The 72,089-nt window shown below is 38.5% G+C and overlaps 2 protein-coding genes and 1 long non-coding RNA gene across 3 annotated transcripts; all 3 read right to left on the bottom strand.

The window, feature by feature from the left end:
- Window positions 1-2,137: 2,137 nt before the first annotated feature.
- LOC110724334 (protein FAR-RED IMPAIRED RESPONSE 1-like) lies at window positions 2,138-3,662 on the bottom strand. The gene is made up of 3 exons (XM_021903757.1): window positions 3,594-3,662; window positions 2,962-3,435; window positions 2,138-2,881 (listed from the first exon to the last, which is right to left on the bottom strand). The coding sequence occupies exons 1-3, from the start codon at window positions 3,660-3,662 to the stop codon at window positions 2,138-2,140; spliced, it is 1,287 nt and encodes a 428-aa protein (XP_021759449.1).
- Window positions 3,663-3,746: 84 nt separating this feature from the next.
- LOC110724333 (protein FAR1-RELATED SEQUENCE 5-like) lies at window positions 3,747-4,346 on the bottom strand. The gene has a single exon (XM_021903756.1). It carries the CDS (start codon window positions 4,344-4,346, stop codon window positions 3,747-3,749), a length of 600 nt encoding a protein of 199 aa, XP_021759448.1.
- Window positions 4,347-34,285: 29,939 nt separating this feature from the next.
- Window positions 34,286-34,658, bottom strand: LOC110724363. The gene is made up of 3 exons (XR_002511955.1): window positions 34,621-34,658; window positions 34,416-34,526; window positions 34,286-34,325 (listed from the first exon to the last, which is right to left on the bottom strand). It is a non-coding gene; the product is annotated as an uncharacterized LOC110724363 (long non-coding RNA).
- Between the last annotated feature and the right edge of the window lie 37,431 nt (window positions 34,659-72,089).

Raw genomic sequence — 72,089 nt, 5'->3', positions numbered from 1 at the left:
TTCAGGCAACTGGTCCTCGGAAATTCTTCTTCAGTGTTAGGAAGAGTGTAAGTTATTTCATTCCTTTTTTTATATCTTAACACATTTACTTTATATATATATATTATTGAGATCTTATACTTTAATAGTTTTCATTCTTGCATGTTTGTGACAATATTGGCAAAGGTAACATATCTAGTGCTGTTAAGGATTTGCACGACATATGGGAAGGTTGGGTTAGCTATGAGAATCCAGAATGTAATATAATGGATGTTGATCTGGTATTTTTACTCTAAACTTAATGTAATAAATTTAAACGAGTTCTCTTTATGATATGCTCTGTTTAAATCTCTTTAATTTTGCTGTTTCAGATCTATTTTCCTGTTCTTATTGAGAATCACTACATTTTGTATGTTATTGATCATACAAAAGAGTTGGTATATTATCTTGACAACATTACCTGGACTGATTCTGCTCTTGTTTATACAAAAGAATTGTGTTCAAAGATGGTATGTTTATGTTTGTTTTTTTTGTTATGTTACTGTTGATTCATTGTTTCCGTTTTAACTTTTTTGATTTTGATGTATTCTAAAATTTTATATTTTATGTCATGTGTTCAAATGGGTGCTTTTCTTAGCAAAAGAAATCATCCAAAGAGTTCTCAGCTACCTTCTTATGGTTTTGAAGTTGTTGAGTTGGAATGGAGAAAAGAAAAAGTTGACAATTTGGACGGTGGGATCTTTGTCATGTATCACATGCTCCATTTTGTTGGTGAATCGTTCAAATTCAATGATCTTAAAACAGTAATTATCTATATAGTTTCTGTAGTTTTTTCCTTTCTATTGCTTTTATTAATTACATATTGATAATTTTTATTTTTTTTGTTGTTTTGAGATTAATGGAAGGAAATTTTTACGAGGAGAGATCTGTACCACACTGGTACTGTGTGATTTGAATGAATCTAGGAACGATGTGTTGTTAGAATTACACAAGTTCAATGAGAAGAAGAAAGATCCTGCTTATGTCAATGGAATTGAAGAAAGATTAAAGGCTGCAATTGCTGCAAAGAAGAAGAGAGAAACAGAAGAAAGAAAAATGGCAGCAGAAGCAGAAGCAAAGGCAGAGGGAGAGGAGGAAAAGAACAAAGGAAAAACGGCAAAAAAGCAGGCAAAAAAGTTTACTCCTTCTAAATAGTGAAATAATTCATAGTTGTTAGCTGATTAGTTCAGGGGGTTTTTTTAACAATGAAAAAACTTAATGTATGTGCATACATTAAGTTTAATGATGTAATTAAACTTAGTTTAAAGTCTTTAGTTGTTTTTGGAATACTGATGTATGTGAATACATAAAGTAATTAAAAGGTTTATTTTTATGTTTTTTATGGGGTAACTTTTATGCAGAAAAGGGTAACTATTATTTATAGAAAGGGTAACTTTTAAGCAAGAAAAAGGTAGATTTTATTGTTAGAAATGGTAATTTTAGCAATGAAAAGGGTCACTTTTATGTAGAAAAAGGGTCAGTTCTATTCATGAAAAGGGACACTTTTTTCTGTAAAATAAAAGGGTCAGGGGTTTTATGCATGAAAAGGATAACTTTTAGTGATAAAAAGGGTAACTTTTATTAACAGAATGGGTAACTATTAGAAAAGAAAAGGTTGATTTAGTGGATAGAAAGGATAACTTTTATGCATGAAAAGGGTCACTTTCATGCATAAAAAGGTTTACTTTGTAGCATAAAAATGGTTACTCTTGTGGGTAGAAATAATAAGTTTATACATGATAAGGTATACTTTTGTGGGTAGATAGTGTAACTTTTATGCATGGAAAGGGTAACTTTTAATGATAAAAGGGTTAACTTTTATTAACAGAAAGGGTAACTATTGCCAAAGAAAAGGTTGATTTAGTGGATAGAAAGGATAACTTTTATGCATGAAAAGGGTCACTTTTATGCATGAAAAGGGTTACTTTTATGCATGAAAAGGGTTACTTTTATACGTTAAAAGGGTAACATAAGTTGATGTGTTCCAATAATTAAACATGTGCTAATAAAAGTGTCAATCACATTTTCATTAAACTAGTCATAGAGTAAAAAAAAAAGAAAAATAGTTTAACAATACAAGGTATATTAATTTCGAAAAAAAAATGTTCTTAAAAAGATCTTAAAAGAGTCGTAAGTTAGGTGTCTTTGATCCAAATTCTGAATTTGGAGGTGGCAGTGCTGGTTTTCTTTTTCTCTTGCTTTTTTCAAGTCCTCCTTTTGTTCTCTTGCTTCTTCCTTTTTTTACAGCCCTTTTAGGATCAAGAATTATTGGTACACATGTGCTTGTACTCGATGCTGAAGAAGCGTCAGTATTGCTTTGAGTGTTGTCTGCCACATCAGGAATGTTAGAAGCAGCTTCTGCACTTTCTTTCTGAGCAGCACTAGCAAGTAAGTCTTCCACCATTTTAAGACTGTTTCTGAAGCTTTCTTCCATAAATGCTCTTGTCTCTTCATTTTCTTGACTTTTTAAGATTAGATTGTAGTATTTCCTCATCATTGTTTGCCTCCATGGAATATATTGTTGTTTAGGATCCTGATTCTTCAACCTATCCCATGCCTCTGTTTTTGCAAACTTAGTCCATCTTTTTGAAACATACTTGTCTGGTATTCTTGTTACTAAATGCAAATGTAGAATTCTGATGCAATGATAACATAACCATCCAGATGCTTCAAAGTTTTTGCAAGTACACCATATAGTTAGCCTATCTTGTATATAGTTTACTTGATGTGCAGACCATGGCTTGTCTTCTAGTGTTACTTGATAAAGTAGGCATTCTTCATTACTGCCTAACATCTGAACAGTTGTTGCCATAGAGTATCCAAACTCCTCTTCAAAATTTCTAAAGAGTGATAAAGTGAAAACCTGTACATCAAAATCATGTAGCTTCATTTAAATTGCCATATATTAGGTGTAATTTATGTACTTGTCAGTTAACTTTTTACCTGTGCGGCATGCTTTAGCATTCTAGATAGAGGCAATGAAGTGAATGCTATTGACTTGCTACAGGTAAACTCATCATATTTCTCTGTGCTTCTCCAACGATTAGTTGTCTTCTTAAATATGGTATAAAATTCTTTCAAAGTAGTTGCTTTACTTGCTCTGAATCCTATGGCATGATTAGTGCTTTCACTCCTTTGTGACGATAAGATCCCTGCTGAAAAGAAATCTCTACAAAGGGCAGGACACCATTTGTCTTTCAACTCATACACTCTTTTGTACCAAGAGTGTTCTGTCAACTCATATTTTTGCCACATTGCTTGCCACTTTGCTTCGAATTCTTGTTTTATCACACACATCTTTAAGCACTGGTTGAATGCAAATTTGAATTCTTTGTCTTTTTTAAGAGCTCCAAATCTGGTTCTGACATTTTGCTCCAAATGCCATATACAAAGTCTATGTCTTGTATTAGGAATCACCTGCATTGAAAATAAAGGGGTCACTTAATGCTGTTAAAAGGGTTACTTTATGCACTAAAAAGGGTAACTTTATGCAGCTAAAAGGGTAACTTTATGTGAAAAAGGAAAACTTTATTGTCATAGCTCAAATCTGTAAGATGTCAATATAAATCTTTTACCTCTAGTATAGCATTTGCCATTGCTTGGTCCTGGTCAGTGAATATTGAAGTTGGTTTTCTTTCCTCCATAGCTTTGAAGAAGGTTTGTAGTAACCACACAAATGAATCTGTCGTTTCATCCCCAATAAAAGCACAAGCAAACATACAATTAAGCTAGTGGTTATTTATGCCAACAAATGGAGCACATATAAGATTATATCTGTTGGTTCTGTATGTTGTATCAAAGACAAGAACATCTCCATATATCCTATAGTCTTCTAGCATCATTGAATCTCTCCAAAATATATTGCAAATTCTTCCTTCTTTGTCAAACTTCACTCTAAAAAAGAAGTTTGGATCCTCTGATTGTTCCTGACTTAAAATGTTCACTAAAGTTTGAGCATCTCTAGCCTCAATTTGTTCCATTCTTAACCTTGAGCAGAAATTCAGGTGATCTACAACACTATGGCTTATATTCTGTTCTCCTCTAGCCTCTATAGCCATGTAATTGTAAGTGTCCATTGTAGTTAGACCTGAAGATTTCATTGTTTTGATTGTTACAACTTTTTCCTCTGTCATTTTTCTTTCAGAACGATGCAAATAATGCCACTGTGGCTTTGTTAGCTCGTGGTTATGCTGAATAACATGAGCCACCACCTCAAACTTTCCTTCTTTATTCACTTTTACTCTTATGCATGCCTTGCAATTTGATCTTGTAATGGATACTTGTCTTGGCTTTCTTGTTTTTACATTTATATCCTCTTCATCAACCATTTCAACTAACTTTGTTTTCTTCTGACATGAATGTCTCTTTCCCTCAGCAGAACACACATAATTTTTCTCAGTTACTATTTTTGTGTGTTGTTTGAATCTAGTTGTATGTTTTCTTATTGAAAACCCCAGTATAGCAGCATGTTTTTCATACAATTCCAAAATTTCATCAAAAGTTTCTATTACCACACCAACAAATGATCTTCTAAGATCTAAACCATAAGCATCAATTGGATATGTATATGTTATTTAATACAAACAAATCAGATAATAACCACAGACAGCATAAAAAAAAGGGTAACATTCGTTTGAAAATAGGGTAACTTTTATGCATGAAAAAGGTAACATTTAGGCATTGAAAGGGTTACTTTTTGCATACAACCTGAATTTTCAGCATACAATCTGAGTGTAACATTTGAGCTTAAATAGGGTAACTTTTATGCATGAAAAAGGTAACATTTAGGCATTCAAAGGGTTACTTTTTGCATACAATTTGAATTTTCAGCATACAATCTAAGTGTAACATTTGAGCATAAATAGGGTCACTTTTAAGCATGAAAAGGGTAACATTTAGGCATTCAAAGGGTTACTTTTTGCATGCAATCTAAAAAGTTCTGCATTCAATCTGAGGGTAACATTTAGGCATAAGTATGGTCACGTTTATGCATGAAAAGGGTAACAATTATGTATTCAAAGGGTTACTTTTTGCATACAATCTCAAAAATTCATAGAAATTACCTTCAGTTGCATCTGATTTGGTTGTTTGTTATGAATTTGAATCAATTGATTTATCAGGAACCACTTGATTTTCTGCATTGTCAATTGCGTCTTCTGCATTCTCAATTGCTTCATCTGCATTATTGATTGCTTCATCTGCATTGCCTGGATTGTTGAATATTGGTACGAATTCATCCCCAAAACAATTAGTTTCTTCTTCTTCTATATTCGATCGATTTAAATCGATTTCAAATTCAGTCTCAATTTGCCTCTGTTTTTGTAGCAATTCGTGAATGAGATTGCTGCAATTTGTTGTATCGAAAGTCGAATTCTCCATTGATGATCGAATTCTGCAATTTGTAAGTTTTCTCACTTTCTTTGTCCTTAATTGATGATCGAATTCTTCTATTTGTGCGTTTTCTCACCTTTTTTCTCCTCGATTGATGATCGATTTCTGCAATTTTTGCGTTTTCTAACCTTTTTTCTCCTCGATTGATGACTGTTTTCTGCAATTTTTGCGATTTCTCACTTTCTCTCTCCTCAATGGATGATTGATAGCTGCGTTTTCTCACTTTCTCTCTCCTCCATTGTTGTTCTGCGTTTTTTTTTATTTTTAGGTATTTGAAATTCTGCGATTTTTTTTTAAAAAAAAAGCACGTGCGAATACCCGATGTACAGTAAAAATATGTTACACCGGGTACATGCAAATGGGATTGTTTTTTTTTTTCTTCTTTTTTTTTCAATCATACTCTTTTTTTTCTTTCATAAACTTGCAAAAAGAAGGGATTTATAGCAATTTAGGATTTAGGAAGACTTTTATAACTCCTCTTTATTTTGAGGAATATGTATATGAAATTTCAAAACCTCTTTTTCTTTTCTTTACTTCCTTCCTTCTTTCTAATAACATCAACTCCCTTCTTTCTTTCTCTTCTCTTTTTCTTTTTCAATTTTTTTTTTTGAAATCACTTATAGGGCTTTAACAAGTGTAATGCTCCTTCAAAATAAACCTAGGAAAATAGCTCTATGGCTTTAAACGTAGGGTATCAAGAAGATGGAAAACACGGCTTAAAATGGCTAAACCTACGGGTGAATGTAAAAATAAAAATAAAATTTGTATGGGCCTAGAATGTTGGGGCTTTATTCTCTACAAAGGAAATTCCAATCATTTTTCCGCAACATGCATCATTCAAGTCTCAAACAGTTAAAGAGCAAGACCAAGAATTCAATTATATGAAGGACAACTAATCACACACGAAAAAATACGACTAAGTTAGAATGAAATCAGTCAAATATTGCACAAAGATCTCACCAGGTACACAAACTATTCACATAAGTAGAGCGGGGAGACTATCCTAGCCACAAACCTACTCAATTCCAAGCAAATTGGTAAATGGGTTTTCGAAAACTCTTTTCACAAAGTGCACTTGTATGATCATTATCATAGAAGCATAGGCATCTGATGGCATATCAACAACACTAATAAGAAAGAAACTAACTAAATACTAAAAAAGAAATAATATATACATGGTGAAAAGTGATTCCTCCCCCAAGCTAAACCATACATTGTCCTTAATGTATGCATAAAACAGTGTAAATGGAGAATGGAAGAGGGAAAAAAATTAACGGATCAGGAGGGGTAGGGGGAAAACCATACCTCGGGGCGGAGCTAGGACCGCCCTGAAAGTGCTGACGCATCATGCCCCGGATGTCATAGAACTCAGCCTGAAAGGCGGCGATCTGGTGTCGCAAATCACCAAATGTTGTCGCCATGCTGTCATGGGACATCGATAAGTTCGTGACCGCCTTCTGAGTGTCACAGTCATCTCTCCTCAACTCTCCCATTCCATGCATGACATGGGTCAAATCGGTCCTCATGGAGGCAACCTGCTCCTCCAAGCTAGGTGGGGCTTGCTTCCCTGGCTCGGGGATATCCTCCTCCATATGTGTTTGGCCCTCCCCCGCAGGCAATGGGACACCCTCTAGATGCTGAGGTGGCCAAATGAAATTAGGGGGGGATAATCCAAGTATCCCTTCCAGCAACCGGAGGAATCCCTACCTTCAGGAGAAATGCATAGGGAACGGGTCGGGGTAGAGTGGGTCGACCGACAAACCATTCGTAGCCTTGACCCCGACGGTGTCTCCTCACCCAATTCATTTGCTGCAGCCCTAGAAAGTTCAGGAGGGTGGGGTCGGCTACCTTGTACTCTTCCAAATCTGCGAAGTCAGTAATTTAACCACTAACAAGCAGAGTAATCATACCTCCAATAGCAATATCCCCACTCCCCATAGCTACATGATATAGATGCTCAATAAACCATGCCCCCGGGTTAATTGACTCCTCATGTTTAGAAGGGTCGGGGTGGTCTAGCAAATGCCACAAAAAATAGAGTTCCTTAGCTGAGAAAACTCCCCCCGTGTTCGATCTAGCAAATAGGTTCCATGAGAAGAGTCTGCAGATAAGACGAATGGCTGGGTGGATAATATAGGCGGATTTTGAGTGTCTAGGATCATAGTTATCTAGCCCGGTTAGGTTCCGCCACGTATCGAGATCACTATATCCATCTAACCTATCGTGGTTGGGTTTGCCTAACTGTCCGTATGTGGGGAAACTTAGAAATACATTGACTTCCCTCACTGTAAGGGTGTGGCACTCTCTAAAACAATTAAATGAGATATCCCTAGGTGTGTGTCCATATGATCTACGATGGACGGCTAAGGTCGATAGGAACTCGTATGTGATGTTAGAATATGTGGAGGCATGTTTCGTGAGGAATTCATTCCACCCCAAACGGCTAAAAAACCTAGGGATTTCATTACCCATCCCCAAAGTTGCAATGGCTTCTTGGTCATAAAACCTAGTAGGGACAATGGATCGTGTTCGGATTCTTAAAAAGTTTTTCATGTGTTCTTCATTGTTTCCAAAGTTTATTCCGTAGGTTTCTATGGGAGGGAGTTGGGCGGTTGGTTTGTGGTGGGGGTTCGTTTCTTAGATCCGATGTGGATGTGTTCCTTGGGCGATTTCGTCTAGGGTTAGAAGAAGAAGCCATGATTCACAACACCACAACAAAATTTGCAATTCAAGCACAAGAATCAACCAAATATACCACCACAAAAGTAAGGACTCCGCAATCTTCCTCAATATTCAACAAAATTCAACAATGACTCCACAAACTTCACTAGTCACCAATATTCAAACAAGTTCATCCAATGGAAAAATAGGCAAAGCTTAATCACAAACAACTTACTCAAGAAATTTTATGAAGAATTTTTTTTACAAATTAAGTGTGGAAAACATAGAGAGAAAAGTGTATATGTGGAGAGAGTATACCCAAGGTGTGGTGGGTGTCAAATACCCGCAAATGATCAACTATTGCAACTTGAAACACTGTAGGAAGGTATCTTGGTCACCCAATTGCTTCAAAATAACCACAAATGAAAACCCCCAATTTGATTTCAAAACCTAGGGTTTGAAGAATTTTTGACAATTGGGGTTTAATTGTGCTTATGATGATAATGGTGTGTCTAGGTGGAGTAGAAAAGATGAGAAAATGTGAATTTTGATAAAGTTGAGAGTGGTTAATGATGGAGATTGAAGGTTTTGGAGCTTGAGAGGAGAAGGGGGATGCGTGGAGACGGAGGAGAAGGGGAAGAATGGGCACGGGCACGAGCACAAGCGTGCTTTCTTATTACCAGGGAGGCACGGACGTGCCCCTACGTGGCACAGACGTGCCTCTGTGGGAGGGGCTACATCTGGGCTGAGGCACGGATGTGCCCCAGAGAGACACGGACGTGCCTCTATGGCAGAGTCTTCACTTCACTTCTTCAGTATGAGGCACGGACGTGCCTATTAAGTAGACTGCAGTTCACTTTTTTTTTTTAAATATTTTTATTACCTGCATTAAGAGAGAAAAATAAAAAGTAAATAAATAAATAAATAAATAATGAAAACATAAATAGAAAAAATCTACAAGTAAAATAAAAAGGCAAATGAATCAAGTAAAAGATCGGGAACGGGTTGCCTCCCATTTAGCGCTTGTTTATAAGGTCTTTAGCTTGACCGTAGTGATAGCTCAGCCTGGGTCACCACACGAAGAAGGAACTCCGCGATGTTGACCATGAAAATATCTGCTGCCAAGTGACTCCTTCATTTTATAATTAACCTGCCTTGTATCCGAACTCACCTTCATATGGCCAAACACATCATCGGGTGGAATTTTGTCCTTGCTTCTCACGAACATTCTATCAAATACATACTTATCAGCCAAGGGGTTACTAGCATCGATTCTTAAGCAAGTACCACCATCAAATATAGAATTATGTTCATCAAAGAGCTTGAACATGACTTGTTTATCCTGGGCCCTAATGGTGACTTGCCCTTCGAGAACATCTATTAGGGCTTGACTTGTGGCGAAGAATGGTCGACCAAATATAATCGGGATCATATGATCTTCTTTTATATCCATGACAACAAAATCAACAGGAAAAACAAGTTCACCAACTGTAACTAATACATCTTCAACGACACCCTTAGGGAGTCTAGAGGTCCTATAAGCTAATTGAAGAGAGATAGGGGAAGGTTTAAGTCCTTGCAAGCCTAAACTCTCATATAATGAATAAGGCATTAAGTTAACATTAGTACCTAAATAGCACAAAACCCTATCGAAAAATTTCTCGGTTATCGTGCAGGAAATAGTGAAACTACCCGGATCATGCAGCTTAGGTGGTAGGTGATCATATAAGAGAGTAGGGCCCTTCTTATTTACTACTTCCTTATCCTTATGTTGATCTTTAAGATTCTTCACAAAATTTGCAAATTGATGCATTTAAATTAAAAGATCAGAAAAGGGAGTAGAGGCATGTACCTTCTTAAGAACTTCACAGTATTTCCCAAAATGTCTATCGAGTACGGCTTTTGACAACCTTTGCGGGAAGGGAATCGGTTCCTCATAAGACAGTGGAGCAACATATTTGGGACCTTGAACATCTTCGCCCCTTTCATTTTCTCTAGAATCCACACTGCACACCTTCTCATCTATTTGCCTCGGAGGTGGTTCATCTCTTCTCAAGAAAACAACATTACATTGTTCCTTTTGAAACTTTGCTTGATCATGAAGAGTTGATAAACGACTCACTTGTTGTGAAAGCTGACTTATTGGCTTTCCATGAGCTTACTCTGGGCTTGCAACTGTTGAATGGAGCTACCTTGTCGTTGGATGACATTATTGGTTGTGGTAATGAAGCTTTCCATCATAAACTTAAGGCTAGATTTCTGGGGAAGTAGTTGCGTTGGTTGTTGGCTCATAGGTGGTCTTTGTTGGAAACTGGGTGGTGTGTTGTAGTTGTTGGGTAAGGATGGTTGCGGTGGTGGATTCTGTTGTGCTTGGGTGTTCTTTTAAGAGAAGTTGGGATGGTGTTTCCGACCTTCGTTGTAAGAATTGGAATAGGGATCAAAAGGCTTTTTGGGGTTCGAAGAGTAGAAAGCATTGGCTTGTTCAATAGACATCTCACTCATGTTCTGCGGGCAATCCGGTGCGATGTGGCCCTGCACATTGCACATCTGACAAACCTCCAGTGGGCTAGTAGAAGTTCCAGCTTGGAACTTATCAAACCTACTTGTTAAAGCCTGCACAGAACTGCTTAACATAGTCAAAGCATCCACATCAAGTTTACCTCCCTTTTTCACATTCTAACGACCTCCTGGATGGTAGTTATAGTTGGCCGCCATCTTCTCTATGAGCTCCCTTGCCTCAGTTGGGTTCTTTGTCAAGAGAGAGCCTCCCGACGCAGCATCAATATAGATTCGGAACTCATGAGTTAAGCCATTATAGATGGTTTGGATTAACATCCACTCTGGAATGCCATGATGAGGGCATTGTCTCTACAGCCTCTTGAACCTTCTCCAAGCCTCATAGAGAGACTCGTCATCTAATTGTTGAAAGGTGGATAGCTCGTTCCTCAACCTCGTAGTTTTCTCATGTCCCAAAAATTTCACTAAGAAGGCCTTCACTAGCTTGTCCCATGTATCGAACGAGCCAGTGCCTTCATCTCTCAACCACTCCTTTGCCCTATCCCGTAATGAGAAAGGGAAAAGGCGTAGTCTAATAGCATCATCTGTTACACCATTCATTTTCATTGTATCACATTTCTCCATAAAACTATCAATCATGCGGTAGGCCTGCGAATGAATCGTTGGAGATGAATTGAAAGAATTGCGGCTTGAGCTCGAAGTGCTGAGCCGTCACAGGTGACCTGACGATGCTAGAAATAAGTCCGGAAGTCTTATCAGGAATACCGTACTCCAAAAGGGATTTCGTTCCTTGGCCTACCATGTTTCTCCTATGTCGATTTCTTGTGCTCCTTCTCCTTATAGTTACCTCGATCTCAGAGTTAAATGGTTCAAGATCTTCTGACCCTGTGCGTCGTGTGGGCATGCAACAAGAAAAACTAGAGAAAGGATATCAAAAACACAAGAGAAAATAGCCGAAGCAACGAAATAAGCTTAGCAAAAAAAACAAATCACAAATAATTGAATGAAACCGTTAATCCCCGGCAACGGCGCCAAAATTTGATAGGCGGTCGCACACGTAGCAAAAATAACCTAACTATTCCTCCTAAATATGTAGCAGTGTAAGTCAGGGTCAATCCCACAGAGACTAAGGTTCACCTAAATTATCTAGACTCAAGTAATTACCAAGCAAGAATCAAACAATGGTGGAATAAACTAAAAGCTAATGTATGGAAAACTAGAATAAATCAAACGAATATAATGAATCAATAAGCTAAAACATCCAAGATCAAGTATCACCACAATTACGATCGATGCAATTATATATCTACCCTTAACATACAATTCCAATTAACACGGGGAAAAGCAAACCCTAAGCAATACCAAGGACCTCTCTCGAGTATCAATGGCTTCCCTAACCCACAATCAAGCCTATTCTCATGGTATCATGAAAAATAGAGACATTAAACACTTTACTTCACTTTCCAACTATCAATTCAACTACTCTCGTGATGAATCTCAAATCCTAAATTAATCTACCCAATTCTGTTAAAACCCAACACTCTTTGTGATTAAAACTATGGAATAATAACAATACTAATTATCTCTAATCTGGTATTGGCATAATCACAATCAATTTAGCATAACAATTGCAATAGTTATTAGATAATTTAAAGAAATAATTTATGCATCAATCATAATTGGGCTACCCTAGATCTTGGAATAAGAAAACTACTCACACATATTGAAAGAAACAATAACAATAATAATCAAGGAAAACATAATTAAGAAATAAGAGATGAAAAGAAAATACCGAATCTTGAATTAAATGGAGAATGTAAAAATGGAATCTTGAATCCTTGAATTACCAAAGCAATGTAAAATAATGGAGAAAACTAGGTCTAGGAATAAAACTAGAAGCTAATAAAAATACTTCATGATGTAATTATACAAGGCTTAGTGTATTTATACTCCTAAAAAAAAAGATAAGAAAACACATTAAATCTTGGCGCACAATCTTGCCAGGAGGGACGGACGTGCCTCTTCTAGGCACGGACGTGCCTTTTGTCGAAGCCAAATGCTGAGTATACTGTGATGCAACTGTTTACACAACATAGTCAGAAGGTTTTGTGGATCCAAACAATGCTAGGAAAGTTTGCAAGCATAAGAAGTCTATTTATGGATTAAAGCAGGCAAGCTGAAGTTGGAATCTACGATTCGATGAAGCCATTAGTGAGTTTGGTTTTATCAAGAATCCAGATGAGTCTTGTGTTTATAAGAAGGTCAGTGGGAGTGACATCACATTCCTCGTCTTATATGTCAATGACATATTGCTCATTGGGAACATCATTCTAATGTTTTAGTCTGTAAAGGCTTGGCTTGGAAAGTGTTTTTCAACGAAGGACTTGGGAGAGACACAGTACATATTGGGAAACAAGATCTATCGGGATAGATATTAAAGGATGATTGGATTTAGCCAAAGTACTTATATTGATAAGGTACTGGCACGATACAATATGGAAGAAGCAAAGAGAGGCCACCTACCCATGTCACATGGCATAACTCTCAGCAAGAAACAGTGTCTGAAGACACCTAAAAAGTGAGAAAGGATGAGTCTGATTCCATATTCTTCACTTATTAGATTGATCATGTATGCCATGATATGTATTAGGCCGGATGTATCGTATGCCTTGAGTGCTACGAGCCGATACCAATTAGACCCAAGAGAGGGGCATTGGACTGCGACCAAGAATATCATGAAGTACCTAAAAAGGAACAAGGATAAATATCTGGTCTATGGTGGGAGTAAGGATTTGGTTGTTAACAGATATACTGATGCAATCTTTCAGACTGACAGAGACAGTTTCAAGTCACAATCAAGATATGTATTCTGTCTTAATAGAGGAGCGTTTAGTTTGAAGATTGCTTAACAAAGCAAGACCGCAGACTCTACAACTGAAGCCGAATACATGGCAGCTTTGGAAGCAGCCAAGGGGGCAGTTTGGATTCGTAAGTTCGTTGGTGAACTTGGTGTTGTCCTCTCAATACAGTACCAATAGAACTATACTATGATAATAGTGGGGCTATTGCTCAAGCTAGGGAGCCAAGGGAACATCAGAAAGTAAAACATGTCATGGGGCGATTTCACATGATAAGGGAATGGAAGTCCGAGGGTGGAATAAGAATTTGTAAGATTGGAATGGACGAAAATGTAGTCGATCCACTCATTAAACCTTTGCCTCAAGTGCAACAAAATAAGCACGTTGAGGCAATGGGAATCAGGCACATTGGAGATTGGCTTTTATTTCCTTATTTGTGAGTTTTAATTAAGCTGTGGAGATCTTAATGTAAAACACCATGTTAAACCATTCATTTATGGAGTAATTTAATTTTTTCTGTAATTATTATTCCATTTCTATTTAATTGTGGTTTAGAATTGAATAATGAGTCCATTCTATTTGAAAATTAAAAATAGGTTAACAAGGCCATGTCTTGGATAAAGAAACACCTATTAAGTGAACGTTAAATATCATATAAAAATTTTCCCTAATCGAAGTCATTTGAAAGTTGGACGACTAATGATCGCGTGAGATTAGTGTGTAGTATGATTAATAGCACCGTTTCTTGTGCTAAAAGGATATGATTGTCATAAATCATTTACACAGGTATTACTGTAATATATTTGACAATTGTCATAAGTATACCGCTCATTATAGCTATCGGAAGATGTTTCCTCGACCTAAGTGTCGTTAGTTCTCTTGTTTGAGTACTAGTCCGTTTTCATGTTGTCAAACGTCTATTGTAAAAGGGCATTATAAAGGCAACAATTGGGCGGCTAGGGTCTCTTAGTAAGGGAAGTCGACAACGCAAGACTGGGGATGTCCCCCTATTAACAGTACGGAACATGTCTTTGTTGTTTACAAGGGTGGGAGATGGAATTTAGAAATCTTCTACTTATTGACAGTCGAACTCGGAAATCGATAAACACATCTAGACTTAATAAGGATGACAAAAAATCTTACCTTATAGTTCATGAAGAAACATTAAGTGACATAGGAAATAGGCTATACACAATAAGTACACTTATCCGGAAGGACAAGTGGGAGATTGAAAGGAATGGTGTCCTTTGAACAAGTGTGTTATTCCGATAGAGGGTTCAAAATTAATTAGAGAGATAATTATTCAGTGAGGTCAAGTGATCGGAATGCCTAGCTAGAGGCCGCTTTCGATTAGAAATATTAATGAATAATTAATATTATAGCTGAATCTTGACTAAACCCTTCGGGTCACACCCAATCGTGGAACCGAACCGAAACGACGAATTAATTTGAAGGATTATATGAGTCATTATAGTATTTATGAACAATGACGTCGGATTTCGAGCTTAGAGTACGTAAGTAGAATCGAATTTAGGAATAAACGAGACGGAAAAATCGATCAAACGACAAGTCGTGGCTAGAGCAATATGGTAGGCAAGGCTGCAGAATGCCGAGCTAGCTAGCATGCTAGCATCGTTAGCTAGCTGGCGCGTATGCCAGCGTGCTAGCACTAGTCGCCCCATTGCTAGCAAGGCCAGCAGCACGCAGATGCTTGTCGTGCTTTGTGAGTGATAGCCGCAGCTAACTAGGCAATGCTAGCAATAGCAGCGTAACAGCACCAGCTCGCAAGAGCTTGCGATAGCAGCGCCAGCATACCCAGCAGCAGGCTACATGCATGCATAGTGTGCTTGTAGGCTGCCAGCACACGCGACCAGCTAGCAGGCCCAGCCAAGGGGCCAGGCCGCTAGCAAGGCAGCCTTGGTGCCCAAGGCAAGACACGCCTAGCTGGTGCGTCGTGAGTGGTGCATTGTGTGTGTGAGGACCGATTGTGAGGATTGCGTGGGGAGCAAGGGGTGGATGGTCCCCCTATGTGGTCCTCACCTAACCACTTGCTCTCCCCTTACCACTAGTCGCTTAGTGATTTATTTGGATATTTAATTTAATTCAAAATTAAATTAAATTCTAGTTGCATTTTTTCCAACTCTCCCACATTGATGGGATATGAGATATCAAAGGGTCCTTTCCCTATAATTACCAATCATTTGGCATTGGGAAGGAGCACTTGAGTTGTTAACTTAAAGAGATCTCTAAGAAGAGAAAACCTTCGTTCTAATACTCTAAGTTATTTTTTGCCTAGCCCCGACTAAGCTCAAGGTAAGGGCTAGGTCGGTTTTGGGAGAGAGGGTATTAGCCGTCAGAGGTTCGCGCATTTGTTGGACTCTACACTTTCAAGTCTGAGCTCTAGTTAGAGCGAAGCACGCATCAAAAGTAATGATTCTTTCTCTCTCCTCTTGTTAGTTATGTGAGTATGGTTTTAATACATGCTTAGTTACTTTTATTAGTGTGCGGTTTTTGGGCGGGTTTCCTTCCCCATGATGTTGGACATCACGAAACCCAACATAGCTTTTCTAATTAATTCCCAACCCTCTATCGGAATAATACACTTGTTCGAAGGACACCATTCCTTTCAATCTCCGACTTGTCTTGCTGGACAAGTGCGCTGTTTGTGTATAGCCTGTTTCCAGTGTCACATAATATCACATCATGAACTATAAGGTACAATTCTTTGTCATCCTTATTACTTCCAAAACTGTTTCTCGATTCTATAGTGTTGCCTTTATAATCCCTTGTACGACAGACGTTTAACAACATCAAAACGGACTAATACATAAACAAGAGAACTTACAATACTCATTGTTCAGGAAAGTGGTTCCGATAGCCATAATGATTAATATACTTATGACTATTGTTAAATCTCTTTAAGTACTCTCATATGTCAATCAAGTATATTTCTAAACCATTACCTATGAAAATGAAATATGACAATCTTGTTCTTGTAGCACAAGAAATAGTGCTATAAATCATATTACACACTAATCTCTCACGGTCATTAGTCATCCAACTTTCAATTGACCTCGATCAGGAATAATTTTGATATGATATTCAACGTTCACTTAATAGGTGTTTCTTTATCCAAGACTTGTCTTGTTACCCTAAATTGAATATCGTCAAATTAAATGGACTCATTATTTAATTCTAAATCATAATTAAATAGTTTGAGGAATAATTAGTAATTTTATTCAACTATGAAACTTTTTAACGTTTCATCATATGACAAATGATTTTCACCAACTGTTTTAAGATTATTACTCTTTACAAAACATTTATAGAAATCATACCCATATCTAATATGCTTTTTTTCTTTTATGCAATTGTGAATGTTGTGGTTTACTTATTGCATATGCTTAGTTATGATTACTTTGCAAATCTTATCATCTTCATTATCAAAAGCTTTCAAAATACGATGATAAGATTCGAGAGTGTTATGGATTATATGTGATTTAGGATTTATTGTCAAAGTGATGGCTCCCACTCATTTTCATGATTTGATATATTCAACTTGACAACATACAATCATCAAAGTTGAACAACGAATGAACTATCCATTCAACAACTTCCTTATTATTGCCTCTAAGGCAGCAATGTTCTCAACATATACTTTAGTAGATTTCCTAATGATGCTTTGCATGGATTTCACTGTAACTTGCTCACTATGATTTGGATACCCTAATAATTTTGATTATTGAAATTTACCTTAAATTTTAGCATAATATACATGGACATAAATTCATGTTGCCATTCTTAATTCACGACGCGTCTTAACCTCATGCTTATGAATGACTTCCTAATTAAGGATCTAATCCTTGCTGAGGCTATGCTTGCAACATAAATACTCAAATTATATTTGTTTCCATGCATCAAGAACTCATATTTTTACATAACCAAGTACTTTGGATGTTCTTGATCATAATCTAACGATCCATTGCTTAATTTCAAGTTGATTGGTATTTTATACTTGTCATGCTCTAAGCATGCATGTCATGTGACGATTCCTTATTGTAGCATACATGATGGATTCAATTTTTGAAATATTCCCAATTTCATCCCATTCATGTGACTTTTAGCTCATCTAGTTTCACTGAGTCTTGCTAAACTGTTTGCTATATGATAAGGATGAAAGTCTCTACTAGACTCTTTCTTGTTTGACTTAGTAGTTGCTTAACTTATTCTTAATTCAAACATTTACTTAGTTTTATACATATGCGTCGAAAACTTTTCAAGTCCTTCATGTTTAACACGGTAAATTCCTTTACTCGTTCAAACATTTTATTAAATCTATCCAATAGATATTACTTCCCACTATGTACTAAGTGTCACCTTACCTTGGTCCATTGTCAAAAATACTTTCAAATCTAAGCATTTGGCATTTGATAGTCATTTCACAATAAAGTTCATAAACTTCTTATTGGACCTAAAAAAATTGTCTTTAGCTACAACTAAACCTCTTTATTTAAAGAATTTACATGTTTCTCAACAAGCCAAACCTTATATTAACTTTATGAGAAAACCCATTCCAATTCCTACATGCTTCCCTCATTCCACCAATGGATTTCTTGAGCTTGCTTTCAATTCTAGCATTATTTAGAATTTTAAAACCCTTAGACTATATCCATAGTATCTCCTAAAATCCCATTTTTAGGAAGGCGGTTTCGATATCTATTTTGCTATATTTCATATACGCAATTTTGCTAGAATAATCACAAAATGACTTATGCATTCCGATTAGTGAATAGGTTTTATTAAAATCAACGCCGTGAATTTAATTGTAACCTTTTCAACCAATCTAGCTATGTATTCATATACATTTCCATATTTTTTAGATTTCTCCTTGAAAACGTATTTGCAATCGATGGGTATTTACCCTTTAAGCTAATTAATCAAGTTTCGATCATGATTTTCAAACATGGAGTCTATTAAGGATTTTATGGCCTCTAACCATTTTCCGGAATTAGGATTTGTTGTAGCTATCTTACAAGACACTATGTCCTTACTATCTAATAGTAAATAGTATACTTGTAAGTCTTAGGTTCATTTCTAATTTAACAGAAACTTTACATAATTCAATCCAAGCCTTTTGTGGGGTAATTGCATCAAACACTGAGTCTCTAGGCGCTTCTAAAGCCCTTTAATTTTTTTGATCTTACTCCAACATTTGTGAAGTTTTGGAAGAAATGTATTATGTTAAGGCACTTTGTAAAAGTCCTTTGAGTGTTCTTGACCAATCATTCTCATGAAGCCCTTCTAAAGTCTTCCGAGATTCTCAGTTTTAGTTTGTTGCTCGTCTCGATGGTCATCGTGTTCAAATTTCTCCCACTTGTCGTTTTGGAAATGTGTTACTTTCCACAAAGACACCACTTAGATAAAAAAGTACTATTTTCTCATTTTGGTTATGGAAGAAATTCCCATTGTCTCACTTGAATATTTACAAAGAGACAGGTATATTATCTTTCGGTAAAAGTTCGTTGTGAAAAAAACTGTTAGCTCCCACCTGAGCTACCTTAGCCCTTATTAAGTCACTTAGCTCACGCTTAGCCAATGAGCACCCACTGAGGCCAAGAGCCCTAGATATATACTTCAAAAGACACTGGAAACTATTCTATTCATAACTAAATATAATGTCTTTTTTTAGCTTCAACAATTTTGTTTATCGTAACAATAGTGATTTATGCACAAGAACATTATAGGAAGAGATGTGATTCATTATCGTTCGAGTCGTTTCAAAATGACTTCGAGGTCTCAGTCAAGATATACTATATTCTTTGTGGAGCTGATTATGAAATTCCAATTTCATAACCTTGAGATGATCACTCTTGGGTCAAGCAAACATCACACTATCTAATTTAGACGTTTTGATATCTTGCCAAGTCAATTCCATACTTCATTGAACATTTGAGCTATTAGAGATCGAGTTTGTTCACCTTTGATGAATATGGCGGTAATCTTTCAAATTCTTGTCAAAACGTTGAAGTAATAGAATTCTCTTTAGCTTTCAGAGTTAATTGTCTACACCAAACACAATAGCTCCTTTCTTTGTCTTTTTCAACAAGTAAGACTTCCTAGCCTTTGAACGATTCCAATTCGATAAACTTTCAAGAGTGTATCTAATAGAGCCTTGAGTATGTTCCTGTTGATGTGACATTGCTAGAGATAGACAAAACAAAAAGCATGTCCATGACTTGTGCATTTTAAGTTTATGTTAAGGAAATGTTTGTTTATAATCAAGCATCCTTGACTCATGGATTAGACAACCATGCCATTCAAATAAAACCAACAAATATTGCTCTTTTACTTTGAATGTAAGTCTTTTTGTGTGTAAACAGATCATTTGCTTATTATGGAACACAATAACCATTATTTGTTCCATCCCTAGCTTTAAAAGGTCTTTAAAAAAGGCTAATGATCTTATAACTAATCTAGCACCACTTGCTTCATTCCAAGCTTGTAAGTCAATAACTTAGCTTAACTTCGACGGTTTGAGGTCACTTAAAAATGGACCACTGAAGTAGTATCTGATATATGTGTAGATAATGAGTTGTTAAGTTAACTACGATAACATGAACTCATAGGTAGAATTGGAATCTCGTATTCCTCTTCTATATATATTCCTTGTTTCCTATATATTTCCTATCATATATCATTTCATAACTTTAAGAACCACTTCTTTAAGTGTATTGACTTTTATACTTTGTTAGGCATAATTAAGCATCTAATAGGCCATAAAACAAAGTTCCATCTTTTTCTTTAATTCGTACTTGAATTACTACATAATTGAGTTCTACTCATTAGTGTATAAAGCGAAAAGATATGCTGGTTGTCAACTATTGATAATTTGAGTTTTCAACTCAATACTTTATGTTTATCAAAACTACCTAGTATTTTGAATAAATGATGTCCAACCATCTTTTCGGAGTCAGCTATAAAAGTCATTTATGAGAACTTGTATTTTAGAAATGCATTTTTCTTTCTTTGAGAACCATTCTAAAACTTTTATCTTACCGATTGTTGGAACAATATAATTTGATTAAGAATTCTACAAATATAAGTGCAAAGTATAACCATTTATCAAGATAACATAATAAGCATTGAAATGCATGCAAATAAGCAATTTCAATTGTCGTTCTATTCATACATTGATAAATTTGTCCCAATTAGGCGAGAATAAAACGATTCCAAGATCCCAAAAATCAATAAGTGATTAAGCATGCTTTGGCTTGTCTTAACACTTAATATTTTAAGGTAAGAAATCTAATTACTAATTGCTACAAGCTATTCTTGGTTCGATAAATCGTCGTATCTAATGCTTCCATGACGATTATCTCCTTTGCCATGACATCTAAGGACTCCTTACGGATATCGTTGAGTTTAACAAAAACTAACGTGTATATGATGCTATGGATTAGCAAGCACACCAACAAACGTTACTTCCCTAGGAAAGTAGTAATGCCTTCTTTTGGCATAGGCCATTACTATTCTCATTAGTTCTGTAAGTGTCATTTTGGAATGGAAGATTTAAATCAATATTCTTTACGACTTAGGGTTTCTATGTTGGTTGATTTAAGTGAACTAAACTAATCATTCAACATTCGAAATCCTAAACATCTCCAATTTATATATATATATGTATGTATGTATGTATGTATATATATATAAATATGTATGTATGTATGTATGTATATATGTATATATATATATAAATATGTATGTATATATATATATATATATATATATGTATGTATATATATATATATATATATATATATATATATATATATATGTATGTATATATATATATATATATGTATGTATATATATATATGTATGTATATACATATATATACATACATATATATACATATATACTATATATACATACATATATATATATATACATACATATATATATACATACATATATATATACATACATATATATATATATACACACATACATATATATATATATATATATATGAGCAGCATAAATATATAAAGAAAAAATAAAGATGCATTTGACAACTAGCATGACCCCTTGAAACTTGAATATTCAAACTTCAAGGGCATTCATTGCATCTTCTTGGCTTCATCTTCTTAGAAACGCCGTCATCGAGACATCACCACCAATTATGCAACTTCTAGAAAACCTAGGACTAATCTAAATAATTTAAGTACAAATATACTTAATGGCATGCATTCTGTATTTAAATTTACAAAAATATAAAACGGAACGCATTCGATATTTATTATCCTAGTCGGGCCTCACTAGTTGTCATTTTGTAAAACCAGAATTAGAATATATATTTCATTCATCCATTTACTTCAAAAGTGAATGACTAAAGAATTTTACAAAATAAATTAAGCAACAATGCAAAACACGCGAAAACTATTAACTTACTTAGGTGGTTAATCCGATTAATGCGCCTAATTAAAACTAGTCAAGTTGTTATCCGATTATGTGAATTTACACAATAATAATAGGTCAAATGATTCATGAAGCTCCCACTAAATTCCACATCCAAATTAATTACAATTAATCAAGTCGGTTAATCAAAAATTTTGCCAAATAATTTTGCAAGTGCCGGGAAAAACCGAGGCCTAGCCTCGTTTTGATTAAAACAAAACTACAAAAATGTAAAAATAGTAGCCCTTCAACGGCTGAGTGCTTAGCATCCAAGCCTTGAGGTTGGGATTGCTAGAAACCCAAGCCTTGCTGTCGTGCGTGGGTGCTGCTAGCACAGCCATATCAGCGTGCTAGCACCAGTGCTAGCACTAGCACCATCGCAACATGCTTCCATCTCACTGGCTCTAGCAGCGTGCTCGCGTGCATGCTTTTGATGGCCCCGTAGGCGTTGCTATACGAGCTAGGCACTACCTAGAAGTCCTACTCCACACATTACACGCGCGCTCCCTTGCATACACTCGCACATGCTTTGGCTTGGGAGCAACATGTGGGCTGCCGCATGGAGCCCTGCTGGTCGAGCCTAGGCACTCGAAGCCTCGACTTCGATTTTGTGCTTGTTCTGCTTCTAGATCTTATTCCGAATTTTTGAGTGACATAAAAAATTAATTCTAAATTGATTTTTGAACTGATATTGTCCAACATTGAAAATAAAACAGGTCCAACTTATTAAATTTAATTATAGTGCAAAAAAAAAAATTAATTCAAGAACCGTTCTTTAAATTAATTTTGGCTCAACTTGATGCTACAAAAATTGAGGGCTATTCTCACAATTAGTTTAACCAACATAAATTAACAATGAGATTTGACAATATAGTTGAATAAATAAACAATCATCCAATGAAATAATTTATCCAACACTTAATTATGCACAGTTCAATGTTGTAATATTCCAATATGAATAAAAATAACATTTTAAGCACAAGTATGAACACTTAAGATTTTAATCAACTTAAATTGATTAAAACCAAAAATTAATTCATTATGGACTTTAGCAAGTTAAGATCCAACCAAATAAACAATTAAAGATTGAATCTATAACATTTTATGGGCTTCAAAAATCTTATTCACTATAAACTTTCACACTCCATGAAATTAATTTGCAAAAACGTGAAATTTTAAGTTTATGTGAAATGAAGAGCTCACCAAATAAAGAACCAATATGACTTCATAAACATGCTTAATAAGGGTTAAAATTGCAGAAGATTAATAATATAATCAAACACATAATCCAACAACTGCTTACCATAATTAATCAAGGTTTAAAATTTTTCGTTCCAAACAAAAAGCCCCTAAAAAAAACCACTTTCTGGGTGGATTTTGGCTTCTGGAAGATCAATTTTAATCACATTATGGGTAAAGAATGAGTTAGAATGTCGATTCCACCAAAAATTCACTATTTTTGGGTCGAAATCAGGGTTCGTAGGCCAAAATTAGAAATTTAAATTCGATTAAATCTGAAATGCAAGAGGCTTTTATACCATTATTGGGTTTTGCGGTGTTTGACGTCGCGCGAAAACAAAACCTTATAACTGATCGTATGCATAATAATTACAACATAAACAAAAGAATGCAAATAAACAAATCACAAGAGAAGATAGAGAGAAGCAAGAGAAAGAATACTCACCCTAGAAGCGTACTTTGCTCAACCGATGAGCTCGGGCTTAAAAGCTTCAAGTTCTGCAAGTGTAACAAGGCTCACACCGTTGCTACCGAATCGTAACCGGCCCCTACCCCGTAGCTTAGACAAGGCTAGAACAAAACAACTTAGAGTTTAGGAACAAAGGTTTTCTCCCTTTTGGAGATCCCTTAGAGTTCACCAATCAAGTGAAATTCCCAAAACCAAGTAATTGGTATTTATAGGAAAATGGTCACAAGAATTTCCATCATCTTTCAATGTCGGATAGATGGTAAAATGCCAAATGAAACGACAATAATAGCACGACAATAATCAAACGACAAGTGGCACAAGGTAAGCAAGGGGTTAGGTGAGGACCACAAGTGAGGACTACATGCCCCCTTGTTCCTTAAGCAAAAGCTGTTTCCACTAAGCACGCACATATATCTAAGAACGTTATAGGAAGAGATATGATTCATCATCGTTTGAGTCATTTCCAAATGACTTCGAGGTCTCCGTCAAGATATACTAAATTCTTTGCGGAGCAGATTATGAAACTCCAATTTCATAACATTGAAATTATTACTCTTGGCTGAAGCAAACATCGCTCGGTCTAATATAGAAGCTATGATATCTTGCCAAGTCGATTATATATTTCACTTGAACTTTTGAGCTATTCAAGATCTAGTTTGTTCACATTTGATGAATATAGCCATATTCTTTCAAATTCTTGTGAAATGGTTGAAGTAATGGAATTCTTTTTAGCTTTCTGAGTAAATTTTCTATTCCAAGCAAAATAGCTCCTTTCTTTGCTGGTTTCAACAAGTAAGACTTCCTTGCCTTAGAACGATTCTGAATCGATTAATGGTAGGCGTGTCGCGTACCTAACAAAAATAACCTAACTGGACCACTACTATGTAGACGGGCAAGTAAAAATCGAATCCCAAGAGACTAAGCTTCACTTAAATTATCTAGACTCAAATAATCACTAAGCAGGAATCAAACTAATGGAGGAATAAGCTAAGAACTAGTGTATGAAAAACTAGAATTAATCAAAAGAATATAATGAATCAATAACCTAAAACATCCAAGATCAAGTATCACCAGAATTACGATCGATGCATTATCTATCTACCCCTAACATACAAATCCAATTAACATGGGGAAATGCAAACCCTAATCAATACCAAGGACCTCTCTCGAGTATCAATGGCTTCTCTAACCACAATAAAACCTATTCTCATGGAATCATGCAAATTAGAGACATTGAACACTTTACTTCACTTCCCAATTAACAATTCAACTACTCTCGTGATGAATTTCAAACCCTAAATTGATCTACTAAAATTCGTTAAAACCCAACTCTCGTTCTGATTAGAACTATGGAATAATAACAATACTAATTATCTCTAATCTAGTATTGGCATAATCACAATCAACTTAGCATAAATAATCGCAATTGTTATTAGAGAATTTAAAAAATCAATTCGTGCATCAATCATAATTGGGCTACCCTAGATCTTGGAATATAAAAACTACTCACACATATTTAAATAAGCAATAACAAAAATAATCAAAGAAAACATAATTGAAAACAATAATATATGAAATAGGAAAGAATAAAAATGAATACCAATGATGCTTCAATTGAAAAAACTTAAATTGTTAATCAATAATAATCAAATCTAATGAAGGAATTAAATTGCTTAAAAGAAATAAACTAGGGTTCTAGAGAGAGAAAATAAAACTTAAGGAATTAATTATCTGTCTTCTAATGAGGATTACATGGGGTATTTATACCCTTAATGAAATAAAATCCCAAAAAGAAGAAAATTGGTTTCCGCAACACACTGCCCGGTTTGACCTAGCGAGCACCGCCCGATCGGGCATGTGGTACCTCATTGCGCTGCATCTTCTTAGTAGCTTTCTCCTCGTCGCCCGATCCAACCGGGCAAGGGCTGCCCGATCAGGCGCGGGACACACTTGTTGGCTGCCTTTCTCTTGATCTTCGTAGCTTCTTAGAACCTTCAACCACCACGCGTCCGGTCCAACCAGGCAATGGCTGCCCGATCAGGCGCGTGGAATAAATGCTCAACTTTATCTTAGTTCTTCGTAGGATGCAACTCGTTGCAGTCCTTTTGTGCTCGGTGCAACTGGGCAAGCATGGCCCAACCGGGCACAGTAAAAACATGGTGTTTGCTTGCATTGCTTCTCAGGCTTAGCTCGTGTTTAGCTCTGTTCTTCATCCTTGTTGACTAACACCTCCATAAACATTCAAAACGTGTCTGAATCTTCTAAGAAACATCAAATTCCCGTAAAACTTATAAAAACACATCGAATGCACTCGAGAAGAGATTGTTAGCGAGAAACGGCTCTAAAGAGCCTAAAATCATGCAAGAATGTGACGTAAAATCGGGATAAATCTATGTATAAAACGTGTATATCATATTCCCCCAAGCTAAACTTTTGCTTGTCCTCAAGTAAGACAATCAAAAAAATAATCAACAACCAAACAAGATACTTCACCCCATAATGCAATCTTAAAACATGTACTCAAAATCGAAATCAAGCAAGCATGCATCTTAGCCAAACAATCAAATCACTAAAACCATCAATCCACCTAATTAGTCGTCAAACGAGACAAACCATGTATATTTCAAGAATCGATGACTAGAATATCTCACCTCGGTGGTCACTCAACACACTTTTTGTGTGGCGAGCTAAAAATGAGCTCAATCTCTCACCGTTCCCACCAATAATGCAATTCCCCCATCTCACAACACTCGCGTGTTTGGAGGGTTATAATATCGCTCAACTTAATCAAACGTCGACTCAAAATGTAACATATACTCCAGAATTTTGACAAAAGACTTGTTTCACATGAACACAATGCTATGCACGAAGATCGGAAGGACTTTTTCAAGCTTGTAACGTAGGCCGGGAATAAGAATGGTCAGGAAATAATTTGGGAAATGTGGGCTTTATTAGTCTAACTGGGGAGCTATCGAATGCAATGAGTCACACCCTCGATTCACCATTTTGATCAACAAAACACATACTCAACTACAATGAAACACCCATTACCTCTTTCACTTACTTTTTCGACTTCAAGCTTCTTTTATTTTTTTCATTTCATATCAACATTTTCCCTCTCTTTTTTTCAAGAACAAAGACCTTTTCTTTTCTTATGAGTACAAAATTTTTCTTCTTTGTTGTTCTTTGCTCTTTGATTCATTCTTTTTTTTTTCATCAACCTCCATGCTGATATTTCCTTCTTTTCTCATTTTTTTCTGGTTCTTCCATATAATTCACATCAATTGCAACTTGAAATGAATCACACAAAATACCAAACAATATAGCTCCCTCAAGATAGACTTGGGAAACGTAACCAATTCGGGGCTAAGGGGTAATTTTATGAAGCTCATGAAAAATATGGACAAGCTACAACATGGGTGAGCAAGAAGGGAACAAATGTTCTAAATTTGTCTGGAGGTCACCTAATGAACATGGCCTTCGTCATTTTCAACGTGCACGTGCAATGCATTATTACACACTAATAAAAGTCTAGAATCAAAACTAAGATCAATGCTACACCAGGAACTAAACATACACATGAATGAATAAATAAGGCTCAAGCCTCACGGTTAACACAGTCAACCTCCTAAATCATGTATGGTTAATAACTTTGACTCCTACTAGGGATCAACCAATTCAAGGTCAAATCATGATCTTTTAGTCCACAATGCAAGTCTTTCAATCAAAATTAAATCAAAACCTTTTTGGCATTAAGGATAGAGGCACAGGGAAGTAGTTCAATGGCTATTCACTATCTTGATTCTCATATTTTTTTCATAATATTTTTTTTTTTGTACTACCAAAGTAATAGAAAACAAACCAATAAAAACAAACCAACAAAGCCAAAGAAAATAAGAGAACATACCGAGATAGATATACATAAGTCTCCCTCAAGCTACACTCGGCAATGGCCTCATTGCAACGTGTGGGAGTTGGAAAATTACCTCGGGGCGGTGATGACCTTTTTGTTTGTTTGGTTTCTAAACACTAACAAAACAGTAAAAAAGAAATGTAAAAGGAAAAAAAATAATAAATAAATAAAATCAAATAAAAAGGAATGGGTTGCCTCCCACTTAGCGCTTGTTTAAGGTCTTATGCTTGACCTTCTTTATTAGCTCAACCTGGGTCAACACACAAAGAAGAAACTCCGTGATGTCGCCCATAAAAATATCCGCCTCCAAATGACTCCTTAATTCTATATTTGACATGCTTTGTATCCGAACTTACCTTCATGTGGCTAAACACATCATTTGGTGGAATATTGTCCTCGTTTCTCAAAAGATTTCTATCAAATACACACTTATCAACCAAAGGTTTAGTAGTATAAATTCTTAAACAAGTACCACCATCAAATATAAAATTGTGTTCATTAAAGAGCTTAAACATTACTTGTTTATCTTGGGCCCTAATGGTCACTTGTCTGTTAGGAACGTCTATTAGAGCTTGACTTGTGGCAAGGAATGGACGACCAAATATAATCGGGATCTTATGGTCTTCTTTCATATCATTAACAACAAATTCAACAGGAAAAACAAGTTCACCAACCTTAACTAATACATCCTCAACCACACTCTTAGGGAGTCTAGCAGTCCTATCAGCCATTTGAAGAGAAATGGGGGAAGGTTTAAGTTTTTGCAAACCTAATTTTTCATATAATGAATAAGGCATTAGATTAACACTATCACCTATATCACACAGAACCCTATCAAAAAATATTTCGTTTATCATACAGGGAATGGTAAAACTACCAGGATCATGCAGCTTAGGTGGTAGGCTATCACTTAAAAGAGTAGAGCACTTCACATTTACTACTTCCTTATCATCATGTTGATCTCGAATATTCTTCACAAAATTTGCAAATTGAGGCATTTGAATTAAAAGATCGGAAAAAGGAATAGAAGCATATACCTTCTTAAGAGTCTCGCAGTATTTCCCAAAATGTTTATCGAGCACGGCTTTTAACAACCTTTGCGGTACTACTCAGACATATCTAAATAAGCAATAACAAAAATAATCAAAGAAAACATAATTGAAAACAATAATAATTGAAAGAAGAAAGAATAGAAATGAATACCAATGATGCTTCAATTGAAAAAACTCAAATTTTTTATCAACAATAATCAAATCTAATGAAGGAATTAAATTGCTTAAAAGAAATAAACTAGGATTCTAGAGAGAGAAAATAAAACTTAAGGAATTAATTATTAGTCTTATAATGAGTATTACAAGGGATATTTATACCCTTAATGAAATAAAATCCCGAAAATATGAAAATCAGTTTTCGCAACACACTGCCCGGTCTGACAAGGCAAGCATCGCCCGATCGAGTAGGTGATACCTCATTGTGCTGCATGTTCTTCGTAGCTTTCTCCTCGTCGACCAATCCAACCGGGCAAGGGCTGCCCGATCAGGCTCAAGACACACTTCTTGGCTGCCTTGCTTTTGATCTTCGTAGCTTTGTAGAACCTTCAACCACCACGCACCCTGTCCAACCGGGCAATGGCTGCCCGATCGGGCGCATGGAATAAATGCTCAGCTTTGTCTTAGTTCTTCGTAGGATGCAACTCATAGCAGTCCTTCTGTGCCTGGTGCAACTGGGCAAGCATGGCCCAACCGGGCACAATAGAAACAGGGTGTTTGCTTACATTGCTTCTCAGGCTTAGCTCGTGTTTAGCACGGTTCTTCATCCTTGTTCACTAACACCTCCATAAACATTCAAAACGTGTCCGAATCATCCAAGAAACTTCAAATTCCTGTAAAACATATAAAAACACATCAAACACACTAGAGAAAAGATTGTTAGCGAGAAACGGCTCTAAAGAGCCTAAAATCATGCAAGAATGTGATGTAAAATCGGGATAAATCTATGTATAAAACGTGTATATCAATTAACTTCCAAGATTCTATTTAAAATAGCCTTGAGTATTTTCTTGTAGATGTGACATTGCTAAGGATAGTCGGAAGACAAATCATGTCTATGACTTGAACCTTATAAGTTTACGTTAGGGAAATGTTTATTTATAATCAAGCATCCTTGACTCATGGCCTAAAAAACCATGCCATTTAAATAAAACCAACAACTATTGTTCTTTTACTTTGAATGTGAGTCTTTCCATATGTAAACAGAACAATTGCTGCTTATAGAACACAATAATTATTATTTTTTCCAGCCTTAGCTTCAAAAGGTTTTTAAACAAATCAGCTGACCTTACAACTGATGTAGCACCTACTTGCTTCATTTCAAGCTCGTAAGTCAATAACGTAGCTTAAATTCAATGATTTGATATCACTTCGGAAGTGGAACGAACATTCAAGTAGTATTTGATACTTGTGAAGATAAGTTGCTAAGTGAAATATGAAAACATAAAATCATAGTAGAATTAGAATCTTGTATTCCTCTTCTATGTTCCTTGTTCCTATATTTCATATCATTCATCATCTCATAACTTTAAGAACCACTACTTTAAGTGTTTTGACTTTTATACTTTGTTAGGCATAATTAATCATCCAATGCGCCGTAAAACAAAGTTCTATCTTTTCCTTTAACTCGTACTTGAATTACTACATCAATGAGTCATACTCATTACTGTATGAAGCCAAACGATATGTTGGTTGTCAACTATTGGAAATTTGAGTTTTTCAACTCAATACTTCATGTTTATCAAAACTAACAAGTATTTTGAATACATGATGTCCAACCGTCCTTTTGGACTTAGCAATAAAAGTCATTTATGAGAAGTTGTATTTTAGCAATGCCTCTTCTTTCCTTGAGAACCATTCTCAAAGATTTCCTTTTACCAATTGTTAGAAACATTATAATTTGTTTTAAAATTCTACAAATATAAGTGCAAAGTATAACCATTTACCAAGATAACATAATAAGCATTAAAATACATACAAACTAGCAATTTCAATTAACTTATTACACTAGGCGAAAAACCCCAATCCCCACCGGTTCAAACCACATATTAGCCACCGGTTTTGAACCGTTCTTGATTTGGGGGTGGTAAATCCTCAAAGATTTGCCACCGGTTCAAAACCGGTGGCAAAAACAACTTTTCCCACCGGTTTTGGAGTGAACCGGTGGCAAAAACACTTGATTGATGTTATAGATGGCAGACTTTCCCCACCGGTTTTGGGGTGAACCGGTGGCAAAACCTAGGGTTTTCCCATCGGTTTACACATTGAACTGGTGGCAAAAGTTTGTCCGCCAGTTTTGGAAAATATTCTGGCACCGGTTCAATGTGTAAACCGGTGGCAAAAACCTGTTTTTTTTTTTAAAAAAAAAATTTATAATTAAAAATAATTTAATACCTGCACATCCCGTATGAATTCTTCCATTAATATATATTATAATAACAGGAATAATAATAATTATTATGACCCGTATTATTATTATTATTATAATATTATTATTAAAAATACTAATAATATAATAATTTTTACATTGGAATAATAACAACAATACATAAATATTTACAAACTATAGCTAGAACTCATTAATTAAAAGGTGTTATATTTACAAACTATACTAATAATTAATGTATAAGTTAACAAGTTCAAATTAAATTATATGTGATGAAAGACGCTAACATGTCTCGAACTTCATTCAGCTCTTTGCTCGTCAATGGACCTCCTTTCTGTACCTTGCAAAACTTGGTTAAAAAAAAATGATGTTAGCTAGAATTAATTACTTAGGTTATGTATGTAAAAATACATTTACAATTTAAGTTAGGCAAAAATTTAATACATAGGCCTATATAACTACTACTTCACCTATTTTCTACATTTATTGCCAAATAAACTCATTCTTCCTCATAACATGTCAATATTACCTAGTTAGAGGCAGCTAAAGCTTGAAATCATATTAAAAGAACAAGTCAAGTGTTTTAAGATGCATTTTCAACCTAAATGGCCCGAATAAGGCCTATATCACTGCGTGTATGCCTATTTTCTACACTTCTTATCAAATCCACTCATTCATTCTTTTAAAATGTCATTATTACATATTTAGAGGCAGCTAAGGCTTGAAATCACATTAAAAGAGCAATTCAAGGGTTTTTGGACGCAATTTCATTCAAAATGGTCGAAATAAGGCCTATATCACTACTTGTATGCCTATTTTCTATATTTTTAATCAAATTAGCTCATTCTTCCTCTTAACATGTAATTATTACCTAGTTAGAGGCGTCTAAGGCATGAAATAACATTAAAAGAGCATTTCAGGTGTTTTAAGACGAAATTTCATTGAAAATGGCCGAAACAAGGCCTAAGTCACTACTTGTATGCCTATTTTCTATATTTTTGATCAAAAGAGCTCATTCTTACTCTTAAAATGTAATTATTACCTATTTAGAGGTAGATAATGCTTTAAATCACATTAAGAGACAAAGTCAAGTGTTTTAAGACGCATTTTCAACCTAAATGGCCCGAATAAGACCTATATCAATACTTGTATGCCTATTTTCTATATTTTTGATCAAATTAGCTCATTCTTCCTCTTAAAATGTCATTATTACCAATTTAGAGGTAGCTAAGGCTTGAAATCACATTAAGAGACCAAGTCAAGTGTTTTAAGACGCAATTTCATTCAAAATGGCCGAAATAAGGCCTATATCACTACTTGTATGCCTATTTTCTATATTTTTAATCAAATTAGCTCATTCTTCCTCTTAACATGTCATTATTACATATTTAGAGGCAGATAAAGCTTGAAATAACATTAAAAGAGCATTTCAAGTGTTTTAAGACGAAATTTCATTGAAAATGGCCGAAATAAGGCTTATATCACTACTTGTATGCCTATTTTCTATATTTTTGATCAAAATAGCTCATTCTTCCTTTTAAAATATCATTATTACCTATTTAGAGGTATCTAAGGCTTGAAATAATATTATGAGACCAAATCAAGTGTTTTAAGACGCATTTTCAACTTAAATGACCCGAATAAGGCCTATATCACTACTTGTATGCCTATTTTCTATATTTCTGATCAAATTAGCTCATTCTTCCTCATAATATGTCATTGTTACCTATTTAGAGGTAGCTAAGGCTTGAAATCACATTAAGAGAGCAAGTCAAGTGTTTAAAGACGCAATTTCATTCAAAATGGCCGAAATACGGCCTATATCACTACTTGTATGCCTATTTTCTATATTTTTAATCAAATTAGCTCATTATTCCTCTTAACATGTCATTATTACATATTTATAGGAAGAGAAGGCTTGAAATAACATTAAAAGAGCATTTTATGTGTTTTAAGACGAAATTTCATTGAAAATGGCCGAAATAAGGCTTATATCACTACTTGTATGCCTATTTTCTATATTTTTTATCAAAATAGCTCATTCTTCCTTTTAACATGTCATTATTACCTATTTAGAGGTATCTAAGGCTTGAAATCACATTAAGAGACCAAATCAAGTGTTTTAAGACGCATTTTCAACCTAAATAACCCGAATAAGGCCTATATCACTACTTGTATGCCTATTTTCTATATTTTTAATCAAATTAGCTCTTTCTTCCTCTTAATATGTCATTATTACCAATTTAGAGTTATCTAAGGCTTGAACGCACATTAAGAGACCAAGTCAAGTGTTTTAAGACGCAATTTCATTCAAAATGGCCGAAATAAGGCCTATATCACTACTTGTATGCCTATTTTCTATATTTTTAATCAAATTAGCTCATTCTTCCTCTTAACATGTCATTATTACATATTTAGAGGCATCTAAGGCTTGAAATAACAATAAAAGAGCATTTCAAGTGTTTTAAGACGAAATTTCATTGAAAATGGCCGAAATAAGGCCTATATCACTACTTGTATGCCTATTTTCTATATTTTTGATCAAAATAGCTCATTCTTCCTTTTAACATGTCATTATTACCTATTTAGAAGTAGTTAAGGCTGAAATCACATTAAGAGACCAAGTCAAGTGTTTTAAGACGCATTTTCAATCTAAATGGTCCGAATAAGGCCTATATCACTACTTGTATGCCTATTTTCTATATTTTTGATCAAATTAGCTCATTCTTCCTCTTAACATGTCATTATTACCTATTTCGTGGTAGCTAAGGCTTGAAATCACATTAAGAGACCAAGTAAAGTGTTTTAAGACGCATTTTCAACCTAAATGGCCCGAATACGCCCTATATCACTACTTGTATGCCTATTTTCTATATTTTTGATCAAATTAGCTCATTATTCCTCTTAACATGTCATTATTACCTAGTTAGAGGCATCTAAGGCTTGAAATCACATTAAAAGAGCATTTGAATGGTTTTTGGACGCAATTTCATTCAAAATGGCCGGAATAAATCAAAATGGACGCAATTCAAGGGTTTTAAGACGCAATTCAAGGGTTTTATCGTATCAAAACACACCACAAAAGCAAATTAATTAAGTCAATGGCATACCTCATCAAGCTGTTGTAAGTCTGTGCAATGACTTATTATGTCCAACATGAATCTCATCACGTATAGTCCGCAATCAACTCCGTTATCTTGTTGTGCGCACTAGCATAGGAACACAGTAAATAAATCAAACATGCATAACAAATTAGCAACATCTTACGCATCGTTTATTATAAAAATCACAAAATCATGTAGCATTATCATCGGTGATTTCCATGTAGGACCTTGAGGAGCTCGGCAATTTATCTTCTTCATAGCACTATAGAAAAGTAAGTTCAAACTTGATTAGTATGACTAATATAATTAATGAGTTAAGTAAGGATAATCAACACTAGATAGCTATATTTACTTTCGCAGTATAGACTTCACGAGGAGCTTTTTCGGATGAGGCAATCGAGCTGAATCAAAAAGGAAGATGGTGTTACTGGGAACACAAATCACCAGCAGGGTCCAATGTGCACTACAGAAATGGACAATACACAAACAAGTCAATAATTAGCCGTGTACAACATATAATTAGAGGAAACAAATGAATTTGACATGGTCAAACGTACTCCTCAAAACATGGGGCAAATATGAACTTGTCACCCGCACGCAATGATTCCTTGATACCCCGTTCAACATAGTACAACACGTCACGGTAGTTGCCTAAGATTCTAGTAGTGGAGATTTGCTCGGGGCATAACCACCCTACTTGACACGGAGAATCAATCTCAAGTAAGTGCTCCTGTAGTGCTCTGCATGCATGGTAACAAATTATTAATGGGAAATTAAATGACAAGCAATCACCACTAATCTGAATAACATAATAGTGTCTGGCATTAAATTACCTCATGAATGTTTGAACGAGGGAGATGTTAAGCATTGAACCACTTAGAAATTCTTTCACATCTTCTTTTCTAAGCTATGCAACTGCATCCTCATCAAAGTTGAACATTTCCTTAGGTAGTGGAACTTGAATGGGAGTGTCACTAGGCAACATACTAACACGGTTGTGTAGAAATGTTAAATCTTTAGACAGCGTTTGAAGGACCGTGTCAGCAACAAGTGGAGTAGCTTGCAAAGCTGAACCTCTCGAAGAGTTCTTCTTCGACCCTTTTTCACTCTCCGACCTTAGTTCACTCCTCTTCTTTGGCACCGGTTGATCAATGCTTATTGGTTGTTCCACCTTCCTCTTTGAAGTTTGTCTTTTTTGCAAAATCTAATACAACAAATCACGCAATTGGTTAGAAAAGACAAATCCGTCTTTCTCTTGTGAAAACAACCGGGCATAAAGTACTGAACGAACCCAAAAACTTAATTACCTGGTTCATCAACCTTACCCAAGCACATGGCCACTGCACAAAGCTACCTTTTGCCGCCCAAAGTGTAGTGAACTCCTCCTCCTCTATGGGCACCGGTATTAGGATGTCCTCGAACCCGGTAATAACAGAATTGATCCCAACCGAGCAATGTTGTGGCCTAAGCGGTCGCAAATGGACCGTACCTTGTTCGGCCGGTTGTGCACTACCATATGCAACCACATGTAAAGCTTCAGATTTGTCCATATGTAGAAGTGCACAACGGGTCTCTTCCTACACCAATTTGAAAGATCAGTTATTAGAACCAAACATATCACAAGGGGTCGTTTCCTACACAATTGATAATGTGCACATATTCACTAAGATTGATAATGTGCCCATATTCACTAAGATAGAACAAAACAAAATCACCTGTAAATCTGGAAAATGATGAGGTGGTGGATTATCGAGCTCCCTTGAGTCCGCATGTGTAGGCGTACCACCCTGCAACAAGAAATTAATGACTGCCACCTTAGATCCTACATAACTCAATATGCCAAAACTAAAAGTTTAAAAAACTACCTCATTTGCATCATCGTCTCCATGTATATCATCTTCCCCTTGTCCTTTTGGGTGACTACATGAGTCGACGGGTGTATTCGAGGGAAAGGCAAGCTCGGTAGGTGTATTCAAACCAGGCCCACACAACCATGCAAACCCAGACCACAACAAAAAACAGGCTTACACAGGTTGAAGTAGTAGAAACTAGATCGTGAAATCCTTGTTCAACATTTAAATCTGAAAGAAGGAAACAAAGGGTGACCCAATTCTCTGTAAAGAAACTCTAGAAAAGAGCCTTTTGAAAGGAGGTTTCGGCTATTTGAGATGATAGGCCTTCGCTTGGTACCGTCGATAATTATTATGCTCTAGGAGGGGGGGGTTGCGGCCCTCTGAAAGACAGCAGCAGGTAGGGTGGTTGCGGGGTAGTTTGCTCCATGCCCAAGTGAGCAGCAGCAGGCCGCAGGCAGGCTGCGACAACACTTACCTAGCCGCGGGCAGCTTGCGGCGTGGGCTGTTTCCCCCTCCCCTCCCAAGTGTAGTAACCAATCAACTTCAATTTCATGATATAAGTGTAGGCTACATGACTTTGTTAGCAAATGGAATAAGAAGTAGGAAAGACAAATTAGATCATAAAATTAAACTAGCTAGCCATATATCAGAACGAAAAAATGGACCTAAATTCTAGCATTATCAAATAGGGCAACTTTTAATACTGACATATTGAAATACAAAGACTAACACAAGTTCCTTGAAGTTAGGTAAGGAATGTCATCACTAGCTGAGGACATTTAGAGAAACAAATTCAACTTCAAAATAATGTTTATCCTGCAATCAATAACACCTAATTATAGGCATAAATCAGCTCCAAGGCAATAATTATCTAAAGATTAAATTATATATACAACAAATGAACAAAAGTAAGAAGAATTATGAACATAAGCACATAATATGTACTTAGATACCGTGCATTAAACAATTTCAAGGATTCAAAACACCTAAAATTGGGAACTCAAAGCAATAGTATAACAACTTCGGATTACCCATATGAACTAACAACACTTGATTCATAGATTGCTAAGCTATTATATACCAGTAATACAAAAAAACAACCCCTGAATCAACGACTAACCCTAGATTGCGAAGCTATTAAATAGATAAAATTAGGAAGACCACGAAATTTACCTACCTTGAAGCTGCTACAATCGAGTTGGAAAGCTCGGAATGCGCTTCAATGGAGGTCAGAATGCGCTTCAATGGAGGAGAGCTGTATATGGAGAGAAAGAGAGGAGTTGCGCTACGCGGCAATGGAGGTGAGAAAGCCCACAATGTGCTTCAATGGAGGTCAGAATGCGCTTCAATGGAGGTCGGAATGCGCTTCAATGGAGGTCAGAATGCGCTTCAATGGAGGTCAGAATGAATGGGGGAGAAAGATAGGAGTTGCGCTGCGCGGCAATGGAGGTGAGAAAGCCCACAATGCACTTCAATGGAGGTGAGAATATTCGGACCTATGCGTGAAGGAGAGCAATGGTTAGGGTATTCATGAACGAGAGAATTGAAGGGGAAAGCAGGGGAATGACGAAAAGGAAGAAGAAGAATTTTTCACGAAATATAACTGAAGGCGGGTTTTTTTTTTTAATTTGGCCACCGGTTTGAACTGCTTGGAAATACACTTTTGCCAGCGGTTTGGGTTGAACCGGTGGCAAATCCATATTCCCTCCTTTTTTTTTTATAAAAAAAAACTTTTGCCACCGGTTTTCAAGAACCGGTGGCAAAAAGGGGGTGCCTTTTTCAATTTTTCTACTAGTGTTATCATTCTACACTTTTATAAATTTGTCCCAATTAAGCGAGAATAAAACGATTCCAAGATCCTAAAAATCAATAAATGATTAATAATGCTTTGGCTTGTTTTAATTCTTTTAATAGCTCTAAGATATTCTTGGTTCAATAAATCGTCGCATACAATGCTTTGTTGACAATTATCTCTTTTTCCACGACGTTTAAGGAATTTTTACCGATATTGTTGAGTTTAACCAAAACTAAGGTGTATATGATGCCTTGCTTTAGCAAGCCCATCAACATACCTCACTTCCCTAGGAAAGTAGTACGAGAAACGTCGTTGGGACTAACGGTATGTCCTCATCCTCTACTGCCGGAAGAGTCTCGTGAATCACCAATTCAAAAGCGTCGGTGTACGAGATCTCTGCAACGAGAGGCACCCAACAACACTGCTCGACCCTTTACAATAAAATAATAAGTAAAAAACAGATAAGGGTTCAATATCCGAACATCGAAAAAAAAACATAATAAAATCTAGAGAAAGAATGATTAACCGGGAATGAAAGCTGGAAAAAGAGTCAACCTGGATGCAACAAAAGTTTATAAGAAGCCCCAGATAGCACCAGATGCTCTGTAGGATAACCAAGGATTGCCTGAGCTGGATCCTCTATAGATAGCAGATCCGGACGCAGCATTCGGACTAGAGTGTCCGCAGGAACCAAACGCTCCTCGGATGAAATCTGGCAGACAACGTGGTCGCCTAAAAATCACGCGTCTATCAGTTAAAACAAGGAAAGTCCTGGATAGAGCGCCCGGAAACAATAGTTAACAACGCCTGCTCGGACAACCTCAGGGACCCCCACGACCAAGCCCTAAGGGTGGAGGTCGACCTACAATATATTCATGTTAAAAATGGTGACGACTAAAACAAAAATATATATGGACATATATTTTTAAAACCATACTCACCAATGCACGAGTCGCTGAAAGAGTCCACTTGCGAAAGTTGCCGGCTGTAATAACTTGTTTCTTCCTTATTATGACCGAACGATGGCCAATAGGTAAACGAGTCAGCCCAAGTGTCTTAGGGGCTAAGAAAGGCAAGTACGAGTAACCCCAAGCCTAAAAAGCAAACAAAACGTTATCAACTTAAGAGAACAGTGGAAAAAAATTTAAAAAAAATATACTAAAACGAGTTAGCCTAACCTCGAGAATACGACTGTGCCATGAAATGGAGATCCGGGACACCTCAATAGCTGTCGTGGAGTCCATGACCTAAGTCTTCTTGCCAATAGTAGTAAGCATACGAGCATACGACACTGCCTCTAATCTTAAATTACCCACTTGCCCCGGCTCATTGTGGCAAATAAGTAACTCGATGGCGAAACACTCTCCCCGATCACTCAGAATAGTTATGGAAAGAACATGAGCAATGTATATCGGAGCCAACTACTTAGGAGTACACTACTAGTCAACCCCATCGGGTGACAACTTAGTGGCAGGAACCGAGTACGGACAAGACTGTGCATACACATGGAGGGTCGCCACAAGACGGTCCCCCACGAGGTCACGCAGTCTCTCTTCTGACCCTTTCATGTTCTCTAGGACCACATGCTTGCCTCCAAAAGGAAAACACGTGATCATAGAGAAGTCGTTAGGGGTAATCGTCATCTCTCCCCAAAGGAAGTTAAAATTGTTGGTGGAATCCCACCAAAACACCAACAACTCGCGAACTAAAGCCTGTGATGCAGGCTGACTCGATAAATCCTAAACAGCCGCTAGATGGGGACCAACCCCCGAAAGCTTTATCCTCGGGTAAACTCTCAAACCGACCTCTCAGATCACCCAAGCCATACAAGCACATGTTAGGCTCACTCTATAGAAGGGAAATTCAATTATGAAGGGTTTGAAAAGAAAAAAAAAAGGAGAAAGATAGAAAATTGAAACGCAAAGAAACTCACTAAGCCGCACCAACCCCGGAATCCAAACATGGTGATTTGGTGAAAGGAATAGTATCCTTCCAACAAGTGTATTATTCCGATAGAGGGTTCCGAATTATTAGAAAACTAGTTCTTTAGTAAGGTCAAGTGATCGGAATGCCTAGGTGGAGACCGCTTCTAATCAGTAATATTAATGTGTAATAAATATTACAGCTTAATCTTGACTGAACCCTACGGGTCACACCCAATCGAGTGACTGATCTAAATCGACGAATCAATCCAAAGGATTAGATGAGTCGTTAGAGTATTATAAACAAAGACATCGGATATCAAGCTTAGAGATTCGAGACCGAGCGTCAGAAGTCAAGTCAAATTTAGAATTCGAAGAGACGAGAAATCAAGCAAGCGACAAGTTCAAGCTAAGTCGTAGCCTCACATTTGCCTAGTAATTCGAGTCCTAGGCTAGCTCAAGATGCTATACGCATCACAAGGAATACCGCAAGCATGCTAGCAAGTAGTGCACAAGGCCGCAAGCATGGTAGCAGCTAGCGTATGCTAGCATGTTAGTGTGCTGAGCCACGCATCTAGCCGGACCATCGCTAGCTTAAGCACAGCAGCAGCGCGCTATGCGTGCTATGCTATGGCGATGTGTGCTATGCTTGGTGGCCTTGCTTGGGGAGCACGGGAATTTTTGGTCCCCCCTTAGTGGTCCTCACCTACCTTTGCTCTCCGTTTGCCACTTGTAGCTTGTTGATTGAATTGCATTTTATTTTGTTTTTGATTAAAATAAAATAATAGAAAATGCAAATCTCACACATTGTTGGGAGAATGGATATCAAGTCTCCATTTCCTATAAATACCCAAGTTTTAGGTTTTAGGAAGAACACTTGAGTTGAACTCAATAAGGCATCTCCCTATAGGTGAGAAAACCTTTAAGTTCGTAATACTCTAGTCTTTTCTTAGTCTAGCCCCGACTTACCTTCGGAGTAGAGGCCGTTCGGGTCAGGTCTTGAGGGTGGACTCTGTCAGAGGCTCTCGCGCTTGCGGAGCTAAGGCTTTGATGTTCGAGCTCTATAAGAGCGAAGCACGCGTCAAGGGTAAGAATATCTTATCTCTTTCTCTCTCTTATGTTGTTAATTATGTGATTAAAGATTTAGTGGCTTTAATTAGTGAACGGGTCGTGGGCGGGTTTCTCATTTGCGTAGCGTTGGATGCTACGAAACCCAACAACGGTATCGGAGCCGCGCTCATTTTAATTATTGTAACTAATAATTAATTGAGGTGATTTAAAATGGATTTAAATTTTGGTTTTGCTTTCTAATTAGATTAGAAGCTCGTTTTAATTAGTTTTAATCTCGTATTTTACTAATTTTGGCCAACGAACCCAAATTTCGACTCAAAAATAGTTATTTTTGGGTGGAATTGATGTTTAAATCATTTTTGATTATTTTTGGAGGACTGTCCAGAAGCCAAAATCCACCCAGAAACATTTTTTTCGTGGGGTTTTTTTGTTTTTGACGAAAAATTTTAAAACTTTAAACCTTGATTAATTATGTCATGCTAAAGGTAGATTAAATGTATGGTTGCATCTTTAATCTGCTGCAATTATAAACCTTATTAAGCATGTTTATGAAGTCATAATTGGTGCTTAATTTGGTGAGTTCATTTTTCACATATCCTTGAAATTTTCACATTTTTGCAAATAAATTGCTTCAAGTGTGAATGTTTATGGTGAACTTGTAATTTTTAAGTCCCTAATATGTTAAAGATCCAATCTATAATTGTTTTTTTGGTTGGAACTTTGATTGCTAAATTCCATGTTTAACTAATTTTTGGATTTGATCATTTTTTAGTTGATTAAAGTCCTAAAAGTTCAAAACTTGTTAATGAAATTTAATTAATCTTCATATTGGAAGATGTAATTTTTCAATTATACACAAGTTATTGTTGGAAATTTTTCATTGGATGAAAGAGTTTATTTTTCCAACCTCCTTAATTTTGTCAAATCTCATTATTAAATTATATTTGGTTAAATTAATTTTGAGTGTAGCCTTCAATTTTGTAGCATCAAGATAGACTGAAATTGATTTAAAGAATGGTTCTTGAATAATTTAGGCTTTTGCACTACTAAAATTGAATTTAAATAAGGTGGACTTGTTTTATTTTCATTTTGCTCTAAATTGGTTCTAAATTAAATTTAGAATTAATTTTTTTTTATCACAAATAACTCGGGAAATAAAATCCCTAGGCAAGTGCATGAAAATCGAATCAAAATCGCCGAAGCCATGCCCTTTGGCTAGTCGGGCTGCTCAAGCAACCCACATGTGGCTGCCAAGGTGTGTGGTGGGCTGCCTTGCCTCGTTGCTGCGCTTGTGTTTGTGCAAGTGTGTGGTGCATGGTGCTACGATGTATATGCAATGATGTGCTTGGTGCTATGGTTGTGCAAGAAGATGTGTGTGGTGTGTGAGGGTGCCCGCATGCTGCTGGGCAGCAAGGCAGCGAGCCCTAATCAGCCCAACACACGCTGCCAGCACCAGCATACAACGCAAGAATGCAAAGCTTGCTGCGATGCGTGTGGTGCCAGCAAGCATGGCGCGCTCTACTAGGAAGGCAGGCCAGCAAGCTTAGCCACAACACCTAGGGGCTGCTAGACAGCCATGGTGCGCAGCCCAGCACCCTAGGCTAGCTAGCCACGACCTTAGTGCCTAGCAAGCCTAACCTCGTGGCTTTGATGCTAGGCACTTGGGGTATGTTGTGGGCTATTGTTTTGCGTAATTTGGGCATTTTAATTATTTTATTTATTTATTTTAACGAGTCTAGGCCTCGGTTCTTCCGGCTCTTGCAAAAAAAAAATTTTGACAAAATTTGGGTTAACCGACTTAATTAATTGGATTAATTAAGTTGGATACGGAATTTAGTGGAAGCTTCGTTAATTGCATGAACTAATTGTGTTTTAATCACATAAAATTTTAACAACTTTGACTAGATTTAATTAGGCGCGTTAATTGGATTAACCACCAAAGTTAGTTACCATTTTGCGCGTGTTATGCATTGTTACTTGTTTATCGTTGTAAAATGCATTGGCGATTCACATGTTGAATGGATGAATGGAATATATATTGCTTCACAGGTTTGTGACAATGGCAACTAGTTGGGCCCGACTAGGATAGTAAATACGGACTGCGATCCGTTATGTATTTTTGTAAATCTAAATACGGTCTGCGTCCTATTGCGTATATTTGTACCTTAATATTTAGATTATTCCTAGTCGTATTAGCTAGTATATGCTTAGTTGGCGGAGATGGCTTGAAGACGGCGTTTCTAAGAAGAAAGCCAAAGAAGTTGCATCAGAGACCCTTGAAGATTTGAAGATTTCAAGGGGTCATGCTAGCTGCCAAATGCATCATTTACTTATGTTTTATTTATAATTATGTTTATATATGATTGAATAGTATGATAGATGTATGTTTAGATTTCAAATATTGCGATGAGTAGTTAAGTTCACTTAAATCAACCAACATAGAAACCCTTGGTCCCTTTAAATATTGAGCCAAATTTGCCATTCCAAGAACGACACTTACTGAACTAATGCGTGTGGTGATGGGCTACGCCAAAGCGAGGCATCACCGCTTCCCTAGGAACGTAAGTATACTAGGTATACTACAGTTAAGCTCAACAATATCGGTAAGGTGTCCTTAGATGTCGTGGCAAATGGAGATAAAATGTCAAGGAAGCATTAGATGCGACGTTTTATCGAACCAAGAGTAGGTAGGAGCTATTAGCAATTGGATTTCTTACCCTAAAATATTAAGTGTTAAGACAAGCCAAAGCATGCTGAATCACTTTCTGATTTTTAGGATCTTGGAATTGTTTTATTCTCGCCTAAAAGGGACAAATTTTAATGCGTGGATAAGACGCAAAAAAAGATTGAAAGTTTGCATGAGTGCTTTGAATTTCAAACTTATTATGTTATGATATTTGTAAATGGTTATACTTTGCACTTATATTTGTGGAACTCTAAATCAAATTATATTCTTTTTAATTATTGGTAAAGAAAATCTTTTGAGAATGGTTCTCAAAGAATGGAAAGGCATTTCTAAAATACAACCTCTCATAATTGACTTTTAGGACGGTTAGATATCATGTATTCAAAATACTGGGTAGTTTTGATGAACATGAAATATTGAGTTGAAAGACTCAAATTGTCAATAGTTGAAAACCAACATATCTTTTTGCTTCATACACAACGATGGTGTATGATAAGAAATATAGGAAACAGAGAACAAAGGAAAGGAATAAGATTCCTTTTCTACCCATGAGTTCATGTTAGTGTGGTTAACTTAGCAATTCGATATCTTCACAAGTATTGGATATTGCTTGAGTGTTCCACATTGAAATTGACCTCAAACTATTGAAGATAGGCTAAGTTATTGACTTACAAGCTTAGAATGAAGCTAGTAGTGCTACATCAGTTGTAAGGTCATTTCTTTTGTTTAAAGTCCTTTTAAGCCAAGGCTGGAACGAATAATGGTTATTGTGTTCGATAATCAGCAAACAATTCGTTTACACACGGAATGACTCACATTCAATAAAAGAGCAACAGTTGCAGGTTTTATTTGAATGGCATGGTTGTCTAAGCCTTGAGTCAAGAATGCTAGATTACAAACAAACATTTCCCTAACATGAAAACTCACAAGCTAGGTTCAAGTCATGGACATGATTTGTGTTCCAAACTTCTTCAGTAATGTAACATCAACAAGAACATACTTAAGGCTCTATTAGATAGACTCTTGATAGTTGATCGATTCGGAATCGTTCTAAGACAAGCAAGTCTTACTTGTTGAAATCGACAAAGAAAATTGTTCTTGGCATGGACAATTGACTCCAAAAGCTAAAGAGGATTCCATTACTTTAATGTCTCACAAGAATTTGAAAGAATGTGGATACATTCATCAAATGTTAACAAACTAGACCTTGAGAAGCTCAAATGTTCAGTGAAGTAAAGAATCAACTTGGCAAGATATCAAAACGTCTAGATTAGATCGAGCGATGTTTGCTTGAGCCAAGAGTGATCGTATCAAAGTTATGAAATTGAAACTTCATAATGAGCTCCACAAAGAATATAGTATGTCTTGACGGAGACCTCGATGCCATTTGGAAATGACTCGAATGATGATGGATCACATCCCTTCCTATAAAGTTCTTAATAATTTGCACAAATGACTAATGTTACACTAAACAAAATTGTTGAAGGTATGAAAGGACACCATATTCAGTTATGTATAGATGTAGTTTCTAGCGTCTTTTCAAGTATATGTCTAGGGCTCTTAGCTAAGTGGCTTAATAAAGACTAAGGTAGCTCGAGAAGGAGCTAACTGTTTGTTACACAACAAACTTTTACCCAAAGACAATATACATGACTGTTTGTGAGTATTTAAGTGAGACTACGGGCATTACTTCCACAACCTAATTGAGAACGTAGTATTTGTTGCTCTAAGTGATGTCTTTCTAGAAAGTAACACATTTCCAAAACGACAAGTGGGAGGAAAATGAACTCGATGACCAACGAGATTTGCAATAAACTAAAACTTAGAATCTTCGAAGACTTTTAAAGGGCTTCATGAGAATGATTGATAAAGAATACTCAAAGGAATTTACAAGTGCCTTAAATAAGAATTAAATACTCACAAAACTTTAGAATTGGTGGAGTAAGATCGATATAATCAAAGGGCTTTAAAAGCACCTTGAAACTCATTGTTTGATGCAATTACCCCGTATAGGCATAGAATTCACCAAAGGCTTTGATTGAATCCTATAAATTTATATTAAGTTTGAAATAAACCTAAAACAACCATACTATTACCATTGGATGGTGAAGGAATAGTGTCTTGTAAATTAGCTACGAAAAATCCAAATTCCGAATAATGGTTAGAGGGCATAAAATCCAAAATAGACTCCATGTTTGTAAATCATGTTTGGAACTTGATTCATTTGCATGAACGGTGAAAGACCCATCGGTCACAAAGAAGTTTACAAGTAGAAAACTGACAAATGTGAAATGTGTAATGCATACATAGCTAGATTAGTTGAAAAGGATATAATTAATTCACGGCGCTGATTTTAATAAAAACCTATTCACCAATAGGAACTTTTAAGTCTTTTCGTGATTATTTTAGCAAAATTACGCATATGAAATAAGGCAAAATAGATAACGAAACCGCCTTCCTAAAATGGGATTTTAAAAAGAGATTATGGAAATAGTATAAGGGTTTTGAGAATCTAAATAATGCTAGATTTGAAAGCAAGCTCAAGAAATCCATTGTGGGATTAAGTGAAGCATTGCATGTAGGAATTGGGACATTTATTCTCATAAAGTTAATAAAAGGTTTGACTTATGGTGAGTCATAGAAATTCATATGAATAAGAAGTTTAGTGGGTGCAAGAGTCAATCTTGTATGGTCCAGCAAGAAGTTTACGAACTCTATTTTAAAATGACTATCAAATGCTAAATGCTTAGATTTGAAAAGATTTTTGACAATGGACCAAGAAAAAGGCAATACTTAGTACATAGTGGGAATTAAGATCTATTGGATAGACTTAATGAAATGTTTAAACGAGTTGAGGAATTTACCGTGTTAAACATGAAGGACTTTGAAAGGCTTTCAACCCATATCTATAAAACTAAGTAAATGTTTGAACAAAGTATAAGCTAGGCTAATACTAAATAAAACAAGAAAGAATCTAGGAGAGACTTTCAACCGTACCATATAGCAAACAGTTTAGCAGGACTCGGTGAAACTGTATGAGCTAAAAGGTCACATGAATGGAATCAATTGGGAGTAATCCTGCAATTGAAACCATTATGTGTGCTATGATATGGAATCATCACTCAACTTAGATGCTTAGAGCATGAGAAGTATCAAATATTAATCAATTTAACTCTAAGTAATGGATCGTTAGATTATGATCAAGAACATCCAAAGTACTTGGATAATTAGAAGGGATGAGTTTCAGACGTATGGAAACAAATGTAATATGAATATTTATGTTGAAAGCACATCCTTAGCAAGGACTAGATCCTTAATAATGAAATCGTTTTTAAGCACGAGCTAAAATGTGTCGTGGCTTGAGAATGGTAACATGGACGCGCATCCATGTATAATGAGCGGAAATTTAAGGTAAATTTCCATAATCACAAGTGATTAGGGTCTCCGAAATCATTGTGAGTCGTTTGGAATGAAATCCGAGCAAAGCACCATCAGAATGTCTACTGAAATATACGTTGAGAATATTGTTTCCTAGAAGGCATTAATAAGAAAGTGTTCAATGGAAAGTTCGTTGTCGAACGTTGATTGTAGGTTGTCAAGTTGAAAATCTAAAGTCATGAAAATGTGTAGGAGCCATCACTTGGAAAATAAATCCTAAATCACATATGATCCGTAACACTCTCAAAATTTTATCATCATATTATGAAATTGTTCGATAATGAAGATGCTAAGATTTGTAAAGGAATAATAGCTAAATCTATGTAATAAGTGAATAACAACATTCACCAGAATTGCATGAAAGAAATCTAGCATATTAAATTTGGGTGTGATTTCTATAAATGTTTTATGAAGAGTGTTACTCTTAAAACATTTGGGGAAAACCATTTATCATAAGATGAAACGTTTGGAAGTTTCATAGTGGAATAAAACTTTACTAATAAAATTCCACAAACTATTTAATTGTGGTTTAAAATTAAATAATGAGTCCATTCAATTTCTAAGAATATTCAAAATAGGGTATCAAGACCATGTCTTGGATAAAGAAACACCTGTTAAGTGAACATTGAATATTTTAATTGAAAATCATCCCTAATCAAGGTCGTTTAAACGATGGACGATTAATGACCACTTGAGATTAGTGTGTAGTATGATTTATAGCACCGTTTCTTGTGCTACGAGGACATGATTGTCATAAATCATTTTCACAGATACTAGTTTAGAATTGTACCAGAGCGACCTATGAGAATACATTAAGAGATATAAAATTGTCATAAGTACATGAGTATTGTAAGTTCTCTTGTTTGAGTACTAATCGTTTTGATGTTGTCAAACGTCTGCCGTAAATGGGGATTATAACGGTAACACTCAGGCGACTAGGTCCTCTTCGTAAGGGAAGCTAAAAATATAAGACTAGAAATGTCCCCATATTAACAATAGAGAATATGTTTTTTGTTATTTACAAGGCCTCTCGAAGAGCGAGACTGTGAAAATGCATGGATGTGCTAAGATGGATTTTTATTAATAGTCGAACTCGGAAATCGAGAAACACTTCTGGATGTAATAAGGATGACGAACAATCTTACCTTATAGCTCATGAACAGATATTAAGAGACATAGGAAACGGGCTATACACTAATTGCACACTTGTCCGGAAGGACTAGTAGGAGATTGAAAGGAATGGTGTCCTTCCAACAAGTGTATTATTCCGATAGAGGGTTCAGAATTATAAGAAAGCTAATTCTTCAGTAAGGTCAAGTGATCGGAATGCCTTGATGGAGGCCGCTTCCGATCAGTAATATTAATGTGTATTTAATATTACAGCTAAATCTTAACTTAATCCTTTGGGTCACAACCAATCGAGTAACCGATCCAGATCGACAAATAAATCTGAAGAATTCGATGGGTCGTTAGATTATTACGAACAAAGACGTCGGATATCGAGCTTAGAGTGCAAGATGAGAAATCAAGCAAGCGATAAGTTCGAGCTAAGCCGTAACCTAAGATTTGCCTCGTAATGCGAGTCCTAGGCTAGCTCAAGATGTCATGCGCATCACTAGGCATACATCAAGCATGCTAGCAAGGCTGGTGCACAATGCAGCTAGCCGATGCTAGTGTGCTAAGCCACGCACCAAGACGCACCATCGCTATGTCATTGTGTGCTAGCATAGCAGCCTCACGCATCGAAGCCTCTCGCACACAGCCACGCATTCTAGTATCGCTTAGCATTGCAGCGTGCTATGCGTTGTAGCTGTGCATGCTTAGGCTAATTGTGCTTAGGCTAATTGTGTGTGGGTGCCAGGTAACGCCTAGCATACACTACACAGCAGCAGCAGCAACCTGCATTGTTTGCGTGGCTTGCTGGCTGTGTGTATATATTTGTGGGCTAGCTAGCCAGCCCAGCCAAGGTGCTAGACGCCAGCTAGGCAGCCAAGGCAGTCTGGCTGCTAGCTATGCGTGGACCGCTCTTAAGTCTTAGTGGGGGCTGATGCTTGGTGGCCTTGCTTGGGTAGCAAGGGGATTTTAGGTCCCCCCCTTAGTAGTCCGCACTTACCTTTACTTTCCCTTTTCCACTTGTAGCTTCTTGATTTAATTGCATTTTATTTTGTTTTTTATAAAATAAAATAGATGAAAAAGCAAGTGTCCATTTTCTATAAATACCCAAGTTTGGGGTTTTAGGAATAACACTTGAGTTGAACTCAATAAGGCATCTCCCTATAGGTGAGAAAACCTTTAAGTTCGTAATACTCTAGTTTTTTCTTGGTCTGGCGCCGACTAACCTTTGGGGTAGAGGCCGTTCGGGTCGGGTGTCAAGGGTGGACTTCGTTGGAGGCTCTCGCGCTTGCGGAGCTAAGGCTTTGAGGTCCGAGCTCTACTGGAGCGAAGCATGCATCAAGGGTAAGAATGTCTTCTCTTTCTCTCTTTTATATTACTAATTATGTGATTAAATATTTAGTTGCTTTAATTAGTGAGCGGGTGTTGGGCAGGTTTTTCTTCTGCGTAGCGTTGGATGCTACGAAACCCAACACCGGGTCCCATTTAAGGGCCTGCGGATTCCAGTTGGGAGGAGCCTCCCAACCCACAACTTCCTCGTGACGACGTCGCTCTGCAACAACGCGTCGCTCAAAATCGACACGTTTCTCCGGGCTTTCCTCACTAGCACGGGTCACCCTCTTTCGTGGGCGAACCCCCATGTCAAGAACTGGTCCTTCTAGGACCTCCACAGCGTTAAAAAACGGGGGAGAGTCTATGCTACAGTAGATGGAATTTTAGGAAATTGTACGATTGAATATATTTCCCAAGTCCTAAAAGAAATGTAAGGAAAAATCCTAGACAAGCATAACGGCTGCAAAAAGGGCAAAACACTTAGTTGAATGCCACGTAAGGATGAAAATTTGTTGCAAAATACTCTTTAAACATAGCGTAAAAACATGGAAAAAACAATTTCAATAATTACGGAACGAATCGAAAACCCCCGAATTTGAAATTTAGGGTTCTTCGGTACATTTTTTCCCAATTTCAGCCAAAAAGTGAGCGAAAACAACAAAATACTTACATTAGATTTTGGCAAATGTTAATGCGATGCGAGATCTTCTTCCTTTAGCTTCAAAAAGCAGCAAAAATCTAGCTTTTTAGAGAGAGAAAGAAGCAAAAATGGCAAAGGAAGAAGAAGAAAGAGCGAAATAAAAATCGCGCTAAGCGATTTTCTTTTTTCTAACATAAGTGTCGCGCGCAACTCTGTAAGTTGCGCGTGAAACCCCAGCGCAACTAAGACACTTGCCCGCACAAAGCCAGCACAACTTTCTTATATGCACGCAGATATTGGTCACTTAAAAGACCGGTATCCGGATTTTGTGTGTTGTAAGATGTAATAACGCGTGAATTATCATAATCTTTTTAATTGCCTTGCATTTTGTATTTTATTTTCTTCTTTGATAGTTTTTTGCATCATCCTGCTTGCACACCGTGCTTTGTGCTTACCCTTAGCATACGTTTTAGATGTTTATCAGAAAAGCGTGTATAAAATATCCCGTAGTGGTGCTTTACGTCAAAGCTCCAATAAACTGTTTGGCATTTTCCTATACTACCCTTCTAGAAATGTCACGTTTTTTGTATTTTTAGCGTTCATAACAAAAATATCGCGTGTCGTACAGCGTAAAACTATACGGCGTATGTGCTCTGTAAAATTGCACTAGCAACGTGATTAGCCTCCCATCGAAAACGGTAGAACTTCTAAATCTGTTAAAGACGTTAGCTTAAAACAAGTTGACAAGCGCGCTAATCAATCGGGGACGAACGCCCCCCGTTGGAAGTAAATACGGTTAGGTAAGAAAGTTGTCTAGCTTTACCAGACAGTTAGGGTGTCCATACACCCCCTGTATAAAGAGCGGCCCCCACTGAAGCTGCAACCATTTAAACACATGCCCCTAGTCATAAGATACGTGTTTTCATCTAATGGTCAAAACTACTGAGAGAGTCTCTGATTTTCTTCTCTCTCACTAGGTTTGGATAAGTTCCTATAGTCTTGAGACATGTATTTTCATATTGTGGGCATCGCGTATCTACTTTGGCAGCGTATGTCAATCTTATATTCAAGTGTTAAGCTACGAATGCAGAAGCACCCCCCATTTTTATCATCTTTTCAATTGTTAAAATCATTAACTAGAGTTCAATGAAAAATTGAGGGACTTTAGACCACCGAAGACATATTTATAGGGTATCATCCCCGTCTAATCTTTTTAAACCCGGTTCTTCTCATAAACATGACATCACCCAGGTTAGCCTTTACTCGTAAAATCGTTCTACATTAGCAAAGGATTAACTGCAAGGAATGGTGTCCTTCCAACAAGTGTATTAATCTGATAGAGGGTTCAGAATTATTACAGAGCTAATTCTTTAGTAAGGTCAAGTGATCGGAATGACTCGGTGGAGGCCGCTTCCGATTAGTAATATTAAGGTATAATTAATATTACGGCTTAATCTTAGCTGAACCCTTCGGTTCGAACCTAATCGAACAACCGATCAGAGACGACGAATCAATCGGAAGGATTTAATGAGTCGTCAGAGTTTTACGAACACAGACGTCGGATATCGAGCCTAGGGCGTCAAGACCGAGCGTCACTAAATGAAAAGCAACAAGTACGAGCATAGCCGTAGCATCACATTGGCCTAGCCATGTGAAGTGCTAGGCTAGGCTAGCTCATCGCAAGCCTAGGCGCACCATGTGTGTAAGGGGGTGGGGACCAACCCTTGGGCAAAGCCTTGGGGAGCAAGGCAATGTGGTGTGCCTCAGTCGTATGCAACCAAAAATATCACAACTAAGCTAACTGCAAATAAACGTAGTTAGGGGAGTCGAGTTCGAATCCACAGGGAAAAAGGGACTAATAACTGCAAACCTAAGTGGAATTACTCTAGGAACGTAGTAATCTAAGTAACAAGGGGGTTTTGACAAGCAATGGTGACAATTAAACTAAATCAGAACAATGAACGTAAATAGTATGCAATCAATGAGAATAACGGTCTTGGTTATGCGAAATCCACAATTGAACATACAAATTGATCATAGAAGCCTCTTCAATCAAACACTATTGAACACCTTGTTGTAGAATTCTAAATTCTAAATTCTCATAAGCTAGTTAGAAATAGCAAAGCGCTCCTTTCTAACCCTTTCTAATGTATAATTTAAGACAAGCGCTCTAAATCATCCACAAGAAGAACATAAACGGAGAAATCAACAAGGATTGAATAAATTAACACAAGCGGTCTAATTTCTTCAATAATATTATTCCCTCTTAAAGTTATCAATCAAAAGCATGCATTCATAACCCAAAGTTGCTACTTTGGAAAGATTAATTAGATGCAAGGGAATCTAACAATTCTAACCTAGCAATTGATTAAAGCAAATCATGAAATAATTCAAAGGAATAATAAACATTCAATAGATAATAAAGAGAAGAGAAATCTCACAATTCGTAGCCAAAAGCTTCAATCATTAACCAAGAATCCGGAAGATTAAGCTTCCATGGATTCTAATTCAAAAACAAAGATTTCTAAAATTTGCCAAGAACCCTAGAAAACTTTTACTTCTCTCTAACTTAATTCTCCTCAATTGATTTTCTCTAACTCTTCATAAAAATAGACTATATATATGTTTCCATACTTAAAATAACATAAAACAATAAAAAAATAATAAATAAATACAAAACACGAGCCAAGACAAAGCAAACTACTGAAAAATAACCAAAACAGGCCCCGAAATCTGGAAGACCCGCTGTCAGCTGCTCGGGACCCGCTGGCAGCGGCTAAAGCAGCAAAACACTTCGTCCTCTCTGGCTGACCCGCTGCCAGCGGCCCTGGCAGCGGTTCTGCTGTCTTCTGCTGTCTTCTTTGCTCTTTCTTCTAGCTTTGCTTCACCTTTACTCAAGCTTTCTCCCTTGCTCTTCCAAGCTCCATCACGCTTCTCAAATCACGAGCTAAGGTCCATACTCTATAATCCTCCTCATTAGTTCCCGAACTCACTCACTAACACCTATAAATCCCGGCTTTTGCACACAAGTGAGATCACCGCCCGAAACTCACAAAAGCTATTAAAAACTCATGCACAACATCAAAACACACCCTAAAACTCTTCTCTCAACCCTTGATAAGACGGCTTATCAAATTCCCCCATACTTGAACCTTTACTCGCCCTCGAGTAAACTTAGAGAATAGAACACATCTCCCCATTAAGGTTTAAAACAGAAGATGGCGGAACCGAACAAGCTCTACGCATTCAAACTCAAGAAGACATCCTAGCAACCACCAACTAACCTCCTTCTCACTTCACAAACTCCCTTTTTCATTTTTTTTTACATTCAACTCATTCCCCAAAACCAACCTAAAACAACAAGCACATAGCCAAGAGCATAGATATTCTCAACTATCCTACCACACGAAACTTTTGATAAAATTGGGCAAACAAGACTCAACTAAACCAAAAGTCCACAAAAAAAAAAAAAACACTTCCACACTCAAAAGTCAAGAAAAATAACTCTAGCTTTCTAAGCATGATCAACACTTCTCCCGAACTTCAACTATCTCCCGAAAACATCAAGATGAGACCTACCCGACACCTCCATATTTCTCCTCCCCTTATGACACCGACTCCGGCAAATAGATGCGCAAATTCACGAATTTTTCTCTCTCTTCTCTCATTTTGCCTAGGAGCCCTTTCGGGTTTTCATCCTAGCCTCTCATCTTTTTCCAAATCTCACTTTCTCACCCACTCATTAGCCACTTTTTTGCTTAGGTTGCCCTTTCGGGTTTTCAACCTAACCGGGCCCCCATTTTTGCCTAAGCCGCCTTTTCAGGTTTTCGGCTTAGCGGGTTTCTTTTTCTTTTTCTTTCTTTTTTTTTCAATTTTTTTTCTTTTTTCTTTTTCTTTTTGCATTTTTTTTTCATTGAACCACAATTAAGATAGTTATACAAAACATGAAATCAAGATAACTATACAAAATTTCAAAAATATGCAATGAAAAGCTTCCCCCCCCCATACTTAAATGAGGCATTGTCCTCGATGCAAGAACAACTACAATGAAAACAAAAGTAAGGGAAAAGGAAGAAAATCGTTACCATCTCAATGAGAGGGACCTCCAGAGCTAGAAGAGCCGGCAGCACCCCGAGAAGCACGCCTCTCGGAACGACGCAAAGCACGGGATGCCAGGTGATCCATGAACGCCTCAGTTGGGGGCTCATACTGTGGATATTGAGCGGTATAAAACCGACTCATGCTTCTCTGATATGCAAGCAGCTCTTGCATCCCATCGCACACCTCCTCTAGTCTATCATCTACATCAGCCTTCCAGTGAGGCCAATCATCGTGCTGCACTCCAGCAGCATCCTCACCCCCATCCTCATCAACAAACTCTCCACCCATATGAACATCGGGATTCTCCTCTCCCATGTTCTCAATTATTACTTCGGCATCTCCCAAATAGGGGGCAACATCCGGGTCGGGCGCAAGGAAAAAGTCTGCGGCAGCAGGGCCAAAAGGTAATGCTCGTCCCTCGGGACGAGGAATTCTCAAATAGTTCAAACCCTGTGGTCCGTATCGCCAGAAATAACTACCGGCGACGAGGGAACGCGATAATAGACCGATCTTGACCAGAGTCATGATGTTATACGTTAAGTATGCCGAATCTACTGGAACAAGATCCTCAGGGGGTGGAACATTCAAATAACAAGCAAGCAAAGAGACCATGCCACCCATGCTAATGTGGCCACTGGAGTTTGACCGCACCTTTACACAACTGTCAACAAAAATCTCGACCCAATTGGGAGTACTGACACCCTCCGGGGTCATCGCCCACAAATAAGACAATGTAATTTTGGGAACCTTAGTGGCTTCCCCTTGACATAGAATAGTGGACGAAATAAACCTATGCACGAGTCTAAGGCATGGGTGAGTGATCTTGAAGCTATGATCACCATGAGGGTCAACTTCACAACCAGTTATAGCCCTCCAAAATGTTCGGGACGAGTACGTGGTATAATCACCCCAATGGTTCACCAATGGAGGTGCATCCCAACCAAATGGCATTCGCATATCATCATAAGACACAACATAATTCCTATTATTCAAATTAAAGGATATTTGATCACGTCCTTTAGTAAGAGTTGAAAGGAATTCATAGGTATACCTGACATAGGTGGGGGCGCATTTGGTCATGAAATTCTCCAGACCCACTTTCCTTAGCAAGAGCCGCACTACTTCCTCCATGTCTAGCTCTTGCAAAGCTTCTAAGTCAAAAAACTTGGTACATTGCACCGTTCGTCGTGGTTGTTGAAGCTTAGTCCATATCCCCTTCTCCTTGGAATTCAACCGCATACCCATGAATCCATCCCCTCGAGGCAATGGAGGTGCCTCACCTTGACTAGAAGAAGCACCTTGCTTCTTGCCCCTTGGGGGTCTTGATGGAGATGATGCCTTAGACCTCTTGTTATCCCCACCCATGACTCTAATTGTATGCTTGTACCTTTACCTTCACTTTCAATTACGAGAAATTCAACTTGCACAACTGCACAACCAACTCAATGTCAAACTTGAAATCAAGAGAAAATGGAAAATCTAGGTTGTAATTGTGATGGGAATTGAGGAGTGGATGAAAGGCAAGGACTTGGGAAAGGGAGATTGGTAGGGGATCGGTGCAATTGGAGTAAGGGGATGAAAGAATAGAGAGAAGGAGAAGAAAAAGAGTAAGGGTTTGTGGGAATTGGGGTTATTGAAAGGAGTAATGAAGGTAGGAGTGGGAAAGAGGGAAATAAGGGGGAAAATATCGGTTTTTTTTTTTTTTTTGAGGGGGGGTGCCGCTGGCAGCGGCTCTGCAGCAGCTACCAGCGGCTGGGACAGAGCCTTGGGTTTTTGGGCTGCCTGAAGACCCGCTGGTAGCGGCTGCAGAGCAGCTGCCAGCGGCTTCAGCAGGGAATGTCCCCTTTGGCTCTGTTTCAGCTTGTTTTTGCTGTGTTTCGGGCATAAAAGATGCTCCCGAGGCCTCCACCTACATAAAAACAACAAAAACACTCTTCACATCACAAGAAAAATTAAAAAAAAAAAATAAACTACGAAAAGAAATGGGGAAGAGTTTTCGATCGGGTTGCCTCCCGATTAGCGCCTTTGTTTTACGTCGTTGGCTCGACGCGGCTCATCCCACTTCGCTACTCCATTGATGGCTCGTAGAGATCGATGCTCTCCACGTTCTCGGTTTTGAAACCCTCGAAGTAGGGTTTGAGCCTTTGTCCATTGACTTTGAAAACCTTATCGGTCTCGAGGCTTTGAATTTCAACTACTCCATGTGGATATACGTTCACCACTTGGAAAGGGCCCTCCCAACGGGACCGAAGTTTTCCCGGAAATAATCTAAGTTGGGATTGATATAGGAGTACTTTGTCACCGACTTTGAACTCCTTCCGCGTGATCATTCGATCATGCCATAGCTTGGTCTTTGCTTTATAAGTATCGGCATTCTCATAGGATTCAAGCCGGATCTCCTCTAGTTCTTGGAGTTGCAATTTCCGATGTTCACCCGCTTCATCCAATTGCATGTTAAATGACTTAACCGCCCAATATGCTTTATGCTCAAGCTCAACCGGAATATGGCACGGTTTTCCGAAGATAAGGCGGTAAGGGGACATCCCGATAGGTGTTTTGTATGCGGTGCGGTACGCCCATAGAGCATCCTCCAACCTCAAACTCCAATCCTTCCTATTCGGATTCACCGTTTTCTGCAGAATTGACTTCACCTCTCTATTGGACACCTCGGCTTGCCCATTGGTTTGTGGGTGATAAGCCGTGGAGATTTTGTGGTGAACAGAGTACTTCCTCAACATAGCACCCACTGTACGGTTGCAAAAGTGCGTTCCTCGGTCACTTATCAACGCCCTCGGGATTCCAAACCTAGAAAATATGTAAGATTTGATAAAACCTGAAACCACTTTAGAATCGTCAGTCCTAGTGGGTATTGCTTCCACCCACTTCGACACATAATCACAAGCAAGAAGTATATAACTAAAACCGTGAGAAATAGGGAATGGTCCCATGAAATCTATACCCCAAACATCAAATATTTCACAATATAGTAAAGAGGATTGGGGCATTTCACTTTTCTGGGAAATGTTACCTACTCTCTGGCAATTATCACAAGATTTACAAAATCCATAGGAATCTTGAAACAAACTTGGCCAGTAAAAACCACAGTCGAGAACCTTCCTTGCTGTGCGTTTGGCTCCAAAGTGTCCGCCACAAGCATGAGAATGACAGAAGGTGAGAATAGGGATCACCTCATTTTCGGGAATGCATCTGCGAATGATTTGATCGGAGCAGAACTTCCACAAGTATGGATCATCCCATGCATAGTACTTCGCATCATTTCGAAGCTTGTCCTTTTGAGACTTTGTGAAACCTGGAGGAAACTGTTGAGAAACCAGAAAAGTCATAATGTTAGCAAACCAAGGCCGCAAATCCTTAAGAGCAAATAAAGATTCATCCGGAAATTCTCCTAGGAATTGGTATGGAAATGATGGTTGATCAACAATATGGGACAAACGACTCAAATGATCAGCAACTAGATTTTCCGCGCTTATCTTGTCCTTGATTTCCAACTCAAACTCACATAAGAGCAGAATCCATCTTATTAGTCTTGGTTTGGCTTCTTTCTTCGTCATCAAGTGGCGAAGAGCTACATGATCAGTGAAAACAACTACTTTAGTACCAAGCAAATAAGATCGAAACTTTTCTAGAGCAAATACTACAGCTAACAACTCTTGTTCTGTGGTAGTGTAGTTTCGTTGGGCTGAATTAAGGGTCATTGAGGCATAATAGATCACATGAGATGCCCTCCCTACTTTCTGGCCTAACACAGCTCCAACTGCATAATCACTCGCATCACACATTATCTCAAATGGTAGAGACCAATCTGGGTCTTGAATGATAGGGGCAGAAATGAGCTTAGCCTTCAATTCGGCGAAAGCCTTCTTGCAATCATCATCAAAGTGGAATTTCACATCTTTCTGCAGCAATTTGCACATAGCATTCGCAAGCTTTGAGAATCCCTCAATGAACCTACGATAGAAACCTGCATGGCCAAGGAAAGAACGCACTTCACGCACATTAGTAGGATAAGGAAGAGACTGAATAGTATCAATCTTAGCCTTATCAACCTCAATACCTCTAGAAGAGACTACATGACCTAACACAATGCCCTGTTGGACCATAAAATGACATTTCTCAGAATTTAGGACGAGGTTAGAGTCAATACATCTTTTAAGGACCATAGATAAGTGATGCAAGCATTTATCAAAAGAATCACCATAAACAGTGAAATCATCCATAAATACTTCCATGAAATGCTCAACGAACTCAGAAAAGATGCTCATCATGCATCGCTGAAAGGTTGCAGGTGCATTACATAGTCCAAAAGGCATACGTCGATACGCAAATGTGCCAAAAGGACATGTAAAAGTTGTCTTCTCTTGATCTTCATGTGCAATGGCCACTTGAAAGTACCCAGAATACCCATCAAGGAAACAGTAATAAGATTTCCCTGCAAGTCTTTCGATCATTTGGTCAATAAAAGGTAAAGGGAAATGGTCTTTCCTAGTTACTGCATTCAACCTACGATAATCAATGCAAACTCGCCAACCATTTTGAACTCTAGTAGGAACCATTTCACCCTATTGATTTTCTACCACAGTCACACCACTTTTCTTAGGAACCACCTGCGTAGGACTGACCCATTTACTATCAGATATAGGAAATATCATTCCTGCTTGCAATAATTTTATGATCTCCTTCTTTACCACTTCCATCATGGGAGGATTCAGGCGACGCTGAGGTTGCCTCACAGGTTTGACATCATGTTCTAGCAGAATACGATGCATGCAAGTGGATGGACTTATTCCCTTAATGTCTGCAATGGTCCATCCAATAGCTAACTTGTGCTCTTTCAGCACTGTCACCAACTTGTCCTCTTGCTCCTTGGTCAATTTGCTTGAAATTATAACAGGTAAAGTATCGTTCTGACCAAGGAACACATATTTCAAATGATCAGGAAGTGGTTTTAGCTCCACCTGGGGTGCCTGCAAAACAGAAGGTAAGAGTTTATCAGTAGGCAGTGTCAATGGGGTAGGTGTCGAACCTGGTGGTCTAAGTGGGAGCTTGGAATGGCTATTAACCTCTGCTACCATCATCTGCACACTATTACGAAAAGGGATATCCAAACAATCAGCAGATAAATCATTAGAAATGGAAGTGAGGAGCGCATCCTCGCCCTCAACATCGAAGACATCCTGCACTATAGGATCAATGATATCAATGGAACACAAAGAATGAGTGTCAACAGGATATTTCATGGAATTATAGATGTTATACACAATTTCTTGCCCATCAAACTCCATAGTTAAAGAACCAGTAAAAACATCAATTTTAGTCCTAGCAGTTTTCAAGAAGGGTCTTCCTAACAAGATGGGAACTGCTTGTCTATCATGTTCCATATCAAGCACATAAAAATCAGCAGGAAAAATTAGTTCATCAACTTTCACAAGCACATCTTCCACCACTCCCTTAGGGTAAACATTTGACCTATCAGCTAATTGAATCACTACCCCGGTTTCATGTAAAGGTCCAAGTTCCAAAGATTTGAACAGGGAATATGGAATAACATTCATTGATGCACCCAAATCCGACATAGCTCTATGAAAAGTGGTGTCCCCTATTGTAACTGGAACAGTAAACATACCAGGATCACTGCATTTTTCAGGAAGTTTCTTTTTGGAAAACTGCAGAAACATGAGCACTCACTTTCACTTTTTCCTTCCCTCCTAACCTGTGCTTCCTCTTTATAGTACACAGTTCTTTCAAAAATTTAGCAAATCGAGGAACACTTTTTATTAAATTCAAAAGGGGAATGTTTACCTCACACTTGCTGAATGTTTCATAGATGTCTTTGTCTTTCTCATACCTCTTTGTTTCTTTCAAAGCTTCAGGAAAAGGTGGTGTGGGTTCATAAGATGGAAAAGTGGGAGGATTTGCTACAGCTTCATGTTCCACTTCCTTCTCTTCAGCTCCAATCAACTCTTCAGCCCTCTTGGTTGCAATTTCAGTCTCTTTCAGCTCCTTGCCACTCCTCAATGTAATAGCATTGGCTTGTTGCTTAGGATTCAACTCCGTTTGAGATGGAAGTTTTCCTGAATCTTTAGCTTCAAGTCTGCTCACTGCACTTGAAATTTGGCTCACTTGACTTTCCAAATTCTGAATACTGGATTTGGTTTCTTGCTGGAATTGCACCATGTTTTGCTGCATAGTAGAAACATTAGAAGTTAGTGATCTAATCATTTCTTCAGTTGACATATTACTCGAATTTGAGCTTTGGCCTTGAGGTTTGGCTAATGGTGCCCTATATTGCTGATATTGCTGCTGGCCTTGAGCATTTTGCTGTTGTTGTTGGTTCCCCTGGGAATTCCCATATCTCAAATTTGGATGATCCCTCCATCCTGGATTGTATGTATTTGAATATGGATCATATCTTCTCTGAGGACCTTGCCCTTGGAAACCCATTGCATTGGCCTGCTCATTCTGCTCCTCTTGTAATTGAGGACATGCATCAGTGGGATGTCCCATGGAGGTGCATAAACCACAAGCATTCAATTGATGTGGATTCCTTGAGTTCACCATGAACTCACGCATCATAGAAGTCAAATCAGCTACTTGACTTTCTAACTCAGTTGTATTCGAATTTGCTAAATTCACCCGGCGCGTGGGAGTTCTCTGACTGAATTGCCTAGAATTTTCTGCTAGCTCTGCAATCAACCTAGTTGCATCTCCTGGAGTCTTATTCACTAGCCCTCCACCACTTGCTGCATTCACCATCCTCAAGTCATCATCAGTTAGACCTCCATAGAAGTATAGGATGAGGTCTTGATCGGAATACCCATGGTAAGGACAACTAGCACACAATCTCTTAAATCTCTCCCAATACTCATACAAGGATTCATCTTCCTTCTGATCCACATTGCTGATAGCTTTCTTAAGGCTTGCAGAAATAGTGGCTGGGTAGTACTTCTCAAGGAAACACTTCTTTAAATCTGCCCAAGTTGTTATGCTACCTGGGGGAAGATAGTAAAACCAATCATTTGCTGCATCTTTGAGAGAAAAAGGAAATGCTCTCAACTAAATTTGTTCATCAGTCATCCCAATCTGTTTCATGCTAGTGCAAACCACATGAAATTCTGCCAGATGTTTATTCGGATCTTCGCCTTTCATGCCATGGAATGCCGGCAATAGATGAATTAGACCGAATTTGATCTCAACATTAGTACCTTCCTCCAACTGCTGGTATGCAATGCACAACGGTTGTTGGTTCAAGTTGGGAGCTGTGAGTTCCCTTAGAGTTCGATTGTCAGCCATCTCCTCTTCTTCTTGAATATTGAAGGAGTATGTTGATTCACTGGGGTTTGTTCTTGCCTCTTTTCGCAACCTGGAAATATTCCTTTCAATTTCTGGATCAAACTGCAAAACTTCTTTGTTAGCAGAACGGGTACTTATCATACCTTAGCGAACAAACAAAGAAAGATAGCTAAGAACAGTCCTAAAATAAATTCTACTAAGATAAACAATTAAAAAGTAACGCCTTAAGTCCCCGGCAACGACGCCAAACTTTGGTGTGCCTCAGTCGTATGCAACCAAAAATATCACAACTAAGCTAACTGCAAATAAACGTAGTTAGGGGAGTCGAGTTCGAATCCACAGGGAAAAAGGGACTAATAACTGCAAACCTAAGTGGAATTACTCTAGGAACGTAGTAATCTAAGTAACAAGGGGGTTTTGACAAGAAATGGTGACAATTAAACTAAATCAGAACAATGAACGTAAATAGTATGCAATCAATGAGAATAACGGTCTTGGTTATGCGAAATCCACAATTGAACATACAAATTTATCATAGAAGCCTCTTCAATCAAACACTATTGAAAACCTTGTTGTAGAATTCTAAATTCTAAATTCTCATAAGCTAGTTAGAAATAGCAAAGCGCTCCTTTCTAACCCTTTCTAATGTATAATTTAAGACAAGCGCTCTAAATCATCCACAAGAAGAACATAAACGGAGAAATCAACAAGGATTGAATAAATTAACACAAGCGGTCTAATTTCTTCAATAATATTATTCCCTCTTTAAGTTATCAATCAAAAGCATGCATTCATAACCCAAAGTTGCTACTTTGGAAAGATTAATTAGATGCAAGCGAATCTAACAATTCTAACCTAGCAATTGATTAAAGCAAATCATGAAATAATTCAAAGGAATAATAAACATTCAATAGATAATAAAGAGAAGAGAAATCTCACAATTCGTAGCCAAAAGCTTCAATCTTTAACCAAGAATCCGGAAGATTAAGCTTCCATGGATTCTAATTCAAAAACAAAGATTTCTGAAATTTGCCAAGAACCCTAGAAAACTTTTACTTCTCTCTAACTTAATTCTCCTCAATTGATTTTCTCTAACTCTTCAAAAAAATAGACTATATATATGTTTCCATACTTAAAATAACATAAAACAATAATAAAAATAATAAACAAATACAAAACACGAGCCAAGACAAAGCAAACTACTGAAAAATAACCAAAACAGGCCCCGAAATCTGGAAGACCCGCTGCCAGCTGCTCGGGATCCGCTGGCAGCGGCTAAAGCAGCAAAACACTTCGTCCTCTCTGGCTGACCCGCTGCCAGCGGCTCTGGCCAGCTGCCAGCGGCCCTGGCAGCGGTTCTGCTGTCTTCTTTGCTCTTTCTTCTAGCTTTGCTTCACCTTTACTCAAGCTTTCTCCCTTGCTCTTCCAAGCTCCATCACGCTTCTCAAATCACGAGCTAAGGTCCATACTCTATAATCCTCCTCATTAGTTCCCGAACTTACTCACTAACACCTATAAATCCCGGCTTTTGCACACAAGTGAGATCACCGCCCGAAACTCACAAAAGCTATTAAAAACTCATGCACAACATCAAAAGACACCCTAAAACTCTTCTCTCAACCCTTGATAAGACGGCTTATCACAATGGTCCCCCCACCTAATCTTGGTCCTCACTTAACTCTCTCTCTCCCCTAGACACTTGTTGCATTGTGATTGACTTGATTAATTATTTAATTTAGAATTAAATGAATTATCAATTTTATTCATTTTCCCACATTGGTTGGGGAATGAAATCCAAGGGTTCATTTCCCTATAAATACCAAGGCTTGGGTATTTGGGAAAGAACACACTTGAGTGGAATAGTAAAGGAAACTCCATTGTTGAGCATACCTTGAAATTCGTAAAACTCTAAGTTTATATTTTGTCCTTGTCTCGACTAACCTTTGAGGATTAAGACTTTCAGGTCGGGTTCGAGGGTACGATCCCGTTAGAGGCCTTGCATTATCGAGGTTGAAGTAAGAGCTCGTTGTAAGAGAGAAGCACGCGTCGAGGGTATATTTCTTATCCTTACTCTTAATTGTGTTTTAATTATGTTTTGCTTGTAATAATTAGTTGCTTTAATTACGGGAGCGGGTCTTGGGGGGTTTCATTCCGCGTAGTGAGGTTCACTACAAAACCCTACATTAATCTAGTTTCTTTAGCGCGTTAAAACCAGAAAATACCCTGGTCTTAGCATCTACTTTTCTTGAACACTTAGCGAACCGAGAATAGTTTTGACATCCTAAACACTACTAAAAGATTCCTTATCCTTAAGGAACGTCACAAAATGAGTCTAGGATTTATTTCCTTAGCTACTTTGATCATCATCTGTTCAAGACTCGATCAAAGTGTAGGCTAAATGTAGACATCTACCTTTGGTCCCCTATCCCGACTGGAAGTGCTATGACGATAAATAATTCCATCTTTGTGCTAGATTGGAGTAAGTAATTCTTATAGACTACTAATTAAGGCCTAAACCCATAAATTACCTAGCTTGGTCCAAACATAATGAACCAAAGCTCATTAATACTAAGCCTGATTAGAAATTAGGCGTAATTCCGATATTAAACCTAATTTTAACGGATTTAGAAGCGCCTAGATTAAAATCTAGGGCTTCCACAAGAAAAACCGCGAGCAACTCAAGGAGTCACGCTGGCCTATGGCACGTAACTCACAAGGTTGCACGCGACACCCAACGTAACCCCTAGAGATGCGTTTGTGGATGATTCAGAATTTCAAAATATATTAAATCAAATCTTACCATAATGCCACGTGCAAGACTAGAGGCAATGTAACCAAATCAATTGCACTCAGTAGCTGCACGCAACCTTTCGAGTTGCACGCGGCACTTGTTATGGAAGAATGTTCAAAACCCTAAACTCACCCATTGTCTATATATAGAATTTCAGTACGAGCTTTGAACACACAAAATTGAGCCTTAAAAAGTCAGCAAAAACGTCTTTTGAACTTATGAAATAATTTACCCTCTTATCTTGAACACTCACCCTTAAATTGTTTCGTTCTTACGGTGTAGGTTTTGTAGGGTTTTATGGTGTCAAACACCATGCGGAAAAAAAAAACCCGCCCTAAAATCCTTGCATAAATTAAAGCAACTAAACATGCATGCAATTAATTAAACATTAAACACATAATAATATAGAGAGAGAGAAAGAGGAAAAGACAATCATACCCTAGATGAGTGTTTTCCACTTAGCATAAGCACGAACTCATAGACGGAAAAAGAGCCTCAAACGCGACCCCTCAAACGTAGTCCACCCACGCGCCAAAACTTGGCTAATGTTACCTGCTACGGTAATATTAAAACTACTAACAAAAGGATCTCTGTATAAGGTTTTCTCTATGGAGAAGCCTTGTATAGAGTTCAACTCTTGCAAAAATTCCCAAGGGAAGCCTTGGGTATTTATAGGAAAATCGTCGCCATCCCCTTGATTTCTAATCAATGTGGGACTTTGCAAAGTTAAGAAATTATTGCTAATGACAAATAATCAAACAACGAGTGGCACAAACATGGGAGGGTTAGGTGAGGACCACAAAGGAGGGTCTTATAGCCTCCTTGTTCCCCAAGCCACCAAACCCACCAATCACAACAAGCTATGATCGGTTAACATCCTTAGGCACCAAGGTATGGCCAGTCAAGGCCTTGCGTGCTTAGCTTGGGCCTTCCAGTCGCACCGCAAGCTCATCGCATTTTCTGGGCTGCTGTGCGTTACTTGGCTGCCATGCCGAGCCTGCTAGCGTGCCTCGTAAGCTAGTGCTAGCTGCAAGCTTGCTGGCGCACAATGCTAGCAGGCTTGTTGCGAGCTGCTGGAATGCGGGCTGCTTGGTGCGCCATGCTAGCTGCTCGCTGCTGCTTCCCTCGCATGCTCGCAAGCCCTTACGGGCTGCTGGGTGCTTGTGGCTTGCTTATGGCAGCATGCGCTAGCTTAGCCCTCGTGCTAGGGCTGTGGACTTTGACTTAATTATTTTTTGTTTGACTTATTTGTACGTCTTGTAAATTCCTATAATTTAGCTCGACGTACGACGTTCGGCTTCGACGCTCTAAGCTCGGAATCCGATGTTAGAGTACGTATCCTCCTGTTTGACGTATTAAGGCCTTTTTCTTAATCCGTCGCCTTATTTTGATTGCACGCTTTGGTGTGACCCGTTGGGTTCAGTTAAAAGGAAAGCCGTGAGATTAATATAATTAATCTCACTGATCAAAGATTTCCTCTAGCCCGACTTTCTGATCAGTCAACTTTACTAAATAATTAACTCCGTAATTGATTCTTAACCCTCTATCGGAATAATAAACTTGTTCGAAGGATACCATTCCTGATTAGGGGATTTTTATCCACCAATCACCGTCTGACAAGTGGACCAACCAGGTTCCGCCACGTGTCCTTCACGTAGGCCAATAGGAGCCTGCCACGTGTCAATCACAGATACGTCCTCTACGGACCAATTGAGACACGCCACGTGTCCACCCATGCCAAATGGGAAAACCGGCCAACAAGGCCCAATCCTGTTTAGAGGCCCGGTCAGCCCTAGGTTTACCCTAAACCTAGAGAGTGGCACGCTTCTCAAGACTATAAATACTTAATTAATCCTCAATAAAGGGGATCAAGCAATTAATCTCACCTGAAGAACAGAACAGAAACATTACGGAACACACTAATAACCGGCTGATCTCGCTAACAAAGCAGATTACCAACATTAAACTCTCTCACCTAGAGAGACCTTATTACTTTAATTTCCGCATTAATTACTCCTTAATTAGGTACTAACTTGACCGTTGGAGGCGGAGCTCTCAGGAGTCTCCGTTATTTTGCAGGTACAGGCGTCTGGTTCCAGTCTCGGAATTGTAACTCTCCCGCAGGACATCAGAAAACCCCGAAACATTTGGCGCCGTCTGTGGGGAGAGTACTTCAGAGATGGCATCCAAGTTTGTACCGACTCTTGAAGAGAGGCGTCCCCTAAACGACCCTCAAGTTCAGTCGGACCATGACACCGAAAGTGAATTTGAAGTTGAAACTCATACAGCTCCAGACGGGACCCTAAGGGCCCGACGTACCCGTCATACCGAAAGGAGGGAACGGGAGCATCTTCAAACAGGAAGCGGGCCAGCAGGCGCACCGCCCGCTCGGCAACAGCCGACTGATGGGTCTGCTCCCATCACAAGAAACGAACTCATGACCTTCATGAGGGACTTCAAGGGAGAGATTCAAGAGTTGATCAACAAGAAGCCGCCTGCTTCAGTCAAGGAGCAGTCGGCCAAGAAACCTTCCACTTCACTGAAGAGGAAGCCAGTTCAAGGGCGAGAGGCGACTCCTCATCCTAAATCTAGGAAGCGGGAGCCACCTGCCCTTGATTTCACAAAATTCCGTTATCCTACAGGAAATAGGAAACCGGTTCGTCATATTCAGGCGTACGGGTCAAAGCAAACGTTCACAGATGCTCGGCTACTGCTAGAGCAGAAGAAGAATGACCGATTGTCAGAGTCGGCTTCTACTTCAGACTTTCAAGACAGTTTGCGAAATGCCTCGATGAGGCATACTCAGTCGTACCATGAGAGTCAGTTAGGCGGCACCTCCCGTCAGTCCGGCTTTCATAGTGCCCAGGCGGTACCAAACTTACCATTTGTGCCGCAACAACAGTATTTTATGCAGCCACCTCCATTTGGTGGGGACCTACAGCAAAAAACGTCCAACCTATGGACTGGCAGCTACGGTTTCTTAGACTTGGTGAACAGCCGTCGGCCTTCTCCAAGGAAATTACTGAAGCCGCTCAGCCGGCCAAAGTGAAAAATGTACTAGTAGGCGCCTATGACGGCACTACTAACCCAGAAGACCATCTGATGGCATTCACCAACCTGATGTACCTTCAAGGGTTGGATGATCCCACTTGGTGCAAGTGTTTCCCAGCGACTCTCAAAGGAATCGCACAGCAATGGTTCGGCAACCTGCCGACTGGTTGTGTAAATAGCTTCAGGACGCTTGCTTACTTATTTGCCTCCAACTTCGCCATGAACATCCCTGCGAAGAAAACGACCCTTGATTTGGGAACAATTCAGCAGGGCGAGAAGGAGGGGCTTCGTTCTTACATCAGGCGGTTCAACCTGATGAGAATACAGATTCAAGGGTTACCGGATGAGGTAGCTTATACCGACTTTTTTAGAGGTCTCAAAGACGGGTCTACCTTCAAATTTGATTTGGTTCGAAAAAGGGTGGCGACTCTTCAAGAGGCCTTGATTGAAGCAGAAGCCTATATACAGGCGACTGATCTGTGTACGATAAAACAGTCGGACGGGAAAAGGTTCGACAAAAGAGAAGGACGACAGAAACAGTCGTCAAACAAAGATGAGAAAAGAAAAGAGGTCTGGGCGGCTGATTCCTCTAAACAGCCGGCCCAGAAAAAGAAAAAAGAATTCAAACCATACTCCCCAAAGTATGTGTTTAACAAGGATAACCAGTTTATCCTAAAAGAAATAAAGGGACGGATCTCAATTGAGAAGCCGGTCCCCATGAAGGGTTCTGCAAACAACCGGAACCAAGATAAAATCTGTGCTTATCATGATGACGTTGGTCATCACACCAATGATTGCATCAGTCTCATGCGGTACCTAGACCGCCTGGCTGAGCAAGGTGATCTTGACACTTATGTCAAGAAATCTACGGGGAACACTTCCTCAAAAAAGCTGTCGGCCAAAAAGAATCAACAGGCCGACAGCTCCGATACAGATGATGCAGTCGTCTACACCATTGCAGGCGGCTTCTCAGGAGGCGGCCCCACTATTAGGGGCAACAAAGATAATATAAGGCGGTTAGATGTAAATTCCGTTCACCAAGAACGGTCGTCCAAATATACATTTCCTGAGATTGTCATCACTGAAGAGGATCTAGGAGGGGTAAGGGGGCCGCATGACGACCCTCTCGTTATTGAATGTAAAGTGGCCAACCAGAGAGTTGGCCGAATCCTCATAGATACCGGGAGCTCCTCAGATCTCATCAGCAGCAAATGTCTGTCAAAACTGAAATATCAGACTGACTGCATACATCCGGCCTCCCACCCTTTAATAGGGTTTGGAGGAGGAGGAGTCCACCCACTGGGACGAGTAGATTTACCCATTCGCCTGGGCGAAAAAGGGGAAGGACGACACATGGTAGTCCGGTTCCTAGTAGTAGAGGAACTCTCGGCCTACAACATGATTCTGGGTCGACCAACCCTGAATAATTCCAAGGCTATTATAATCCCGTCTCTTATGTTGCTCAAGTTTGAGAGGGATAATGGAACAGTCGGCTCCCTAAGGGGAGATCAGAGGATGGCCCGAGATTGCTATCTCTCGGATGTCAAGCCCACTGTTATGGCCACTGGGTCAAGTGGTGAAAAAACAGACCTTGACAATGTCAAGGAGAGTGCGCCTGTTCAAGAAGCAGGCGGCAAAAAGAGAAAGGCGTCCCAGACAGAGTCCGCAAGAAAAGCAAGAAAATAGCAATCATTGGCAGAGGAGCGGCCAGATGCATTCCGCCCTCAGCCGGCTGGTGAGCATGCGGACCTGATCTTAGACGACTCACGTCCTGACCGAACAGTCAAAGTTGGGACGACTGCTCTGAGAAACCTTGGTGACGACTTTCACAACCTATTGAAAGAATACAAGGACATCTTTGCATTTGAAGTCCATGAAATGCCAGGCATTAGTCCTGATCTGGCGGTCCATAAACTCGCCGTGGATCCGAAAAAGAAGCCGGTACGACAAAAGAAGCGGAGCCATGGCGAGGAAAGAAGTCAGGCGGCAGCCGCCGAAGTTAAAAAATTACTTGATGCAGGGTTCATTCGGCAATATTACTTCCCAGACTGGGTTGCAAATGTGGTGCTTGTTAACAAGCCGAATGGCACCTGGCGAATGTGTGTAGACTACACGGACTTAAACAAGGCGTGCCCCAAAGACAGTTACCCTCTGCCTAAAATTGATAACCTGGTCGACTCAACAGCCGGCCATGCCTTGATGAGTTTCATGGACGCCTATTCTGGTTTCCATCAAATTCCCTTATGGAAGAAAGATCAGGAGAAGACGGCCTTCGTCACTGATCAGGGGTTATACTGTTACACGGTCATGTCGTTTGGTCTTAAGAATGCCCCGGCTACCTTCCAACGAATGATAAACACAGTGTTCTTTGATCAGATTGGGAGAAACGTCGAGGCATATATTGATGATATGATTGTCAAGACTAAACTTAAGAAAGATCATCTGTCGGACCTCCGAGAAACTTTCGCCACACTCAGGCGGCACCATGTCATGCTCAATCCCAAGAAATGTGTATTTGGAGTTGAGTCTGGGAAATTTCTCGGATTCCTTATCAATCAGAGAGGAATAGAAGCGAACCCTGAGAAGGTGCAGGCGGTCATTGACATGCAGTCGCCTCGTACCATCCGAGAGGTTCAGAAGTTAACGGGTTGTCTGGCGGCCTTGGGAAGATTTCTAAGCCGATCAGGCGACAAATGCCTATACTTTTTCCAGGCAATTAAGAAAAAGGCAAGGTTTGAATGGGGGCCGGATGCTGAGGCCACCTTCCAGAAATTAAAAGTTCACTTGCATTCCTTGCCGAGGCTGGTCAGCCCTTTGCCCAAAGAGGTTCTCTACATGTACCTGGCCGTCTCTGATCATGCGTTAAGCGCTGTTCTCCTTGCTGAAAGGGACGGCTGTCAGCTCCCAGTCTACTTTGTCAGTAACGTACTGAAAAATGCCGAGTTGAGGTATCCCCTAGTGGAGAAATTTGGTCTTGCACTCTTCATAGCTGTTAAAAAATTGAAGCCCTACTTTTTGGCACATACAGTCGTCGTGTATACAGACCAACCTATCCAGCGGCCGCTGACCATCATGGAGTCGTCAGGCCGAATGATCAAATGGGCCATAGAAATACAGAGCCTCGAAGTTACTTTCGAGCCTAGAAAAGCAGTAAAGGGGCAAGCCTTTGCTGACTTTATTGTAGAGATGACTCGTCCTCCTGACTCTCAAGTTCCAGACCAAGTATGGAAGGTATATGTGGACGGAAGCTCTACTTCAAATGGTTGTGGAGCAGGCGTCGTATGTCAGTCTCCAGAGGGCGACAGGTTCGAGTATGCTCTACGCTTCAGTTTTCAGGCTTCAAACAATGAGGCAGAATATGAAGCTTTACTAGCCGGGATCCGCATGTGCAAGGCGGCAGGGGCAAGAAAAATAGACGCCTGTTTTGATTCACAATTGATAGTGAGTCAGTACAATGGCGAATATGAAGCAACCCATCCGGCCATGATCAAGTATTTACAGGCGGTCCGACAAGCAGTCGGCTCCCTTGAGGATTTCCATCTGATCCAAGTGCCGAGATCAGAAAACAACCAGGCGGATGCACTGTCAAAATTAGCATCATCCGCCTCCTCTGATACTCCTCGAACTGTTTTTTGGGAAGTAATGGAGAAGAGAAGCATCAAGGAAAACCCTATTGGAGTCCTAGACAGAAGCTCAACCTGGATGGATTCAATCAGGGCATATCTGACAAACGGTACACTGCCGGATGATCCTCAACAGGCGGCATCACTGAAAAAACGAGCCACCTGTTTTGAAATGATTAAGGGAGAACTTCACAAGAGGGGGTACCTTCAACCCTTCTTAAAGTGTGTTACTCCAGAAAAGGGACGAGAGATACTAGATGATCTTCACTCTGGTTACTGTGCTTCTCATATAGGTGGTAGGATGCTTGCTCAAAGGGCAAGGCGGCAGGGCTACTTTTGGCCTACTTTGGAAGCAGATGCAATGGAGATGGTGAAAAAATATGACAAGTGCCAAAGGTTTGGCAAACTAATTCACCGTCCGGCTACTGACCTCACTACCATTCACAGCCCAATACCGTTTGCTAAGTGGGGCATGGACATTCTGGGTCCATATACGCCTGCTACAGGCGGCAGAAGGTACATACTTGTTGCCGTTGACTACTTCACTAAATGGGTAGAAGCGGAGGCTGTAAAGGGAATCAAGACGAAAGATGTAATTTCATTCATTTGGAAAAATGTCATCACTCGGTTCGGGGTTCCCATGTCTATGGTTTTTGATAATGGTCCCCAATTTGAGACGCCTGTTCTCAAAAGCTGGTTGGGAGACCAAGGAATTGCACACTACTTTGCATCTGTCGGCCGTCCACAAGCAAACGGCCAGGTAGAAGCCTTCAATAAAATCATCTCAGACGGTCTTAAGAAGAAGATTGAAAGAGCAGGCGGCCTATGGGCGGATGAACTACCACATGTTCTCTGGGCCATTAGGACGACTGAAAAAGGGGCGACTGGAGAAACTCCATTCCTCCTAACTTATGGTGCGGAAGCTGTTCTTCCAATAGAACACTACGAGCCGACTCTTCGAGTAATGCTATATGACGAAGAGGCAAACTGGGAAGCTATGCGCCTGGAATTAGACTCACTTCCTGAAAAGAGGGGCAATGCTGTTTTGCGCCATGAGACCTATCGCCTGAGAATGACTAGATCATACAACAAAAAAGTACACAGGCGTCCACTCAAAGTAGTGGACTTTGTACTTAGAAAAATGGAAGCAGTTGGTAGGGCTAATGAGTCTGGCAAACTAACTCCCAACCGGGAAGGACCCTACCAAATCTATGAGGAAGTCAGGGACGGTACCTACCGTCTGGAAACACCAGACGGACAACCGTTGCCTCGAACTTGGAATGTAGATAATCTTAAAAA

The sequence above is a fragment of the Chenopodium quinoa genome, unplaced genomic scaffold (genome assembly GCF_001683475.1).
Source record: "Chenopodium quinoa cultivar QQ74 unplaced genomic scaffold, ASM168347v1, whole genome shotgun sequence".
NCBI lineage: Eukaryota > Viridiplantae > Streptophyta > Magnoliopsida > Caryophyllales > Amaranthaceae > Chenopodium > Chenopodium quinoa.
This window is presented reverse-complemented; position numbering and strand designations above follow the sequence as displayed.

Excerpts from the sequence above, each read along its gene's own strand:
- LOC110724333 (XM_021903756.1), bottom strand. The coding sequence starts at position 4,346 with ATGGTTGATGAAGAGGATATAAATGTAAAAACAAGAAAGCCAAGACAA.
- LOC110724334 (XM_021903757.1), bottom strand. The coding sequence starts at position 3,662 with ATGGAGGAAAGAAAACCAACTTCAATATTCACTGACCAGGACCAAGCA. Across the intron at positions 3,436-3,593 it reads TGGCAAATGCTATACTAGAG|GTGATTCCTAATACAAGACA; the intron begins GTAAAAGATTTA and ends TTTTCAATGCAG. Across the intron at positions 2,882-2,961 it reads TGCTAAAGCATGCCGCACAG|GTTTTCACTTTATCACTCTT; the intron begins GTAAAAAGTTAA and ends TTTGATGTACAG.